The sequence below is a fragment of the Diplotaxodon limnothrissa genome, linkage group LG22 (assembly GCF_057381915.1).
Source record: "Diplotaxodon limnothrissa isolate DT_005_m linkage group LG22, D_limnothrissa_male_GT1.1, whole genome shotgun sequence".
In the NCBI taxonomy this organism is placed as follows: domain Eukaryota; kingdom Metazoa; phylum Chordata; class Actinopteri; order Cichliformes; family Cichlidae; genus Diplotaxodon; species Diplotaxodon limnothrissa.
In genome coordinates, this window is record NC_140616.1 from 9,983,349 (window position 1) to 10,044,296 (window position 60,948).

Here is a 60,948-nt window from a genome sequence, read left to right on the forward strand (position 1 = left end):
AAGATCCAGCCCTGGCGCAGCTTCAGCTTTGTCACTGATTCCTGGACATTTGTCTCCAGAATCTGCTGATATTGAGTGGAATCCATGTGTCCCTCATCTTTGACAAGATTCCCAGTCCCTGCACTGGCCACACAGCCCCACAGCATGATGGAACCACCACCATATTTCACTGTTGGTAGCAGGTGTTTTTCTTGGAATGCTGTGTTCTTTTTCCTCCATGCATAACACCCCTTGTTATGCCCAAATAACTCAATTTTACAGGGAGTGCAGAATTATTAGGCAAATGAGTATTTTGTCCACATCATCCTCTCCATGCATGTTGTCTTACTCCAAGCTGTATAGGCTCGAAAGCCTACTACCAATTAAGCATATTAGGTGATGTGCATCTCTGTAATGAGAAGGGGTGTGGTCTAATGACATCAACACCCTATATCAGGTGTGCATAATTATTAGGCAACGTCCTTTCCTTTGGCAAAATGGGTCAAAAGAAGGACTTGACAGGCTCAGAAAAGTCAAAAATAGTGAGATATCTTGCAGAGGGATGCAGCAGTCTCAAAATTGCAAAGCTTCTGAAGCGTGATAATCGAACAATCAAGCGTTTCATTCAAAACAGTCAACAGGGTCGCAAGAAGCGTGTGGAAAAACCAAGGCGCAAAATAACTGCCCATGAACTGAGAAAAGTCAAGCGTGCAGCTGCCAAGATGCCACTTGCCACCAGTTTGGCCATATTTCAGAGCTGCAACATCACTGGAGTGCCCAAAAGCACAAGGTATGCAATACTCAGAGACATGGCCAAGGTAAGAAAGGCTGAAAGACGACCACCACTGAACAAGACACACAAGCTGAAACGTCAAGACTGGGCCAAGAAATATCTCGAGACTGGTTTTTCTAAGGTTTTATGGACTGATGAAATGAGAGTGAGTCTTGATGGGCCAGATGGATGGGCCCGTGGCTGGATTGGTAAAGGGCAGAGAGCTCCAGTCCGACTCAGACACCAGCAAGGTGGAGGTGGAGTACTGGTTTGGGCTGGTATCATCAAAGATGAGCTTGTGGGGCCTTTTCGGGTTGAGGATGGAGTCAAGCTCAACTCCCAGTCCTACTGCCAGTTTCTGGAAGACACCTTCTTCAAGCAGTGGTACAGGAAGAAGTCTGCATCCTTCAAGAAAAACATGATTTTCATGCAGGACAATGCTCCATCACACGCGTCCAAGTACTCCACAGCGTGGCTGGCAAGAAAGGGTATAAAAGAAGAAAAACTAATGACATGGCCTCCTTGTTCACCTGATCTGAACCCCATTGAGAACCTGTGGTCCATCATCAAATGTGAGATTTACAAGGAGGGAAAACAGTACACCTCTCTGAACAGTGTCTGGGAGGCTGTGGTTGCTGCTGCACGCAATGTTGATGGTGAACAGATCAAAACACTGACAGAATCCATGGATGGCAGGCTTTTGAGTGTCCTTGCAAAGAAAGGTGGCTATATTGGTCGCTGATTTGCTTTTGTCTTGTTTTTGAATGTCAGAAATGTATATTTGTGAATGTGGAGATGTTATATTGGTTTCACTGGTAAAAAATAAATAATTGAAATGGGTATATATTTATTTTTTGTTAAGTTGCCTAATAATTATGCACAGTAATAGTCACCTGCACTCACAGATATCCCCCTAAAATAGCTAACACTAAAAATAAACTAAAAACTACTTCCAAAAACATTCAGCTTTGATATTAATGAGTTTTTTGGGTTCATTGAGAACATGGTTGTTGTTCAATAATAAAATTATTCCTCAAAAATACAACTTGCCTAATAATTCTGCACTGTAGTTTCATCAGTCCACAGCACCTTATTCCAGAATGAAGCTGGCTTGTCCAAATGTGCTTTAGCAAACCTCAAGTGGCTCTGTTTGTGCTGTGGGCGGAGAAAAGGCTTCCTCTGCATCACTCTCATTTGCATCAAATACTCATTTGCCTAATAATTCTGCACTCCCTGTAAAATTGAGTTATTTGGGCATAACAAGGGGTGTTATGCATGGAGGAAAAAGAACACAGCATTCCAAGAAAAACACCTGCTACCAACAGTGAAATATGGTGGTGGTTCCATCCTGCTGTGGGGCTGTGTGGCCAGTGCAGGGACTGGGAATCTTGTCAAAGATGAGGGACACATGGATTCCACTCAATATCAGCAGATTCTGGAGACAAATGTCCAGGAATCAGTGACAAAGCTGCGCCAGGGCTGGATCTTTCAACAAGACAACGACCCGAAACACTGCTCAAAACCCACTAAGGCATTCATGCAGAGGAACAAGTACAACGTTCTGGAATGGCCATCTCAGTCCCCAAACCTGAATATTATTGAAAATTTGTGGTGTGAGTTAGAGAGAGCTGTCCATGCTCGGAAGCCATCAAACCTGAATGAACTAGAGATGTTTTGTAAAGAGGAATGGTCCAAAATACCTTCAACCAAAATCCAGACTCTCATTGGAACCTACAGGAAGCGTTTAGAGGCTGTAATTTCTGCAAAAGGCAGATCTACTAAATATTGATTTCATTTCTTTTTTTGTGGTGCCCAAATTTATGCACCTGCCTGATTTTGTTTTTTATTATTGCACACTTTCTGTAAATCCAATAAACTTCATTTCACTTCTCAAATATCACTGTGTGTGTCTCCTATATGATATATTTAACTGACATTTTTTATTGTAACAACAGACGATTTATACAGGAAAATAATGACTATTAACAAGGTTGCCCAAACTTTTGCATCCCACTGTAACTGTCCTGGAACTGTTTCTCTGTGAGTATAGCTGAGTTAAGCTAACATGGCTAACTAGCCCCTTAGCCATGTTTTTGACCCATTAGCACCACAGTCTCTGTTTACACAGTCTCTGTTATGCTGTTATGGTTGTTTTACACAATTCTACCTTTGTTTTTGATGCTAGCTTACTTCATTCCTGTGTTATTGTTACACCGTGTACATCTTCAGGGGCTGCCTTTTGTTCACCATTAGTGCTAATAATACTAATATTTAATATGGTTAGATTCACTGCTACTAAAAAGAGAATAAAAAGAAGATGGATATAAAAAGGTAGAATACTGCGTAAGCATTGCTGTACCAAAAAGGTTGACACAGTATTTTGAGAATTCAGATTTTATTGTCATTATGACCATTAAATACTGGTATTTACTGATATTAATGCAGTACCATCCCTGTTTTATATAAATGAGAAGAAGAAGGAGATCATCCAGTACACGTTTCTTTCCAGCTGAGTTCACCTCTGTGATAACTCTATTTCATTTAATTCAGGAGCACTTTGCAAGTGAAGCTACTCGATGCTGACTTATCTGACTAAATCTAGCTAACAGACTACAAACCAGAAGAAAGCTGAAACTCAGGAATGAACCAAAGGTATTCCAAACTCTTAAAAATTCCAAAGACTTTTTCCTATATTATCAATTTAATATGATGGACACACAGTTTTCTGATAACCTTATTCAATTTTTATTTTAATGGAAGACTGCTCTTACGAACTCATTTCAGTATTCTTCAGCTCTCAGATAGGTTGTTTTTTGCTATCAGTATATAAATATATTCTGTATCTCTTTATAGGTTGTCTGTAATTTTTCTATTGTGAAGATAGCTAATACTTGTTTGAGTCTTGACATACTTTTCTTTTCATTTATAAATGTTTTATAAGGCAATAACAGTTCCCACTTTAGATGAGGTCACACAAAATACTTACCTAATAACTATAAACTGTCTAAATTAGCCATGGATTACAGCATGAAATAAGTATGTATAAAACCTCTATTAACACACTTACAAACAATGAGCTCATATCTTAAGGATTATATATATAAATGTGCAACACAATCATTCTAATGATACCATGAACGCGTTATATATGAGCTCATTAATCACTAATAAACATATAAATGACTACTAAAACATAATCACTGAATTAAGCACTTACTAATACCTTACTAATGGTTTATAGTGTGAATTATTCTAAAGTGTTACCATCATTTTTTGTTTTACTTACATAGAGAAAAAGCAGAGGAAGTGATTAATCTCCATAATCCGTTTATAGGCTGGTCTGTTGAGCTCAGACAGTCAGGATGTGTCCAAATTTCTTTCCAAAATGCCTTTACATTTTTTTCCCACCAGCTAATTTGTAAAAGAATTCCCAAAACTTCAAAACGCTTGTACATTTAATGCGGATATAGCTGTAACAATAGACAATGGTCTCCGGTAAAGTGAGCTGCTGTAACAGTGAACATAAAGATAAACGGTGATTTGCATGTTTCTGCTCTCTAATCTTTTATTTTTAGTAGTGTAGGAGAGAGAAAGAGAGACACTGAGAAAAATTGAGAGAGAAAGACATGTGAAGGCCATGTTGTAGCAGTTTTAGTAAAATATGACTTTAAAGATAGTTAGGGAGGTGATGAGTCAGCTCAATTTTCTATCCTTTACATATTTTACATACAAGAATAAAGACTCTTTAGCTGACATACTCTAGTTCTTTAGCCGGACCAGGATTAATCAGTTAACCTATCCCCACAAACTGCATGTCTTTGGACGGTGGGAGGAATCCAGAGTACTCAGAAGGAACCCACACAAACACGGGGAGAACATACAAACTCCACACAGAAAGACCCCGGCCTGATGGTGGAATTGAACTCAGGACCTTCTTGCTGTGCGGCAACAGTGCTAACCACCTAATATTATATTATATTATATTATATTATATTATATTATATTATATTATATTATATTATCCCAGCCCTGCGTCAGGCTGACCATCTGTCCTGAGCTGGAATAATATAATATAATGAGTTTAGCTCCATTCTTTTAAGCAAATGTTTTGAAGCTTCATCACTCCTGCTGACTGTTTAACATTTGAGACATTTTCTTATATTGATATTATTTATTTAGACTATTCTAATGCTGTTTGGCATTAAATATAGACACATAGAAAAGCTTATATTCCTCATATTAAGATCCATTAAATGGTGAATTTAATACTCACCATATTAGTTAAAATGACATAAAACAGAGTAAAGCTTCTATTCCTAATATTTAGGATTATTTAACTAGTAGATTTTGAAAATTTTAAGAGTTTTATTATCAAATGTTGATCATTAAACTAACTACTTACTAAGAAGAAAAAAATAGATGGTAATAAACGTGAAATTCTCCAATAATAATTGGTCTATTTCCCTCTCAAAAGCTTCTTGTTAAATTTCACATGGATTTGTGGTAAAGTTTCCATTTGCTGTAATTGGGCTTTAATATTCTGTAATTAAATATGGATGGTATATTTTTTCTATATTTTATGGGTTAATATTTAATAATATTTCTAACTTTTAAAAGCTATTACCTCACTTGTTAGCCTTGCTAGGAAAGGTCAAGTATGACAGCAAATTTATATTTTACCATGTTAAAGATCACTTGTGAACATCCTGAGTCCTGTTGATAACATAAGTAACTGTGAAAAAATTATGCACCTGAACTGTGAAAGCAACTTAACTACCCTTAAATCTAAAGTACAGTGGTAATTATATGACCACATGTCTGATTATTTACAAAATGTTAAAATTTTCTCTTAAATTCTGTCTACTGTACCGTAAAGTAAACAAGGATAGTTTAATTCATCACTGACACTATAATATGCGGAATTTTCATTTTCCCATTTCTAAGACATTTGTTTACAGACAATTGTATTCCTTTTCTGTAACTTATTACAAATAATTATTACTTAAGTATTACTTTTATTGTTACATTTATTACTCCACTTATCCTCTGAAGCACTTGCGCCTTCTCCAGTGTGTATCTAATTTGTGCTCTTTCTTACGCTGTGTGACAGGGGGAACAACAGGATGTGAATCAATTACTGGTTCAGGAAGCACAGAATAATGTGTTGGTCCCATTTTTTTTGATTCAGCTGAAGCTGTTGGTTCAAGTGAAGCTCTTGGTTCGGGTGAAGTTGTGGGTTCAGGTGAAGCTGTTGGTTCAGGTGAAGCTCTTGGTTCAAGTGAAGCTGTTGGTTCAAGTGAAGCTCTTGGTTCGGGTGAAGTTGTGGGTTCAGGTGAAGTTGTTGGTTCATGTGACGCTCTTGGTTCAGGTGAAGCTCTTGGTTCGGGTGAAGTTGTTGGTTCAGGTGAAGTTGTTGGTTCGGGTGAAGTTGTTGGTTCAGGTGAAGTTGTTGGTTCGGGTGAAGCTGTTGGTTCGGGTGAAGCTGTTAGTTCAGGTGAAGTTGTTGGTTCGGGTGAAGTTGTTGGTTCAGGTGAAGTTGTTGGTTCGGGTGAAGTTGTTGGTTCAAGTGAAGTTGTTGGTTCAGGTGAAGCTGTTGGTTCGGGTGAAGTTGTTGGTTCAGGTGAAGCTGTTGGTTCGGGTGAAGTTGTTGGTTCAGGTGAAGTTGTTGGTTCGGGTGAAGCTGTTAGTTCGGGTGAAGCTGTAGGTTCAGATGAAGTTGATGGTTCAGGTGAAGCTGTAGGTTCAGGTGAAGCTGTTAGTTCAGGTGAAGCTGTTGGTTCGGGTGAAGCTGTAGGTTCAGGTGAAGTTGTTAGTTCAGGTGAAACTGTTGGTTCGGGTGAAGTTGTGGGTTCAGGTGAAGTTGATGGTTCAGGTGAAGTTGATGGTTCCGGTGAAGCTGTTGGTTCAGGTGAAGTTGTTAGTTCAGGTGAAGCTGTTGGTTCAGGTGAAGTTGATGGTTCAGGTGAAGGTGTTGGCTCAGGTGAAGCTGTTGGTTCAGGTGAAGTTGATGGTTCAGGTGAAGTTGATGGTTCAGGTGAAGGTGTTGGCTCAGGTGAAGCTGTTGGTTCAGGTGAAGTTGATGGTTCAGGTGAAGCTGTTGGCTCAGGTGAAGCTGTTGGTTCAGGTGAAGTTGATGGTTCAGGTGAAGCTGTTGGTTCAGGTGAAGTTGATGGTTCAGGTGAAGCTGTTGGCTCAGGTGAAGCTGTTGGTTCAGGTGAAGTTGATGGTTCAGGTGAAGTTGATGGTTCAGGTGAAGGTGTTGGCTCAGGTGAAGCTGTTGGTTCAGGTGAAGCTGTTGGTTCAGGTGAAGTTGATGGTTCAGGTGAAGCTGTTGGCTCAGGTGAAGCTGTTGGTTCAGGTGAAGTTGATGGTTCAGGTGAAGCTGTTGGCTCAGGTGAAGCTGTTGGTACAGGTGAAGTTGATGGTTCTGGTGAAGCTGTTGGTTCAGGTGAAGCTGTTGGTTCAGGTGAAGTTGATGGTTCAGGTGAAGTTGTGGGTTCAGGTGAAGCTGTTGGTTCAGGTGAAGCTGTTGCTTCAGGTGAAGTTGATGGTTCAGGTGAAGCTGTTGCTTCAGGTGAAGTTGATGGTTCAGGTGAAGTTGATGGTTCAGGTGAAGCTGTTGGTTCAGGTGAAATTGTAGGTCCTGGTGTTGGTTCAGGTGAAGGTCTGGGTATGATTATTATTCTAGTTGTTGGTTCAGGTGAAGTTGTGGTTACAGGTGACGTTGTCAGTTTAGTTGTTGGTACAGGTGCTGGTCCCTTCTTTCCAGACTGTCCTGTTCCATCTCCGTGTCCACATTTACATGGTTTGAGCTCAGTGATTATTTTAATAATTTCAGCACTGGGGAAGTCCATACTTATGACACCTAAGCAACCATGATTTTCTGAACTGGTATTGTGTTGCTTCAGAAAGTTGTAAAGCTGTTCGTTAACTTTTTGAGCCAGTTTTATTGGTTTCTCAGTAGTTGATGCTGACGTGCCAGTCACCATAATGTGACGTTCACAGAGGTTTGACTTGATATTCTTTATTTTTTTTTCCACATTTGTGAGCCTATTATGTTCAAAGAAATGTGAGTCATGGCTTTCTGTTCCAGCTCGAAACACATCAGTCTTGAGAAAAACAATCTTACCCCTTGCATCCTTCATTTTTGGTGCTAGTGTATTTGTCCATATTTTACTTCGGAACTTGTCAATTATTGTCTTCATCAAGTCTTCAGCATCCTTGTTATTATGAAAAACTAACTTATGGAATGTCACTTTTAGAATCACAGTCTCATTCCTGTGGTTTTCTAAAAAATCAAGAATATCTCTAAGAACTTCACCTAAGGGAATTTCTTTCCCAATCAACCAGTGACTATCCCCAACATAAATGGTTTTTTTAGGAATCCAATTTCTAGAATGCAAGTCAAAATATCGTACTCCTACATTAAGTTGGTCTTTCAAATTCCAAACTTGACTTTGCAAATAACTTGCAAATAGTCCTTTGTACAATGTTAAGCTTTCATGTGTTCCAGGGATAGCGATAGCAGATAGTGGGGTCTCTTCAGGTATAGACTTCATCCACTCCCGGTTATAAGAGCTTTGACTCAGGACTGGGTTTTCATTGAAAGCTGACTGTGAACTTGAGCAGGTTATTCTGATGAGAGGAAGACATTTTTACTCTGTTAATTCTTTTTCATTCAGAACCCCCCCCCCCCCCCCCCAAACTAAGGCATATTAGCAATATTTGCTATTTATATATGTTTTTGCAATCACAACAAATTAGTCTTAAAAGTAACACTAGTTTGAACTATTAAAAACACAGCACAATTTATAATTTTATGTTTTACTTACATAGAGAAAAACCAGAGGAAATGATAGAACTCCATAATAAGGTTTTAGGCTTGTCAGTTGAGTTCCAAATTTCTTTCCAAAATGTGTTTAAATTATTGTTTCAGCAGGGAAATAATTCACAAAAACTTAAAAAGCTGTTAGCTGCAGACATGACTGTAACAATAGACAATGGTGTGCACTTAAGTGAGCTGCTGGTAAAGTGAACATGAAGATAAACTTTGATTTGCATGTTTCTGCTCTCTTATCTTTTATTTAGAGTAGTGTAGGAGAGGGAAGGAGAGAAATTCTTGTGTTACTCTTTTGGATGTATTAGTGATGAGCAGCAGGAGGAGTATAGAGCACGATGCTTTTGTGGATGAATCATCTGCCTCAGAATGTGAATAAAACTCAGAATACTGTGGAAATAGAGCCTGCTCATCTCCTTTTTGTACACAACCTATGTGTTGATCTTCCACTTCAGCTTGTGGTCAGTGCAGATACACATAAGTGCACCGTGGGTATAAAAATGAGTGAAAAAACAGCCAATGTCCAAAAGAAAAGCTTCAGAAAGTCAGGAGAACTATTTCTCAAGACTTCTTTAAAAAATTACAAGAAACTGTGGCTCACTTGAAGTAAAATATAAAGAAATAACGGGGGGAACTAGATTTTTGTACAAGGAATGTACAAGATGTCCCAGATCAAATACGCTAAGCTAGCTAAGGCTAGTTATCATGCTAAGCTGACTATGCTACACACCTAAATGATGAGGTAAAAAGATACAATTAAAGACTGGTAAAGCTTTATCATTACTGTTTACAAACATGTTTTGTTTCCATGTTTGGTGCTGGGGGAGACTTGTCTACATGAGGTTTTGAGAGCTTTGCAATGAAGAGAGGCCTCATCTCTCAACATTAGTTGCCAACCGCACTCATTCTCTTGGTTGAATGGGAGCAAATCCAAGCTGGAAGGTTAAAAGATGTGGTGGAAAGTCTCCACAGGAGAGTGTAGAATAAAATTTAACAATTACACGTACACATATGTTCTTTTAGCACTTTTGGACTTTGGTTCACTGAATAGCCCTTTAAATGTAACCTGCTTATAAAGGGTTAGTTAGTCTGTTTAATCTTGCACATGGCATACCCATTTACCTTCTGTGTTTGGTTGTAATGTGCTGTAACGTCATCCTTATCCTGTCCAATAAGCTTCTGTCTGTACACTCCTTATCCTCTTGTTGGCCACCTGTTACATCTTAGTGAGCAGAAGAATGATCAGATAAGACCTAGCATGAACATTTCACTTAACAGTGGCAATCCACAAGAGGAACAATCAGTTAACTGGGTGGAAATGAGCAGAGTTTTTTTCAGCTGCAAAGGATTTTTCTCCTTCTGACGCCTACCTCTGCGACAGCTTTGTGCTAAGGAGCTAATCCTCCTTTTCTTTTGACTTTGCAAGATGTCTATGAGAACTCTCCCCCTGGTTTTCATTAATCTGGGTGGAGAGATGCTTTACATACTGGACCAACGCCTGCGAGCTCTCAACACCTCAGAGGACAATTCAGAGAAAGGTAGAGGCAGCTGACATCTTTGTAGATGTGTCTTCCCAGTTTGTGTCAAGCTGTAGCAGTCTGATGCCAATTTATAAACTTAAAAAAAAGTGCTTTTCTTATGTCAGATGCATAACTACCCAAATTACAAATCTGCTTTCCTTCTTTTTCTTTCTTCTTTTGTTGGAAACCCAACATGGCTGCAGGAGTGTGGTCAGAAAATGACAGGAAAAGAGGTATTACTTGAGCGTAATGTTCTTTAGTCAGCTCCTCCAGCATCTCTGAGCTCTCTTAACAAGTCAGAAAATATATAATTTTCTTGAAAACACATGTGAAATTGTCACACAGAGCCAGACAAGTAGCTAGACACCTACCACAAATTTGTATATACAGTGCACCAGCCACTTTATTTGGTACACTTTTGCACTCTGGTCTTCAGAACTGTGTTAATTCTTTGTGGCACAGGTTCAGCAAAGTGCTGGAAACATTCCTCGGAGATTCTCATCCATATTGACATGATAGCATCACACAGTAGCTGCAGAGTTGTCAGCTGTGCATCCACGATATGACTCTGCCATTGCACCACATCCCAAAGGTGCCCTATCTGATTGAGATCTGGTGACTGTGGAGGCTATTTGAGTAAGTGAAGTATGGCATGATTTTAGCTTTGAGACATGGCACAAAGCTGGAAGCAGCCATAAAAAGAGATTGGTATACCTGAACCTTAGACACAAGGATCAATCTATGCGCATAAGGGGCGATCGTGACTCAAGAGTTGGCAGTTCGTCTTGTCATCGGAAGGTTGCCGGTTCGAGCCCCAGCTAAGTCAGTCTCGGTCATTGTGTCCTTGGGCAAGACACTTCACCCGTTGCCTACTGGTAGTGGTCAGAGGGCCCAGTGGCACCAGTGTCCGGCAGCCTCGCCTCCGTCAGTGCGCCCCAGGCCAGCTGTGGCTACAATGTAGCTTGCCATCACTAGTGTGTGAATGGGTGTGTGAATGGGTGGATGACTGAATGTAGTGTAAAGCGCTTTGGGGTCCTTAGGGACTAAGTAAAGTGCTATACAAAATACTGCCCATTTGCCATTCATGAATGAGAGTCTGAAAAAAGAGCACTCAGAGTTAAAACACATATGAGGCTATTTGCTCACAGAAGGTGGACAAGAAAATGATTGGACTAGAGCAATGATGTCACCAGTTTGACAGGTTGGGTAAGAGGAAGTGATGTAAAGAATAGACAATCAGCCCAAACACCAAGGAATTCAGGCAGATGAATTAATACAGATTTTCCTTAACTTATACTTAAGCTTCATTTGAATAGGTGTACTTAACAAAGTGGCCAGTGAGTTTATTTAGACTGTCTCCCATATATATTTGGAGTTGTATAAATAAATAAAAAATGCATAAAACAATGGTAAACAACCATTTAAAAAAAAAAAAAAAAATTTACCATTTTTTTCCTTTTTCATGACCTCTGTGTTTATCGACCGCACTAAGAAAGAAGTAGCTTCAATTCAAAAGCAAAATTCTCCACCTTTCTGTTTGGCTGCTTTTCCATTTCACAGTCATGAATGACATCGTTGGGACCATGTTCAGTAAAGCCTTCATGGATGAACTTCTCAAACCTCAGCAGCTGTATTCTCACAGGACAATGAAAACGGTGCTAACTCGGTTAGCGCACGCCTCCATCATGAGACTGAACCCGGCCAGCATGGACAGGGTAAATACCAAATACCAGGAACAGGAGCACTAGATTATAAACAGCAAGTGAACTGAAAAACTTTTTAAAGTAAAAATCTTCCCCTTGTTCACAGTGAAAGTTTTTCCCTTTACTGGAAAAAAATGCCAGGAAAAACAGAGTCGATTCATTGATCTCAAACCTATGACTCAGTCCTTGAAGTTCAGAAATAAGCTTCCACAGTTTACTCATTACCTCTCCCTATAATGCAGGACTGTCAAACCTGCACCCATAAAATTTACTTCACTTAATGGAGCAATGATTTTATACACATCCCGAGTCATTAGGGACTTATAGTCATGTGAAAAAGAAAGCAGTCCTGTAAAACCTTCCTGCTTCCATAGGGAATACTGTATGTAGCAGCCAGGTGCTGCTAATCAAATGCATTTCATAAACTTAATGTGAGCAAGTATGTCCACTTGTCAAGTCTAACAAAATGCATTTGGAAAACAACATTTTGCAGGTCAGGACCATTCAGGTGTGTGTTAACACAATGCCACAATCTTCTCAGGATGAGATGTCCTAGAAAATTCACTCAGAAGTCAGACTGTGCAGAAAACCCAGGAGCTACATCTCAGACTTTACAGCCAACAATTGGCATGTTAAATTTTAAAGTTCATGACAGCACAACTAGAAAAAGACTGAACAAGTGGTTTGTTTAGAAGAGTTGCCAAAACAAAGCGTCTTCTCTATAAATCATTCATGGCAGCAGAGCACAGGTTTGCAAAGCTGTATCTGAATAAACCACAAGATGGAAAGTGTCCTGTGTACGAATGAGGCCAAAGTGGAGATGTTTCGGTAAAATCCACAGCACCACATTTGGGGAAAGCCAAACGCAGCATACCAGCAAAACACCTGACATCAACTGTTAAGCACGGTGGTGGACGGGTAATCGTTTGGGCTTGACCTGGACAGCTTGCAGTCATCGAGTCAAACACAACCTTCTGTGTATACCAAAGTATTCTAGAGTAAAATGTGAAGCTATCTGTCCATTACCTAAAGCTTGGCTGAAATTTGGTCATAAAACAGAACGATGATTCCAAGAACAGCAGCAAATCTGCAAAAGAAAAGAATCAAAATGTTGCAGTGGTCCAGTCAAAGTCTAAATCTCAGGTGACTGAACTGCTCTGCACAAGCAAATTCCCACAATCCTTACTGAGCTGAAGCAACACTGTAAAGTAGAGTGGGCTGAAACTTCTCCACAACGATGTGAGAGACTGATGAAGTCAAGCAGTTACTACTTATTACTTCTAAAGGTAGTTCAACGAGCAAATGAATTGTGGGTTGTAGTTAGTTTCTCACAGGACTGTAACTCAACATATATTTTATAATTGTATTATTTGTTTCTGATAGTTCTTAATTTTTATTGAGGGTCAGATGATTTTTTTACTTGTTACTTTCTTGATTTGTCTTATAATTTCTTTGTTATTATTATTAGCTTTTAATGTTATTGTTTTAATTGCATCTTTCTCTGTCATATTAGTCATGTGAAGCAGTTTGAAGTGCATTAACCTCACGGAAAGTCCTACACAAATTGCTTTCTCTCAGATATTGATTGATAATTGATTGTCAGATTGTTCTGGTATCTTATTAATACATAACATGACAAAAAATGTAAACATTTTACAGCTCTGTTAATTTTTTAAGGTGTAGATTTGTGTTTTTGTTCTTGTAGCTTTATGAGCTAATGGTCATGGCTTTCAAATATCAAGTCTTCCTTTGTCTGCGGCCAAAAGACCTGCTGCTCATCTCATACAATCACATGGACACCATCAGGGAATTCGTGAAAGACACTCCCATGGCCGTGAACCAAGTCGATGAGACACACAGGAAAATCATTGAGGTATGACTCAGATAACTGAAGTTATATAAACCTTGTATTTATAAGGTGCAAGCATCCTCTGCAGCCATTGTCTCTCTTTGATGTAGGCATACTCGTCTTTATCAGAGGGTGAACTCCAGCTTCTCAGACAGACTCTCCTCACATTTTTCCAAGACATGCACGTTCGTGTGAGTCCCCTGCTTGAAATCCCATCCTCCTCAAACATATTAATATCAAATTAAACATTTCATTTTTCTGCTTTCAATTAATGCTCTCTCTTTTTTTAAGGTATCACTTTTCCTAAAAGATCAGATCCAAAATCCCAACGGACGGTTCGCCCTGACGACGTCAGGCCCAGTGCCTCATGGGACTGATGTTCCTGGGCTTATTAGGTATGTAGGTTACAGTGTGTGCAGATGGTTTACATATAGTTTTGAAATGAATTTCAAGGAATCCATAAATGTAAATCAAAAATATGTCCTCAGTCATATCTGTCACTGTCAATGTAATAGAGCATTTTATGCAAAGTAATAAAGGTCAGCTATGCAGCAGCGCCAGCGCATTTATCCTTCCCCTGATAGTAAGCGCTCAGATGTGCCCCCTTTAAGCAGAAATACATTTTGTATACATGCATTCTTCAGTTGTAAGATTTCTGGGGGATTTTTGCACATACTGCCTGTTTCAAATATATCCACAACATCCACAACGGTATCAGATCTGTGCTTTGGCCCATATGTGTCTTAAGTGTGCCAAAGTGACCATATCAAAAGAATTCAAAGCAGTCATTTCATCAGTCTTTCACTAATTTCTTTGGATTATTTTGTTTACAATGAAAAACAAGCACAGAAAAGACCAAAATTTAACCTTTGTTTGTCTTTGTTGAATCAGAAAAGCACCTCCTGCCTCTGTACCACGTATCCCTTTACTTCTACAATGTGATATTTTTACATAAGTGCTGATTAAAAGCATGTGCTGTAAGCATCATTCATGCAAACTAATACACATGCGAGTACTTTATTAATGTCTGTCATTAATGAGTCTGCCATTGTTTGTCAGATTCTCAGTGTCTTTATCACATATTTGCTTCTAATTCAAGTTTAGACATTATAAGCAGAATTAATTTCTACTGTCAATGTTTATACACTGAACCTGGTTTAACATCTGCCACTTCATTAACGGCTCTAGATGTGGCCACTCTGTGGCCTGGTGGTCTGATGCAACTCTGAAGTCACCGCCAAAAGGCTGACCAATCCCAACTTTCAATTTTCTTTAAAAAAAATGTGTCCACAATCCAGAGTGTCGCCATCTGTTTCCTGTTTTCAAAGGATATTTGACTGTTGCGGCAGAGAAGTGAGACGAAGGGAGTTCCCCTCTGGAGGGAGTTACACCAGCTCCATCAGAGAGGGGTCTTTCGAGCTGCATGGAAACAGAGTGATCAGACTCGGCATGAACATGTATGTAAATATGCTGCTGGACACTACATGGTGAACACACACACTGAACCTGTGGGTGACACTGCTGCGTTTCATGACTTAAAGGTACACTGTGGATCATCCAGAGGAGACACACACGTCCAGGGCTCCCTCTGTAAAGGTAATAACATGTCAGGGAGGTCACAGATTTCATTTTACAGTTATGGTTGGTGATATATATATATATATATATACACACACACACACACACACACACACACACATATATATATATATATATATATATATATATATATATATATATATATATATATATATATATATATATATTAGGGGTGCAACGATACACAAAATTCACGGTTCGGTTCGATACTTTGGTGTCACGGTTCGATATTTTTTTCGATACAAAAAAATGTTCATGCCTTTTTAATTTGTCATTTATTAAAATTATAAATATATATTTTAACTCAAAAGTACAGTTTTTAAATTTAACCCTAACCCTTGTGCGTGTTTTTTATTTTGACAGCGAATGCGCACCTGCGGACCACTTATGTGCAGCCCTGGTTATTTAGCTCGTCATATTGCAGCCACAGAAATTCTTTTGTCCATGAAACCATAAAGCTGCACTTTCTTTTTGCCTTATAGTCTGATTTGTCATAACTTCTCCGTTTTGTGGTAAGCTTTTCTTTGGCTGTCACTTCTTCACCCTGACCTGTCTTATTTGGCTCAGCAGAACTAAAATATATATATCTGTCTGTGAAGGTTCTCAGTCATCCAGGTCATCGTAGTCAAATATAAATCCTGCTGCTTTTACACACGCACTCACATAAGCTCAGCGATTCTCTGCGCGATCAACCTCTCACATGTTTAAGCTGTGGGAGATTTCACTTGTCATGTTTGCATAGTAAGCTAACGATTAATAAGACGATGTCAGAGGAATTGGTGCACAAATTATCATCACTCACAGATCAGTGCTGTCGCTCTCTATACACAGTTCGCGCGATTGCAAAGTGAAAGCAAAAAACAAGCGCAAATTCAAACGCGACTTCAATATGTCACATATTGACAGTGGCTCACCGATGCCAATGACATAATTACCCAGCTACATTTCCGAAAGAATGCAAAAGCATTGACATATATTTTTCCTTCCTACAAAAGCCCGACGGGCAGGGCAGAGATAGATTTTGGTACCCCGACTGAAAAAATCGCTAGCCCCAGGACGTCGGGCTAGCGATATTGCAAGCCCTGTATCTGATTGAGGAATCACTCATCTTTGGAAAAGAGAGTTTATTACAGAGAAATGGCTCTTTCCAAAATAAAAGCTATACTATCCGCTTCTTCTGGGCTATATTCTCAGCAGCATATTAAACAGCTGTCTAAATGACTCGGCTAAAGTTAGTAGCATGCTTGCTTGTTTTTTTTCTGCTTCCACTTGTCTTTGCACTAGGATGATGTCGGCGTAAATGTGCAGTCATATTCGTTGTGTTCCCACTAGTACTTTCAGGTTAATCTCGTTGAAATGACCTTAACGCGACAACACGGCAAATCTCCGTTAACGAGCTACCGCCAATCACCCTGTGCATGGGGCTAGACGGCCAACACGTTAACGAGCTAACTGCGCTAACACACTAGTTCCCACCCATGTAATTGAGCATTGCATGGCACATCCAACATACTGTTTTACTTTAGTCCATGACTCGCTTACCTTCAGGGTCATACGTCACATGAAAACCAAAATAATTCCAAACGCCAGATCTGAATGAGGGTGGGGGAGGTCCATGTTGTAAGGAGAGCTTAACTTCTGTCTCGCTAGCTTGCCCTGCGCTCTTCCTTCTGACGATGCTGTGTGTTGAGCGCTCAGTGAATCTGCGTTCGACTACTCCGCCTAGGCTGCACTGTCGACCCTAGGCGGAGTAGTTGAACGCAGATTCACTGAGCGCTCAACACAGACAGCATCGTCAGAAGGAAAGTTGATAAAATAAATTACAAATTTTGTATTGTTTGATACATATGCGTACCGAACCGAAAGCACTGTATCGAACGGTTCAATATCGATACGAATATCGTTGCACCCCTAATATATATATATATATACTTAATATTGTCCTGAACTACACCTGAGCTCTTGCTGTTGTGAAACCATGAAATTATGTTTAAGCAATAATAGCAAATCATATCATATGGAGCTTTTTTCCTACAAGGTGATATTTACCTTTGATAGTGATGTTTAAAGGATGCTCAGGTGGCACCAAGGGGCTCAAAGTGTGCTGAGAAAAATATCCACTACGCGGTTGCACCACTTTCACACTCACTCCACTAACTTGATGCTTCCTAGTTTGTTTGGAGCCAGAAGTGACAATTTTTGAATCAGATGGTAGGGCACCGAGTTAGCTAAGGTTATCTAGCTGCAGCAATAAACCCAAAAAAACAGACATATGCTTGATATATTAACATATTTTTAGATATTACTTACGCCAAAGGAACCCAACATACATTTGTTATAGAGTGGGAAACTGTCCATGTGCCTCCAAATCACTTTTCATACCAGGCTGTGAACATGCATTTAAATGCTGTAAATTTGGATATTTTGTAATGGAGGTCTGCGGGGATTCACTCATTTTTGCAGCTTGTCTCAAGTGGCCACTCAAGGAACTTTAGTTTGTTTTGTACTTCTGTGTTGGCTTCGTATATTAGCCCCAGAAATTCCTGCTTGCCTGGACATTGATGCATAGTAAAAGCCGTTAATGCTGTTATGGCAGTGGCCCGTTCCCTGTGGTTTGCACACGCAGCTCTTTATTGACACACTTTTTGCATATACACTTAAACTCACCTCACTTGCCCCGCTGTTCAAAACATCTCACTGGTGTAGGCTCATCATTGTGTGGCTCTCTACAGCCTCACACCTTCTATAAGAGAAGAGCTTAATTGGGTGTGTAAGACAGGTGTGCCCAAACCACACTACTGTGGTTTCCTGGCTTCTACAGCTGAGCCAGAAAACCACACCCCAGTGCTACTGCTGTACAAAGAGAAGATGGTAATCAGATTAATGAAGTGTCAAAAATAATAATAATAGTGTTTCTCAGTAACTGTGAATGTTTGTGTCTGCTTATATTATCACCATATCAACATTAAACGGCTGGTTAGACAGTGTAATGTTTAATTAGTCAATATTAACATTAATAATGTTTGAAAACTTGTAGTAACTCTTGTGCTGCCACTGCACCCCTCCCTTTCCTGAACCATTATCCACAAATAGAGAAAACTTGGAACAGTTGTGAAGCTTCCCAGGAGCGCATTAGTTGCAAAAGACTCCAGAACAACATCTAAAGAACTGCAGGGCTCACTTGTTTCAGAGTGGACCAAAGTGGCATCCATGAGAGAAAAACACCACTGACCAAAAAGAATACGCAGGCTCATCTCACATTTGCCAAAAACATCTTGATAATGAGAAAGAAGCTGGAATTTTTTTAAGCTTTGCATGCCGTTACATCTGGTGTAAAACTAACAGCATTTTATTAAAAGGAACATCATGCCAACAGTCAGACATGGTGGTGGCAGCGTGATGGTCTGACGCAGGTTTGCTGGATGATTTGCCAAAACTGGTGGAACCATGAATTCTGATTTCTACTAAAAAAAAACCTGAAGGAGAATCTCCAGCTATCATTTCTTGCCCTGAACCTTAAACAGGCTGTTCTTTCTTAAAAACCCTCCAGTTTGGCTGAATTAAAAACATCTCTGTAAGGAAGATTGGGCCAAAATTCCTCCACAGGGATGTGAAAGACTCATTTTCAATAAAACGCTTGATTGTAGTTCTTGCTGCCAGCAGCGATGCAACCAGTTATTGGGTTTAGGGGGAGTTTTCAGAGGGCCAGGTAGCACTGGAGAACGTTTTTCCATTAATAAATTATATAATTTAAAAACTGCATCTTGTATTTAGTCGGGTTCTCTTTCTCTATTATTAAAATTTGTTTGATGACCTGAAACATATAAGTATAATAAATAGAAAAAGATCAGAAAAGGGGCAAATACTATTTTCACAGCTCTGTTATAACCTGCCTCTGCACCTCCATCGTGCTGCAGGCAGACGGCTCTCCCAACCCGCTGGCGAAGGAGGAGCTGAACCTGCTGGCTCGTCTGATGGGCAGCATGAAGACAGAGAACAAGCCCAAAGACGAATCAGGTTTTCAAATCAACCTGTTCAACACAGACAAAGAGGAGGCGGAAGCGTGGGTGTTCTTCTTTTCTATTTTAATTCCCTGTTGTTACATTAACATAAATTTCCTCATCAAGGCCTTTTTATCTTGTTTCACAGAGGAGCATCAGCTAGTGCTGAGGAGTCCTTGTATGGAGTGATAAATATTCAAGCAATGCAGGTATGATCATGCAGACTCTTCTGGGGTATTTCAGTGAACTAAAACTAAACCACAGTCAAGAAAACAGTTTAGTTTGACTTAAAAAAAAAAAGGCAACTGCTGAGCACGTGAACAAACCTAACAATATAAACAGAAAATCTGGCAAAAAAGTGTGTTAGTGTGAGTGTCTGGCTACACTCTGGACTGTTGTTATGACTGCCATGTCTCTCTTAAAACATCTGTGATGAACTTAATCCAAGTTTTTGGTTCAGGATGAGCAGGCGGCATCGGAGTTGGCTCGCATCGCCGGACAGTTTGAAGAAGAAGAAGAAGAGAAACCCGAAAAACCCAGCAACAACAAGGGAGAAGAGCTCCTGGCCATGATGGACGACCTCTGACTCATTTATCCAGTCTGTGGTTGTTTGATGATCGGATGGTTAATCTCCACTGTGAACTTTAATCTGAAATATGCAGTATTCAGTGAAACAGATGCAAGAACTCAACATTATAACACAGTTACAATAGACAGAAACTATTTTCTATGTTTAAATTGCAGCTGAACTGACTTGGATGTTAAACGGTAACACCTGCTGTGTTTGAGGTTTCATTTTCTTTTTAACAATTTAATGTTAAATAAAAGTATTTATTTATATTTACATGATTAGGCTGGCTCGTGTTTACATGCTGTAAAACAAAATGAGTTGCAAATGTTGCTGTGAGGCAGGGAAGAAATTAAATGAAAAGGATTGGTCATATTTTTAAATACGACATCTAATTGGACACGTACTAATTTAAATAAGCTATAAATTAATATTTGGATAATGAAAATAAATGTTCATTGAGACGATTTCGTTTCTGCAGCAGCAACCTGTAGGGGGTGCTGTTGTCTTCGCTTTGTAAGAAAAGAACAATCTCATGAAGGTTTCTTTGATTCGGAGCCTTTGCTCTTTGTTTATCCGGCTTTTAATCAATTAATTAATTAATTTTAATACTTATATTTTAAATATGACAACTAGTACTGTATGAATCCAATAAGGTACAAAAGGGAACAGAGCAGTGAGTATAAACGTTCATGTAGGCATAAGATCATTTAGCATCATCCTTTCAACAAGGTGTACTATTAAATAAAAGAGGCATACATGCATACAATACAATGGCAATGGTGGGAAAAACAGTTTAGAATATCGTATGATTTTTCTGGTTTATTTCCTTTAAGTAGTTTAGAAGATTTTATGTATAACTTGAATTTATCCAAAAACAAAACAAACAAAAACACCAATTTAAACACATATAAGATTAACATTTTTAATGTATTTCTTTTGTGTGGTTTCATATTGGGTGTTTTATGATGTTCTAAATCTGTCAGTAGAATTTTCGCTTAATTAATAAAATTTTACACTCCAGAGAGCAAATTTGTTAATCTTAATATATACTTTGCAGCTTTGAAATCCAGCATATATGTGAAAAATAATGTTGCTGTGATGACGTCCTGTTCTCGGGTTCCTCATTTATGTCCTGGATTGTATTGTATTAAAGCTGGTTGTGAATAAAGTTTTTATTTTTTTAAACGGTTGACGCAAAGACGACGGTGAAACGTCATCACGTCGCTGCTCCTCTGTCGGGTTTCTGCGGGAAAACGAACGTGTTGAGATGTTTTGAGAGGTTTCAGCAGGTCGGTGTTTCGCTTCTACATGAAACCTGTGTTTAAATAATTCAGGTAAATGTTACAGACATCAGCGGAGGGAGAAGCTTTGATTTACTGTCATGTTTTACGCATTTTGGAGCTTTATTTAGTCGCTGCTAAAGCTAAGGAAACGCTAAAAAAAGAAAAGCTAACAGAGAAGACTAACTTTGTGCTTTCAGATACAAATTTGAGTGTCATTTTAAACGTGTTTTTATGTTTTCTGTAGGTTTAGTTAAAGCTAAGATGACACTGCAGTATATGACACTATATCTTCTGTATTACCATTTATATTCGGCTGTAATGTGCATATACGGGGGTTACTTTGAAAGCCAAATATGAAAGTGTTTTTTGGACCAATAAAGAAAATGCGGTTACGGGATATGATAGTCACGAGATGCAAAACAGACTACGTGTGTCTGAATGAGAAGCTGATGTGACAGTGAGGCAGGAGGAGGCTGGCGTGGTTTGGATATGTGCAGAAAGGATGCTGAATATGAAGACCTCAAAGGATTCATGTAGTGAAGGAGGACATGCAGATGGTTGGTGGTGACAGAGGACGTTAGGGTTAGGATGAGATGAAGGCGGATTAGCAACCTTCAGTGAGCTGCTGAAAAAAGGAGGAGAAGAAGTAGTTGTTTTGGCAATTAGGATTACCATTAATTGACTTTACGTCAAGTCAGCTGGTATTGATCCCCTGATTTTTAATAAGTGACAGTGGAATAAAATTATTTTGTTTTTTCCTCAGAACTTGTAACAGTTTCCAGAGTTACATTGGATCATCTCTCCAGCAGATAAAGAAAATAAGACTGGAAACATTTAATTCACTTCATTCTTTTTATGTGTGTTTTTTGTGAGCTCCATTAAAAAAACGCAGTAAGAAAGTATCTAAGACAGCCTTTTTGGTCCCTACATTGCAGTTTCAGTAGAGCCCCATTAACAGCCTAAGAGGATCTAACGTTGATGCAGTCACATTGTCTGGGCATGGTGCTCTTTTCCTAAGTCCTCAGAAATTCTTCTTCCTTTACCTTATTTTCAATCAGAAAAGTGATTAAGAAAAGATGGAGGGAGGGAAATCTTTTTTAACGATTTGACCACAGCCTCTTAGTCGTCTGACGTTTATTAAATGCAGGATTGGTTTGTGACAGATGAGATCAATTGCATTTAAGCTGTGCAGGACATTTTCTATTTGACATGTTCCTGTGTTTTCTCATTTTCTGATTCTAATGTTCTGTCCACAAAGTGTGCAAGGTTTTGCTAATTTTTGCTTTATTGCTTCAAGGTCAGAATCAGTAAACCACAGAAACACGTCTCAGGTACCAACACTGCATGACAGACTCTAATCCAGAGTTATCAATCTTCTGCTTTTCTGCAGGTTACTATGGAGCCCAAGGGAGCTGAGTCTCAGCCATCCGGCGTGGGGCCGGTTGAGGTGGTGAACTCTATTCGGGAGCGAACGATCACAGAGAACAGCATGATGATCCTCCTGCAGGGCCTTCAGGGAGAGGTGACCACGGTGGACCTGAGGAACGAGAGCACGGCACGTGGACGCGTGGTCAACGTAGATGCCTTCATGAACGTACGGCTAGAGGACGTGTTGTACCGGGACCGGCTGGGTCAGCTCACACAGCTGCAGGACCTATTCATCACTGGCAGGAACATTCGCTATGTCCACATCCCCGACCATATGGACATAATGAAGACCATAGAGAGCCAGCTGGCCAAGATTCACCGCGTCCGGAACTTCGGCAGTGAAGGCGGAGGCAGGAAAGAGTTTGCCAAGAAAACAAAATGACTTTTTTTTTTTTTTTTACATTTGGAAAAGACGCTGCTTGTGTAAGGTTCAGAGATTAGAGGACAAACACCAGTCTAGACCAGTAGTTTACATCCTGAGGGCCCACAAAGTGACTCCAGGGTCAAGAACAGGGAGAGAGATCTCAGGTACAGTAAGATATAGTTACAGTTCTCCTTTTCATTGTAAAATACTGGAAACTGTCTTTAGTGCTATAAAAACTGAACAGCTTGGAACCTGGGATGAAAGGCCACAATCTGGGTTTGATTTCTTGTAAGGATCACAAACTCGAAAGGCTGGAGTATTTGGAGGCTGATATCAGTAAATTGTTTAAATGTTTAAAAATAAAACTCCACAGATTGATTTGTTTCCCTATGTAAACACTGTAACAATTCTTTTTAATACATTGCGGATTATTTCTTGGATTAATTGATGCATCTTCCTTGTATCAACTCAAAGAAGCTCTTTGGTTGAGATAAAAAAAAAAAAAAAGACAAACTATTTAGGGGGATTTTTAAATGAGATATGATGAAAATGCTAAAAAAAAATCCATCTGAGAATAAAGTGAAATCTTTTTCAATATAATTATAACAACTAAATGATAGATCCTCTTTTGCACAAAGGGTTTAACTTAAACGACGCCACAGCTTCTCTCATATTTTGCTGACTTAGAAACAGTGAAGAGTCTTATCTCTTAAACATAGAGAATACCCTAAAGCAGTCACTTTTTGTGCCTTTTGAGGTGCTGCACCTCATATTTGTACTAAATAGCAAAAATACATTTATCATACATTTCTCCTAATTTTTATAGTATTTTCTACACCTCATTTGCAGAATCTGGACACCTACATTTTTTGCTATTATAACACCAGTGAGGTACACCTGTCAATGTAAGCAGCCATGCTTTTTACTCACCAAACGGATCAGCTAAAAACAAAAGTCACCTCCACACTGTTGTTATAAAGGACGAAATTTAAACTTGGGGGTCTTATGAGATTTGACTCGCTTTTGGAGCAACTACAGGCTCAATTTTTCCACCGCCAGAGGTTGCAGCTTGTTTATTTTGGCCCATGTTTCCTTTTTTTAAGTAGGTTTCCCTTTAGCGGGATTTAAGCATTAGTTAACTTCTCCCACAGTTGTGGTTTGCTCCCCACAACAAAATGACTCAACTTATTAAGCTCCTCACTGTCATTCTGGGCCTTTTGATGTGTCGCTCTCTAATAACTCCCTCCAGCCAGCAACTTAATTAACTATCCTAACTTTTGTGCTATCGCATTATTAAAGATCTCTTTTGTCTGTCTTTCAGTACGTTATCATTTTAATTTAGTTGTAAAAATACTTTGAGGGACTTGTCTTTTCTTACCAAATTATTCCCAAAGTTAATCTCTCTGCTCCAGCTCAGTTTTATGAGAATTGAATGGCTCATATTGCAGCTGACACTGAATGCGGTTGTGGTGTGAGGGCCAGTGTATTTACTGGTAAATGGTGAGCATCACAAAGCCCATCTTTCTGTGTGTTAAAAAAAAACAGCCCTAAGTTAATCACTGCCTGTATGCAGGAAAACATTAGTCACTGGTGGGGAAAAACAAGCTGACCTGTTTCCACAGCTCCACAAACATCTCTGCATCAGCGAGCAAGTCGCTCTCAGTCACAACAGTGACATCCACTCTTGTTTTTTAGCCAGTGGAGACAAGCGTGGCGGGTGAAAGGAAGGTAGTGTTTTGCTTGGTGTTCTACCCGTGCGCAGTTGCGATCGGGAATCTGGGGAATTTGCAAAGTGCTATGTTATTCCTACACAGCATCAGGAAGAGGACAGGCCTGACATAACACAGGCAGCTGGAGCAGATAAACCCCGCACTGTGGACAAAAAGGGCGGAGGTTCACCAGCCGTTACTGAGTGCATTAAATTAGGAGGAATATGCACGCAGGAATGTCCCTCAGCAGTTGGATCATTGTTTTGGGCTTTAGCCTCAGAGTGATTTTAGGGACATATTTTTCTCTTGACCAACCCTGAGTGTTTGAATGACAGAAACCACATAATAACCGCTTATTGCTGTGCTAAAAACACCAGCGAGTGCCACATCAACGCTCACTAGACTCAGAATAGTACTTTACAACCGCATAAACAGGTCTTTTGCAATACTTAAGAGTCTGGGTTAGTGTTACAGGAAAAAGCACCAGTATAAATAAGAAAGACAAGCCCTGCTTTCATCGCTGTAGTCAGTCTGTAGAATTATATGCTCGTACTTTTAGAAATTAAAGGGGGGCTGTGTTGGTTTTTGTTATTTTCTGTCGCACATACTGTTAAAATGATGAATGCGCTCATATCCAGTTCTGTGGAATTATTCATATTTTGGCTTCGGCTGAGGTTTAAATTCACTCCCAGCAGGCCACAGAGTCAGGTTCACTTCAGTTCACTTAAATGAATTTAGTTTCTTCAGTTGAATTGAATGGAAAAATATAGACTTACCTATATTAGTCCATGCATTCATCTTTAGTAGGCTTGATTACTGTAACAGCATCTTTACAGGTCTACCTAAAAAATCAGTCAGACAACTACAGCTCATTCAGAACTCTGCTGCTCGAGTCCTCACTAAGACCAAAAAAGTGGACCACATCAGTCCAGCTCTGAGGTCCTTACACTGGCTGCCTGTCCGTCAGAGGATAGACTTTAAAGTTCTGATGCTGGCCTATAAAGCTCTGAATGGTTTAGGACCAAAATACATCAATGACCTCCTGACCCAGTATGAACCATCCAGATCCCTCAGGTCATCTGGATCCGGTCTTTTATCAGTTCCCAGAGTCAGAACCAGACACGGAGAAGCTGCATTCAGCTTTTATGCTCCTTATATCTGGAACAAACTCCCAGAAAGCCTCAGATCAGCTGAAACACTCAGTTTATTTAAATCCAGGTTGAAGACTCACCTGTTCTCAGCTGCATTTGAATAAAGCACCAAATCCACACTTTAAGCTTAAATTTCAAAACTTACATTTAACTACTGATTTTATCTACTGTTCTGATTTTATCTGTTTTGATTTTATATACTGTTGTTTGTTTGTTTGTTTGTTAATTAGTTAGTTAGTTTATTTGCTTGTTTTATTCAATTTTAAATCATGCTTTTTATTTGTTCTTGTTTCTAATGTCTCTGTAAAGCACTTTGAATCACCTTGTTGTTGAATTGTGCTATACAAATAAACTTGCCTTGCCTTGCCTTGCCTTTTGACAAAGCTCTCAGTCACACAGGCCTATAGACCAGTTGGCAACCCCCTTGCAGTCTCCAGTCGCTAAGAAGAAATGTGTGTATTCCCCAGACCAGTGGTTGAGTATTAGTTGATTTGAAAATGGTTGCCAACAGGGTGCTGAACCAAAGACCTGCCTGTGATTGCGTTTTGTTGCTTGTAGATTGCTGTGGTTGCCTGTAGTTTGTATGGAAGATGCCAACTTGTCTGCAAACATTCACAGAGTTGTAATGAAACTTGGAAAAGTGCAACACAAACTTGACCTTCAGAGCAAAATAGTGCTTTACTTTTATTTTGAAGGTTAACGTTCTCCATTTCTGGTTTGCATCGCACCTTTTCAAGTTTCACTGCTGCTCTGCAAGTAGCTGGTGAGTGGTTACAGATGAGTTGGTGTCTTCCATGAAACTGCTAGCAACCTGACGCAAGGAGAATTTCCATTTGACCTAACAACTGTAGGCAATCAATTGCCAACCAGTTGTGGAATCCTTATTTGTCCCTAGCAACCAGTGGTTTCCAAGGGTCTCCAAGCCTGTATGGTTTTGCTCAAATCAAGCAGCGAAAGTGAAATGAGTTTTTAAATGTAATAAAAGACAGAGGAGATTATTTTTGACACACACATTGACGACCACAGTCCCATGGTTATTCAATTACTCAAGTGCAGCCCTACAAAAATCTTAGTGACCATATAGTTTCCTTAAAGCACAATAACCTGGCATGTAATGTTGATTGGGTGTTCTGGACTGCTGGACTGAGTTCAAAGGTGCAAACTGGACTGGTTTAAGAACTATTTTGCTCTTTTGATCAGTTATATTAACAATGTGTCGGCTGTGTGACACTGCAGTGTAGCTCAAATCAACTATGAGCACCTCCTGTTTCGGTTGTTTGATAGGTTTTAAAATTTGTATCTCCTGGTGTCGTGTGGAAAGCTCCAGCTTTGTAAAGTCCAAGTCAGATTTCCCCATGAAGTATCAATCTATTCATCGGTCTCCTCTCCTGCTCCACAAACCTCACTCTGAGCTCTTTTTACTCCCCTCCAGGCTCAGATTAAAACACAAAGAGCTCAATTAATCCAGGAGCCCCCACAGCAGCGTGGCCCCATGCCCACAGCTGCCACCTAGCTATTTCCTGTTCCACCCTCCTGGCTTAACTGTGAACAGACCTCAGTGTTGGGCATCCAGCAGGAGAGAGATCACCTCCCTCTGGTCAGGAGTGTGTGGGTCATACCTGGAGAGGATAGAATAGCTAAAATAAAAGACTTGAGCAGTGTGGAATTTTTATTTTGGAGTTCGATGGCAGTGAAGCATGCATGGCTTTCACTTCTCTCAGGAAAAGGAAAGACCTCCTCCAAAACACAAGTGTGGACCACTACTGGCTGGTCCTCCTCCCTCTGAGGGATGAGAGGGAGTGAATCACAGTGGAGAGCTGCTCGCTCTTCAGTCCAGCAGCGTCTGCTCAGCTGTCACGTATGCCGAGTGACCCACGACCTCTCGCTGCTGCTTTTCTGCCCGAGAGAAGATGGGAGTCTTATCTAAGTGACCGGCTCCAAACGTGGATCTGAATTCTTTGTTTTGCATACGGAAGTTTTAAATCTGTCAACCTGTGCATGACTGAGGTGAGTGACTTTTATTTAACTTTATCTTTGCTGGGAAAAAAGATTTTTTAAATTTTATTACACCCCTTAACAAATATAAAGCTCTACTGTCATGCAACTCAGTAGTTTATTAGCATGGCCTCCTGTTTTTTTTTACAACACCACAGACAATTAAAGGTTTTTACAAGCTGAGGAGCTGCAACATGCCCAAAATTATAGCACAGTGAGTATGTTGTCACCCAGTCTGTCACATGTATTTTCCATCAGTCTTAATCTCACTCTCTTTAAATGTTTTTGACAGCAGCTCCACCTCATTTCTCATTTTTTTGACTACTGTTAAAAAGTGATTTTTTTCAGCAGTTTCAAGTTTCCTCATTGGACTTAAACAGGATTATCTAAGCAGGAAGGGCCGAGCGGGAGTGCATTTACAGGGTTTCACATAAACAGCTGCCGGGCTATGCTTGCGTGGAGGTTGTTGGACTCGTCTGGAAATGTTAGGTGTTAAATCTGTCTGCCCGAGACTGCGGCTGCACAAAATGTGTCCCTCCCTCTGGTATTTGTGTGGTGCTTCGAGCTCACCACAAACTGCCAGTCCTGGAGCCATGAAGAAAAAAATATTTATACACGATTTCATTCTGTAATCGAGAAAACAGAAAAAGAGGCGCCTCTTTGTGTCATTTCTCCTTATAATTAAGTATTAAAAACGTCGCCTTCTTAAAACAAATGAGAAAGTTCATGGAGGGCACTTTTTTCCAAAAAACGTACAAAGTCTGAATGCTGCACTGAAAAAAAGAAAAAATTGTAATTAAAGTGAAGTTGAGATAAAAGGTCTCTGCCCTAAAAATAACCTCATACATAAATTGCAAAACCCTAGCCAAGTGAACAAATGCGATGTGTGTTGATTAGCAAACAGACAGTTGAAACTATGAAGGTTTAAAAGGTGATGCTAACACTAAAGTGCCTTAAAACTGCATTCTTTTTCATGACCACCAGGGGGGAAATGTGTGGTTGGAAAAAGACTTCTAGTTCTATCAGAGAACAGCCCTTTGTAAACACTAAGTTTATGGCCTCAATCACTCACTTCAGGTCATATTCAATATATAATTAAGTGAGTTTTGGCAGCTTTCCTTTAGTCTTCTCATGGTTACTTCCAAAAGATAGACCTAACAAAAAGCCTATAAGTTTTTGCAGTCGTTAACATAGTGACTGGTGAAACGACCACATATTGTGAATTTGACTATGAAACCTCAAGCTCGCTGGCTTATAGAATGCAAGCTGTAATCGACAGCCTGTTGTACATACCCTGGATAATCCTCCTCTCTGACTCTTAGAATGACCAGATGGACTTTTTTAAGTTTGTGAAGACATTTAGTCTCAAGAGCTGAAACGTCTGATCGTAATGACCCACGCCTTTTGTCACAAATTTGCTCACATGATCAACAACCCTCAGGACCACCCCCATGGGGACGCTCCTCCCTGTGCTCAAGACTCACACAACCTGGACAACTGAGAACCTACAAATCCCCAAATTTACAAAATTAACTATTTTATTCTGTATGACCTGAAAGTAGAAACATGAACTGAGCAGGAAGGCCTGGGGATGTTTTTTAATTAATTTTTTTTAATTTTGTGAGTCTTTGATTTTCTCTGTTTTTATTCCATTAATGGTAGTTTAAAAGAATAGGTAAACAAAATAAAAAATAATATAATAATAATAATTTAAATAGATAAAAAATAAAGGATCATTTTTAAAGATTTAAGTTCATTCTAGCTGTTGTTCTAAGCGTTGCTTGGCAGCGTCATGAAAAGTTGGAACAGCGTGGATCTGGATCATCCGGCCTCCTGCAGTGTCATCTCACTTTCCCAGCGCTGATAGTGAAAGTCAGTTTGGGATTGTTGTTTGTGCTGTGGACTGTTTCAAGATGCAATGATAAAAATCAGATTATGGAAAGAACTTTTATCCCCACCGGAAAAATAAAAATAACTAAGCAGACACTGAAGGAAATCCTCCCCCAATCCCTGGACAAATTGCTCCCTGCTGTTGCATAACACTTTATAACTGTTTCCTCGTTTTTATTTAAAATTTAAGTTAAAAAATAAATAAAATGTAACCTCAATGTTAAATCTCTGTGCAGATGGAGTTATACTAACCCCGCAAATCAGCCTTCAAGTTAACCTAAACTAAGATTTGCTTGATATTTTTGCCCACAGACACGTGAGTGTTGATCTTCTCATCCAGCTTATTTCTTATAGGATGGAAACAAAAAAAACTTAGAAAGAATGAGGTGATATGTGCACTGTGATAAATGCTGCAGTCTTGATAAACTGTGTAAAAGTACAGGGTGTAAAGTCAGTCTTTAATCGTTTGAATCGAGCTAAGCTGAAAACTAAATTGCTCACTTATGTTGTTAAGGTCTGGGGGCAGCAAATTGAGGGTGCAGAAGTAGTCACGCTTCTTCTTTGATTAAATCCCAAACAGAAGGCAGTGTTGGTTGGGAACCACCAGTTCCCATGAGTAAATGGACCCCGAGCCAGCCACAAAGCAACTACAACTTTAATTTGCCCAAAAGCAAATTAAAGAAAGCCTTTGAGAGCACACTGGGGCTGCCAAAAGTCGCTGGGATAAAGATCAGGGTGGGAGAGCGACCCAAACCCCCAGCAGCAGCAACTGGAACGGGGCACGGTTTGGTCCTCCCCAGAGAGAGAGCAGGAGAAAGAAAAACATTTGGCTCCCATGGAAATTGTTTTTGTAGTGACAGGGAATGTGAGGGGGTGGGAAGTATCAGTCATCATGTTTACATCAATCCTTACTGTAACCGTGGGACCGTCTGCGAGACGGGTCCGGAGCAAATCCATCTACCGCGGTCTAATGCAGCCCCTCGCTCTCTTAAAGGGTCGATTCACCCAAATAACAGAAGGATGCAGTCGCTCTGAGAAGCTTTTTTTTGTATGGGAAATGTCAGGTCGTTTTGTGCTGACATCCGTGGCTGTTCTCAGGATAATATATATATATATATATATATATATATATATATATATATATATATATATATATATATATATATATATATATATTTTTTTTTTTTTTTTTTTTTTAACTGTGATTACTCTCTTGAATGATAATTAAATTTGCTAACAGTGAAATACTTGTTAAACATCTCTAACAAAAAACAGAATGTCTCTACCGGAGATTTAGGTGCCATTTTTCTTAATGTTTTTGTAGGCATCCCTGAGGCTGTTTAACCCCCATTAAAACAATTAGTTTTAAGTTTTTGCAGCTGTGAGCATCTTCTTTACTTCCTCAATGCATTGCAAAGAGGGACAACGGCGTGTTTGCCACGTTTGTACTCTGTGTTCTCACGGTACACTTTAATTAATTCTTTGTGGCACAGATTCAATAAGGTGCTGGAAACATTCTCAGAGATTTTGGTCCATACTGACATGACAGCATCACGCAGCTGCTGTAGATTTGTTGGTTGCACATCCACGATGAGAATCTCCTGTTCCACCACATCTCAGAGGTGCTGTGTTGGATCACAGTCTGCTGACTGTGGAGGTCATTCAAGTACAGGGAACATGAGTTTTGTGACATGGTGCATTGTCTTGCTGGAAGCAGCGATGAGAAGATGAGTGCATTGTGGTCACTAAGGGAAGGCGTCAAGGAAACATCCACCCCACCATTGCACCATGATACAAGCCAAGGTGGATCTGTGTCTTCTGCTGTTGTAGCCCAACTGCTTTAACATTCAGAGATGCTCTTCTGCATACGTTGGTGTAACAAATGGTTATTTGAGTTACTGTGGCCTTCCTATCAGCTCAAAACAATCTGGCCTCCTTTGACCTCAGACATCAACAAGACATCTTGGCCCACAGAGCTGCTGCTCACTGCATACTTTCTCTTTTTCACTTTCTGAGAAACTCAGACCAGTCTGGCACCAACAATGATGACACATTCCAAGTCACTCACATCACCATTATTCCACATTTTGATGCTCAGTTTGAACTTAAGCAGGTCATCTTGACCATTTAGATATATAATAGATATTTATGTTATAGAGCATTGAACAAGTGTACTTAAAGAAGTGGCCAGTGAGTGCATATGACAGATAATAAACAAAAGAATATTACATCCAGTTTAATGACTTACTAAAATCTAACACCTGCCAAAAGATTATCACAAGCTAACAATAGAGAAATGCTCCTACTTTATATAAATACCAATTAAATAATGAAATAACTTGCTGTGAAACCTTGTGTGCAAAACAAACACAACTCCTCTCAGCTCCATTGTTTTGGGGAAGAGGCAGAAATTAGAAATTCACTGCTACATTTCTGTGAACCCGACCTTTTCACTTCCTGCCGGTCTCCCATCACGAGTGTGAGTTTCTTGGAGTGAACATGTGAAACCTGACATGCCACTTCTTCTGTGGGAAAAAAATAAAAACTGCGTAGCCGGAAAGGCGCCCCTCTCATAAATATAAACATCCCCATCGGTCTCAGCAGACCTCTCGCTGCCGTCCTCTCTGCCTGGCTTGAGTGTCGTCAGAGGAAGACAATGTCTCCTGACCTCTGACACCCATTTAGATCAGAAGAATGACGGGTGGTGCTTTGGAGCAATGCATTTTTTAGGCTTAAAACACTTTTTTTTCTTTTGAGATGACTTTGAAAGCATTTGTTTTTCTTGTTTTTCTGACAGGATCTGCCTCGGGTTATCCAGGAGGTAAACGTGTAAAAGGAGATGGTGCGTGTCTGAACCCACAGTGAACCAAGATGGAGCCAATTAAGAGAGATATGGAGCTGCTGAGTAACAGCATGGCGACCTACGCTCACATCAAAGGTAAAATCGTAGCAGGGCTTTAAGTGTGGCTTCCACCATGGAGTTGGGGACAACCTCAAGGGGTTATTAGATGAATCTATAAAACCGCAGGCAGCTTGCTACACCACACTGTATGACTTTACGTAGGCTGTACATGAATATTTCTTTCTAAGCTCCTACACGAGTAACTCTGCATGTTACAGTTCAAAGAAATCTTTATTTAACTTTATACTTTAAACTTCATTCTGATTGGCTGCCTCGTGCAAACAGAAGGGTTTAACAACAGTGGGTGGGGCCTTTGTGCTCACACCTAGAGCCATAATAGTTTGCTTTAATAACGCTCTGCCTGAGGCGGCCATATTAGGGATATCCCTTCTTAGTGACATCACAAAGAGCCAAGAGTAGAAAATCTGGTGAAAATCAAGCGTTTAGAGTCTGAAACCTGAGTTTTTGGCTCACAGGGTTTACTTTAACATACACTGATCTGAGTATTTGAAACTTTCGCTGTCTTTGATATGAGCATCCACCACTCTAACAGTATAGAGATGACAGAAAATAAAGAAAAGCTTAATAAATCCACTTTTTAATGCTTTTATTTCAGTAAATTCGTTTTTCTTCCCTCTTCTTGTGCAGCCAATCCAGAGAGCTTTGCCCTCTACTTCATGATGGGCGTCTGCTTCGGGCTTTTCATGGCGCTGTGCCTCCTGGTGGCCGGCATCACTTGCAGGGCTCGCCGCCACAGAAAACCACCTCCGTCTCCATCGAGGAGACAGCTCAAGGAGTCCAGTGAAGAGGAGGAGGATGAGGAAGAAGAGGAGGAGAGTGTAGGAGAGGAGAGGGCGGTGGATACGGAGATCCCTAAAGTGACAGTGGGTCCTCTGAGTGACCGCAGCAGCCAGTCTAACGGCACTCTGAGGAGCCTGAACGTTTTCACCTCGGCCGAGGAGCTGGAGAAGGCTCGACGGCTGGAGGAGAGGGAGCGAATCGTCAGGGAGATCTGGAGGAACGGGCAGCCGGACATCCTGGTTACGGGGACCGGGACGATTGGACGAGTTCATTACCACTAAGAGAGACTTGGACTGAGCTTTTAAAAAACCTGTAAGGGACAACCAATGGAGAGAAACGTGCCTTGTATGGAGGCACAAAAATGGACGCAAACTAATCGCAACATTAAAAATATATATATATTATTTACCGATTAAAGAGTTTGCAATAACTTAACTTTTATCATGTAAAATGAAATTTAGAAGAAAATCCACTCTACTCAAAACAAAATACTAGTATTTTTAAAGTCCCTAAATAAATTGCAGTATTACAAAAATAAATATGAATAATAAGAGAGAAAATATGTATGCAAGCTAACCATTTAAAAATTCATAAAAGTTATTTTTAATCAGCTTTTTTTTCATGCTTGAAGTGTTTCTCAGTCAAGATGTAGTGGCATTATGAAAAATTACAAAAACAAACAAACGCACACCAAATTATTTTAGAGGTTTGGGGTTGCATGTTGCGTATCTCCTCATAAAAATTTTTTTATTTCATTATTTTAATTTATTATTATGGAAAATCGGACACTTTGGGCCTCCATAAATGTGGACTATCACAGATTTTATGCACAAGTGTTTGTTTTGGGGGGAAGGTTGGCTTCATGTGTATTCATCTTTGGAATGTGAATAATTAAAGCTAAACCACTTTTTAATAAACAAATGGTCTTATAGTCACTGTTTTCCAAAATGAAGAATAAACAATTTTTAAAAAGAAAGAAAGAATAAATGAAGAAAAATTGTTAAGAATATCGTTAGCTTCATAGCATAAGTGCCTAAGTCATTGACTTAGTCAAATGACTTAGGCAATTATGCTATGAAGCTAACGATATGCTGATCTTGCTCTATCTGCACATTTCAAGTTAATAAGTCAAAGCTGATATAAAAACCCAAAATGATGATGGCAAAAAACATTTCTTTATGTGGTAGAAACAAGCTTCCATATCACAATGATGTGAAATAAGGGAGATTAAAAAAACATAGTCAGTATAAAAGAAGGCCTCTGATTTTCCCACACATTATGAAGCTTCAATCAGTTTTGGGATCGTCAGTACCCCACAGCATCCACACTATTAGTCACATACAGTAAGCTGTTAAAATGCTCCAAAACACTCCAACAGCACACACACATCGAAGAGTTTATTGATTTAAACTCAGTTATCTAGACAGATGATTGTAAGAAAAATACAATTAAATCCAGTCTATTCATGATTATTATAAAGGAGAAAATCCACAGAGGCTACCAGGCTTTTCAGCTCTGGGGTTGCTTCATGCTAGGCTGTGGCCCCTGTAGTGGGCAATGATGGTACTGCAGGTTGGTCTTGAGAACCCATTAACTACATATATATAGATATAGATATATTTAGTGGTACCTTCTGAATTCTTACATGACTATAGGATGAGTCTATGCAGGCTCTTAGTAATCCCAGGTCATGTTAGACTACATCCTTAAGCTAAAGGTATCTGGACTTCTTGGTTTGTGAAGATGTTTTATGTTTAGTCTAAGACGCTTCTTCACTTGTAAAGCAACTGATTGAGACTATTGGAGACTTAGAGACGGTCCCAAGGGTTTTTGACCCACTAGTAATCATATGGGTCGTTACGGGTCACCATCATGCGAGTTGTTGAGATCAGATGGGTCAAGGTTGAAATGGGGGCTGATCTGCCTGGGACTGCATTAAAGGGAACTGATAGCTGGTGTTTTAGGATAAGATGCACATATATATAAGATGAATCAGAAGATAATCCTTTTGGGTTAATTCTAATGAGAATGAACTATAAGTAAAATCAGCCAAAAGTCACTTCTAAAAACGTAGCTTCTCACACACCTCTAAAGAACTCGTCTTTAGACATTCGGAACCTTTCGAGCCCATTTTCCCTGCCTCCCAGTTTGAGCAACAGCACCTTCTCTCTGGTAAAGACGTGTCTGTTTGGAGGTATGAATAAAACCATTTAGCTCAAAAATACTGTAGGTTTTACCAATGCAGATGGTCTCAGAGTGGATCCCAGTAAACTCCCAGGAGATCCGTTCGTTTTTTGCTGGCTGAATTTCTCTCGTGCGCCATGAAAAGGTCGATTATGCTACAGCAGGGGAGTTTGTGTCCCGTGTCTGTCAGCTGTCATGTTTTAAGTGGCACTGCCTGAACTGGAGATTGTTTTAGGATGGGGGGGAAAACTGCTTTCCACAAGCTGGCAACTGGCACTCATTTAGGTCTTTTCTTCATCCTTTTACGTTGATGACATTCAAATCTATTGTCAACTGACTGATGATTTGGCAGCACCACTGAACTCCCTGTACGATTGCCTGAGAGAGGTTAAAGATTGGCTGGCAGAAAATTCTCTCGTTTTAAATGAGAAAAAAACTAAAGTTATGGTGTTCGACAGCCATATTCCTCGAGACCAGCTTGTTGCTCTGCTGGGGCCCCTTGCTAACTCTCTCTCCGATTCTATGCGTAACCTGGGTGTCTATTTGGATAGCTCCTTTAAGCTCGATAAGCAAGTATCATCTGTAGTTAAATCTGGTTTTTTTCAACTGCGCCAGATTTCTAAAGCTAAGCATTATATAGCACACAGGGACCTGGAAAAACTTATCCATGCTTTTGTGACCTCCAGGTTAGATTATTGTAATTCTCTCTACTGTGGTCTCCAAGCCTTCTCTCTTCGAAGGCTGCAACTCGTTCAGAATGCTGCGGCTCGCCTTCTTACTGGCACTAGAAAATTTGACCCTATTACTCCGGCTCTTGTTGATCTGCACTGGTTACCAATCAAATATCGCATTGAGTTTAAAATCTTGCTACTCACTTTTAAAATCCTGAATAACATTGCGCCCAGCTACCTCACTGACCTCCTCAATTGTACATTTCTTGTCGTGCATTAAGATCATCAGGTCAATTACTCCTGGCCCAACCTAAGTTTAGACTGAAGACCAGAGGCGATCGTGCCTTTGCTTCAGCTGCACCCAACCTTATTCGAGCCTTGGATTCTATCCACTCCTTTAAATCAAGATTAAAAGCATATCTATTTGACTTTGCTTTCCCGACCAGTTAATACCCTTTTAAATCTTTTAAATTTTAAACTTTTAAATCTTTTATTAGATTTTATTAAATGTATTATTTTTTGTTAATTTTACTGCTGTTTTTGTCTTCTTAGCATATTTTGTATTTATCTAACTCTCCTGGTCTGTTAGTGCCTCTATCCTGTCTGTGCTTGTGCCCGATTTGTACCCTGTTATTGACCTATGTTGACTCTCCATATTACTGTGAAGCACTTTGGTGTGCCTTCGGGTTTTTAAATGTGCTATATAAATAAAATTGTATTCTATTGTAATTGTATTGTATTTTACTGATTTTATGAGCATTTCCCATCCATTTCAGGTTTTTATCCTAATACACAGTAAGCAATTTTTTGTGGATGTTTGTGTTAATGGCAGTTTAAAGACATTTTCTTGCTCTGAGGCTGATGCGCAGAGAGAAGGTGGAACTGTTTAATTAGATATTATAAAAACAGCCTACTAAAGTACCTGTTAAAGCTGCAACACAACACTATTGTTTTTTGTCAAAACTTGTATCAAATCATAGCCACAAACGTCACTTTCTTTTTAGTACACATAACTCTTATAAATCGATGTATTTTGTGCCCTCGTCTCCATTTACTGAAAAACATTTTTAAGACAAGATTTCTACTGTCAGGTCTTTTCCTTCTGGTCCTGTCCTAGATCTGTCACTGAGAGCTCCCTTGTCACAAGGGTCACCACAAAAAAATACATTTGCTCTTTGGTGCGTTCCGTATTTTCACCCTCACTCTTCAGGAGCTGACCCACTGTCACCACTAGATGGCTCCATCTCCTCATTCTTCTCGTTTAGTTGCTGAAAACAATTTACTCTGCAAATTATACTGTGGTGCTAATTTCCAGGCAAAAATAAACAGCACTCAATGAGCTCAGAAATCTTGCATCCTAATTTTAAAATTATAATAAACATATTTACGCAAAAAATATATATATCAGATGAGATTTAAAGTCTTAAGCGCTGTTAGTTACCATCGATAACGACGGGGGTGGGACGGGTTAAAAGTGTTCATGAAAAATGAGAAGCTTTATAATGTCATTTGAGACTTTTTGCAGTTTTTAATTATTGATGTCTCTTTTAGATTGATTACTGTACTGCTTTTAGAGTTAGCTGCGTGTGAATAATACTTATAGTTTTTAAATTAAATGCACAGCAATTACAAGAATTTATTAGCACAGAGGCATGAAAATATGCAAAAATCTTAACATGTTTTTAGATGTCGATAAATAACTCTAGGATAATACACTTTATGTGAAGATTTTGTGTTTTTGTATATTCAATGTGATCTGTAACCCACATGTAATAACATATACCCCTGAAACTGCATTTATTTCTTTTTCTAAAGAAAAAAACACTCACAAAAATGCCCCGAATCAAAGAAAAATTTATTGAAAATTAAAAGACGGGTAGTTCAAAGCTCTTGAACAGTAAAAAAGATTTCAGCATCAGACCGAACAAAATCAGTCCTGTTTGATTCATGCAGTATGTACAGTCGAACGTGGACGAGAAGGGCGCGGCGAGATGTGGCCAAACTAGTTCTGCTAGTTCAGGTCGATTCCATTTAAAATCATCACATCATGTTTGTTTTTTTTCACCACAAATCTTCACATTTCTCTTCAGTTAGTTTTTTTTTTTTTACACAAGTAAAACTGCAGGATTACAAAGCTTCAGATCTAATTCTATACATGGATTATGTCATGTAACACTACTGATTTTATTTTAATTAAAAATCTAGACAAACATGGCCTCTTATCTAAACAGATATGACGGCGCCGGAAAAATGTTCACGCGTTTTCTGTCTAAAACACATCCGTCTTACTATGGAAACATCCACAAACCAACGAGAATATGCAGCAGCTGCTGATGAGCTGCGTGTAAAAGCTCAGAAAGCAGAAGTGACGAACGCCCGGGGAGACCGCCACGTCTGCGAATCAGCGAGCCGGGCAGCTGCCTCCGATTGGTCCCGTTGAGCAACGTATGAATCAAATGTCTCATGCATTTAAAAAAAACAAAAAACCCCAAAACAGATGAATCAGATTTCTCCTACACGCTTTCACCTTCAAACATATCAGACGGACACGTGACCGTATTATTTCCTAAGGCACAATCTCTTTTCTTTTTTGCCGTGTCCGCGGAAACATTTTTTACCTTTTCGAATCTTTGCCGATGCGATAAACACAAATCAAAACTCACCATTTAACACCTAAACAAAACAAAAAAAACAATCACAGTAACAGTTGCGCTCCTCTTTTCGCTTCTACACAGAGAACTCACTGAACATGTTAACCGTTAAAACATGAGATGAAGCAAGATGGAAAAAACACAAATTTAACCCCTTCATCACCACTCTAACCGCTCTGATAGGACTTCTACATGTAGGTGATGGAGCGAGAGCTTTACTGCTTCAGGCTCGGCGCATCCCCGGCGCCCTTGGCTTCTTTATGGTCGACTTCCAGGCTGTCGTCTGCCAGCTCCCCCTCCTCTCCTCCCTGATACATGTCGTGGGTCCACTTCGGGCTGCTGCCTCCCTTCCGGTACACGAAGCGGCCTCGGCGAGTGGGGAAGGAGCCGCGGCCTCTGCCCCGGTTATCAACCCAGGTTTTCTCTCCATCGCGATCATCGTGCTGAAAGTGTAAAGATGTGATTTATTTATCCCACAACATTCACACACGCTTAAACATCAAAGAAGTCCAAAGCACCTGAAATCTTTTCTGAAGGAGCTAAAACATTTTCAGACAAACTCCAGTGAATTTCTGGCAAATTACTCCTACATCATATTTATAAACCAACTGAACCGCTGAAAACAATAAAAGCTGAACAGGATTGAGCAAACTCACTCAAACTGAACTGAAAACAGAAACTTAAAAAGAAATACAAATAAAAAACATTAGACATCCAGATCAACAGAATCAACTTTGTAGGAATAGCACTCACTCTGTTAGGCAAACCTCAACTTCTTTTTAAGACTTATCTAGTCAGCCAATCACATTGCAGCAACTCGATGCACTTAGGCATTTAGACATAGTCAAAACAACCTGTTGAAGTTCAAACTGAGCATCAGAATAAGGAATAAAAGTGATTTAGGTGACTTTAATTTAAATGGTTATTGGTGGTTCAAGTATTTCAGAAGCTACACACAACTGTCTCTACAGACTATTTTCTTTACAGAGAACGGTCTGAAAAACAGAAAACATCCAGCGAGCTGCAGTTCTCTGGATGAAAATGTCATGTTGATGCCAGAGTAGAATGGTCTTGGTGAGTTAAGTTGACAGGAAGAAAACAATAACTCAAGCAATCACAAGACGTGCAAACGAGCATCGCTGAATGCACGTGACATAGATGGGCTGCAGCGGCAGAAGTACTCAAATGATCCCAGTCACCAAATCACAATCCAGCAGAGCAGCTCTCAAGGCCAAAGAATGTGCAGCTCAATACTGGAAAGGTGTACCTAATAAAGCAGTGAGTATATATTTTGGATTATGCCTTGCACTGACTGAACAGCTGTTGTTCACTGGACTACTTTTTCGGCTTTGCATGTCCTCCATTTCAAATACACCAGTAAATCAATTAGCAGCTGCAGAGACTCACCAGGTAGTACTTCCTGCTCTTGGGGGTGTATTCAGGGTCCCACTCCTCGTCAGGCGGCCGCACTGGAGGATTTATGTTGGCAGGGTTTCCATTGCTGTTGTTGCCGGGGTAATTTCCCCTGCTCCAACCTCTTCCTCTGACTCTGGGGAACTGAAAGCAAAAACAACAGGCAGGACTGAAACTCGCAGTCTTGAGACAAACTCTTTGATATCTAACGAGATGGAGGAGAAGATTATAACTAGGTCCTGTGACAATGAGACAAGAACACACACACACACACACACACACACACACACACACGGACTACAGGCATTAGAGTTTAGTGATGAGCTGACTTTCCACTGACTGGCGCTACGTTACCTTTATAAAAACCATGTAGTGCATGGAATATGTATGATAGACTGTCATCATCATCATTTATTGTCATCATCCACATTATGATCCGTAGCATTAGGAGGAAGGAACAGAGCAGACAAGCGCAGTCTACTGTCTACTGCCATTAGGATAGGAAATCGCAAGAAGATGACATGTCAATAACAAAAACAGCCAAGGAGACATTCAAAGATGAAGAGAACTTACAAATCCACGGCCTCGGCCTCTCTCCATGCCATGGCCCTCATAATCTCGAGGGCCTCGGTCACCAGGGCCAGCGTAGTCCCGCGGTGGATAGCGTGTGTGGCTGAAGCCCTCCTCAGGGTGCTCCATCCCTTCCCCCATGTATTCTTTGCCTCGGAATGGCGGAGGATAAGGGGACTGGGAGGATGAGGAGGAAGAAGAGGAAGGAGAGCGATCCCGCTTCTTCTTACCCTTCCTGTAAGGCAGGTGACAAAAAATAAAGGACGTGCATCATTAAAACTAAGTTATGAATCAGTGGATATACTGATACTGCTGTTATGAATCTGTGTCAAATAAATAACAACAAACTTGGATTTCTTGTGGTGCTTCCCAGATTTCTCAGAGGACCTCTCTCTACTCAGTCCCTGGGAGCCTCCCGGGCTCCTGGCCCCTTCACGCTTGAAGTCGCGCTCCTTCCCAGCAAACCTCTTACGTCTTTCAATATCCAGGCGAAGGTCCATCACGTCGCCTTTGAACTTTTTACTTGGGTCCTGCAGAGATTCGATTTTAGCAAACAGTTAAAGCAGCCGTTCACAGGGCTGATGGGAAATTTTTGAATGAATGCACAGAGCACCACACTGTATACAACTTATACAAACACTGCGTTCCCTCAGGTGGTCAAGAAACATGTTACCGTAATCTGCAACTGTTACAAATGTAGAAAAACTATGATAACAAAATGTTTATATCTTACAGCTATTTGTGGAAGTATCTGTGGAAACCAGCAGCATGCATGTAGCTTATTTAAATAAACTGAATTTTACAGTTTTGTGGCTTGATTTTTTTTCTTTTTAGGAAAAATACTTACAAGGTAAAGGCACTGATAATCGTCCCTTGAGAGGCTTGGACTCAGGATCTTAATTCACTTCCTTTAAGCCTTTGCTTGGGTTCGTACATACCCAATCAATAACCATATCTCATAGGCTGGGGGGCTTGCTTGGCACTTATAAAACACAATTGGGCTCTTTTGATTTAGAAATACGCATCCTTTGAAAGAAAAGCACAAAGCTGAACCACTGCTGCTCTGGATTGTCTCAGATTTGCTTGTTCCACATACGTCAAATTTCAAAAGGGCTCGTCACCTTGTAGCTTGCCTCCTCCAAATCCTCAAACAGGTGAGAGTGCCTCTTAAAAGCACTGGGGGAAACATCGATTCTCCTAAAAGACGAGGGAAAAGCCTCATTAGTGATTGTAGGAAGTTTTCAGAACAGAGATTCTTGGATGAATTAATCAAAAATGATCAGATAGTCGTTTCTGGAGGCTACCTGTGGATTTCTGGGCTCTTCCTTGGCTTCATCATTTCTGCCTCTGCAGCTTTTCTTTGGTACATGGCAAAGCGCTCACTTAGAGTCATGTCAGAGGAGTGGAAGTGTTGAGCTGCAGACAAACCACAGAAAGGTATTATTCCAAATACACACAAGACTAACGCTGATAACTCGCTAATATGCAAGTAATGAATCGTCGGAGCTCATCAGTTTGCCCAAACCTTTGCGCGGACGTGACACTGCAAACACACTGTACCTTTGATGTAGTGCACAATAGAGACTATGTGCTGAGCGAACAGCTCAGACGGGCTGCGACGGAGCTGTGTGGACTGAATGTGCTGGAAAATGGAGCGAAATTCTGGATCCTTCTTAGTGGTATTCAGCAGCTCCCGGGGCAGGTGGCGATCTTTAGAGAGGGAGGAGCTAAGAGCAAACAGGAAGGAAGGAGCAAAGATTAATGCAAACATGCTGAACAAATATATGATGAAATGTTTGCTATTTGGTATCTGCATTTATAATGGCTGACAAATGAAAACTCAAGAGTAAAAAAAAGAGAGAAACACCCTTCAACCATGTAATTACGATGCACAGCGTGTCCACCAGATGGTAGTCTACTACTTCCCTGAACAGTAAATAAATAACTACATCTAACAAATGTTAGGGAAGTCTGTTCATGTTTCAAGTGTCTGAAAGAAAGAAAAATGGCATTGGAATATTGTGTTTTTAAAATCACCAAATTTCGAGATCAGTGTTAAATACAGACGCTATTTTTTGTTTTTAAAGAAGCTGTGAAGTTTAAAATGCAAACGTCACACCGATAAAAATCATCTCTTTCTTTCCTTATTGAGAGATTTGCTAGTTTGGTAGTTTGAAATCTTAAAAATAGAAAAGTGTCCAGCTAAGCTTTAAGATTACTGGTGCCACCTTTACTGCCCGTGAGCATTAGGCTACGTTCACACTGCAGGCGAAAGCGCATCAAATCTGATTTTTTTTTTGACCCTATGCAACCCATATCCGATCATGGTGTGACAGTGTGAACGGCACAAATCCAATATTTTCAAATCCGATCTGGGTCACTTTCATAAGTGGTACTGAATCCGATACATATCTGATGTTTTAGAAAGCGACTGCTGTTTGAACAGTCAGGTCGCATTAATCCGTCTTTTACATCACTGACACAAGACAGACGCCAATTATCAGCTCCGGAGAAGCGCCCGAGAAGACATCGAACGCTTCCTGGCCATCCAGAGTAGATGTCAGTGAAACTGTTGGGAAGACAACGTGAACATTTTATTTGTACTGTATAATCTGCAGATTCTGACAGAAATCTGCAGCTAACCTTTGAAGCGCCGCTCCTCTAAAACAGCAATAAGGATAATTATTAGGTTATTTACATTATTATGTAAATAACAAAATAACTTAAAGCAAAAATTGGGAAACGTAAAGTCCGAAGTCTTTATATTAAGGGCCATCAGTCAAACAATATTGTTTGCTCTGCGTCTAAACAGAGCGCGTTGTGTGTGACGTCTTCTTTTGCGCATGAGGGTTCACACTAGAGCGCGTTTGCTGTCGCATTTTATTTGTAGTTTATTTGCACATACCTGGGAAGTTCATCTAAAGAAGCGATTCTGAGCTCAAAGTCTTCTTTTGATGCAAACAGACGCGGTGCGGGCGATTGTTCACGAGGAGGAAAAGCTCCAGGGAACAGTGGCCGGTCTTTCTCTCTTGAAGTGGTTGGTGGGGACAAACTCCTTCTGGCCTTCTCCTTTTCTTTCTTCTCCTTCTTCTTGGACTTCTCCTCTTTCTTATGTTTGCGGCTTCGGTACAACTCCTCCTCCACATCATCAATGGGGTCTATGTCTTCGGGGTCTACACGGACTTTCTCCTTAATGGACGGGTAAGATGTTGAATAGCTTGACTCGTCCCCCCATTTCCCGAACATGTCCCGAGCTACGAGGGCAGGTTTTACCTCAGCATCCTCCTCAAGGTCCCTCTCTTTCATCCCGTGTGATTTGAGGAACTCTTCTTCTCCAGCCTCAAAGAAAGGCATAGTCTTGTCTTCCTTGATGTCACCAAAGGACGAGAGGTTGAAGAGCTCTCCAGTTTTGCCACTTTTCTCTTGTTCTCTATCTACAGTGATCTGCTCCTTTTCACGACTGTTCTCCTTTTCAGCTGCCTGCTTTTTGTTTTTGTTCTCAGCCATAAACCTGAAACAGAGAAATTCAAAGTGAACTTTAGCACCCGCACCTCCAAGTGAACCAATAATACGATTTAAATTAATAATTTCAGACTGGGATGAATAATGCAAGAGGGAAAACAAGACCACACAAGTGCAACATGTTCTAACAAGCTGAAAGTGAAAGGTACAATACACACTGGGGATGGGCATGCTTAAAACCAGGTTGTAAAAAGATTATTTACTGAAACATTAGACATTTTCCTGTTACCCAACCTTCTGTCCTTCCTTAATGTTTTCATTTTCATTTCTGTCAAACTTGTGTATCACAAATAATCTTGAAACTACCTTTTATTCTGAAAGAAAAATCGCTTAATGACACTTAATAAAACAGAATCATGAATCTGAATGTGTATTTATAGGCAGAAATAGACTAGAAGTAATAAATGTATGAGCTAGTTTGTCAGTATCACTTTGAGACAGGATATTGCTCATTTTAGATACACTGCCCAAATTATATAATAGTCCTACACATTTGTTTAGTTGTCTAATAAACGACTCCAACATCCCTCACAGTGTTACTGGGGACCAAGCTAATGCCACCCAGAGTAACTATCTGGTTAGGGATTTTTAGAGTCGCATACAAAAACCTCAGTTATCAGAGGTTATTGTACTGCTTCTAAGCAGGAAATTGGAGGTCATAGAGAAACTTAATGTTTTTAATACATTCCTGTAGTTCAGCTAACTTGTGTGAATTCATGAAAAGACAAAGCTGGGTGTCATCTGCATAGCAATGAAAATGTATGCCTTCTTTCTGTATCTATCTATCTATCTATCTATCTATCTATCTATCGAATATATAATGTAAATATAAATGGTCAAAGTCCATAATTAACCTTAATGTGTGAAAAAAAAAAAAGACTCTCCATTTACATGACCAAAGTGGAGTCTGTTATTGTAGGGTCTTTAGCTTACAATATAAAAGCATATTGGTACGGTACGGCCTTATTTTTGTCTCCATTTGTTTTTACAATGGTCAGTGCTCAAATATACATCGCCAAAGTTTAAAGTCATTGAGGTCAGAATATGAAAAGGTAATTCCTCGATTAAAGGGACAGGAGCTAAAGCACCTAATTTCAGATCAACTTTAGCAGTTAGGCTGTTTACTAAGCCCCTTCAGAGCTCTATAATTACTGAATTTCATGACTTCATTTTCAAATATCCATCAGCAGACCTTGCTTTTTCTGAAGAAAAATGGCTTAAAGGGTTTTAGACAGCAGCATCTCCCACTGGTTTGTGAAGGGGTGGATCTGACAGCATGCTCATTTGCTAATTACCTGGGGCTAATTACTCGTGAGCCAACATGCAAATCCTGAACAATTGTCCTTTCTAACTCAAAAATTATTATAATTTACAAATTGGCTTCATATTCTAAACAGCATGGCCTGAGGGTTGATCATAAAGTCACCACAAAATAACGGAGGCTGAGGCTGTTTTCTCACATATTTCTATAGAACCAGAAGTCTATTGCAACCTTAAACATCACCCTTTGCTGGCCATTTAGAAAAATAGTGCCTTAAAACAGGTTTAAGGCACTTCTACATTTGCTTTTAAGAACCAGGACCACTAATTTAATTCCCCAGTTAGTGTGTTTTTTTTTTTTTAAATAAAAGCTTGAACTACCCTTCACTTTCCTCAAGAGACTGAAGGCAGACAAACACAAGCACTACAACCAAATTTGGAGATCACCTGCCAATTCAAATTTCAGGATGCTTGTCATCATTTGACTTAAACAACCTTATGGAAAAAAAAAAAAGCCCATCCCCAATGCAAACAGTACAGACCATGACTCACATTTTCATGGTTATATACTCACGTCAACACCATCGTCTTAAGTAAGTGGGATTTCATACAACTTCCTCTCAGAAAACAGCCGGCTACATTTTCAATTCACTTAAAATCAGGAGTCTTATGTTTCATTCCTTTTTAAACTGTATTCTTCCAAGGATCTTTGAAAAAAGCTAAACATGTTTGAAAGACAAATAACGTTCATGATTTGTTAGGAAAAATAAAAAGAGAAAATAATATAATTACATTTCAATATCTAAAATAAAGTACTGGACATACTTTTTGAAGGCAGCAGAGATCACAGTCTTATCTGTAGTTTTGACATCATCCTTTGAGAAGAATCCAAATCCGCTGAACGAGGCCGTTTGTCCAGACTTTGTGGGGCTCTTTGCTGGAGGTGATGCACTGCTGATGGTTTTCCACATAGTGCCACCACTGGTGGGCCCTTTGACCTCAGGACCAGAAGGCGCGTCCTCTTTCTTAGTCTCTGGGCTGGTTGGTTTGGGGCTTGCGTCGTAGTCAATCCATTTGCCTCCAGAAGTCTTCTCGATGACGCTGCCATCTGGTTCCGGAGTAGACTTCTCAACCTGACTTTCAACTGGCTTGTCTTTAGCATCCTTGTTGCTGGGCTTTCCCTTGCTGCTGCGGTGGCGTGGGGATGAGGAGCGGGACCGAGAGGAGTAGCTGGAGCGCCTAGAATGGCGGGATCGTCCAGAAGACGAACGATCAGAGTAGCGGGAGCGGCTCCGGCTGCCCGAGCGCTTCCTGGGTGTACGGGAGCGTGAGCGGCCCCTCCTGGGGCTGTGAGAATGGTGGTCCTGGTCATGATGCCGATCATGCCAGCCGCCCCCGCCACCACCGCCACCTCCTCCTCCACCACCACCACCACCACCACCACCCTGCCAATTACCCTTATAGCCATAACCTCCTCCACCTCTGTTTTGGTAATGGCCGCGTTGGTAATAGCCTCGGCCTCTACCTCGGTAGTGGTACGGCCTACGGTAGCCTCTGTTGTAACCTCTGAAGCCACCTCTGTTGTTCTGATAGTCCCGAGAAGGATAGTTTCTATAGGACGGAGAGTGCGAGCGAGAACGGGAACGAGACCTAGAACTGAATAAAAGGAGGGGGGAGAGAGAAGAGGAGATACATGTGAAAAGCTGTTCATAACATTAAGAACAAGTCAGTACAGGTAATTCACACAACACCAAACACAAAAAGATCACTGTCAAACTGTTGTCTTCTTAGGAAAGTATCACACATTTCAACCGGGTCTACTTGACATGTGGATACAAGATTTGAATGAAAACTTCTGAAAACCTAAAGGTTTATAATCTTAGTGCATTAGTAGTCTGTGGGTGCTACAAAAAGCTTTGAAAACAAACATCTATTCCTGCACGTAAAAAAAAAAAAAAAAAAAAAAAAATGGCATCCACCAAAGAGGTTTAGGTCTTTCACCAGTTAATAAAAACTAAAGGTCTGAGAAATAGGGAATAAAAAAGGAGGACTGAATCATCCCAACACACACAGTAAATAGACATTCCCAAAGTCCCATTCTAAGACAGGAAAAACTGTCACCGTTGCACAAATTATTATTTAATGTGATTATTTCCTGGTCTGCTTTAAAACTTTATATTTTGTTTGGGCTGCTGCTGAACAAATTAAGCAACAATCATCATCTTACAAGCCAAAAACAACCAACTCAGAAAATAGACATTGAAAGCAATAAGTTGAAGCCCTCCAAGTTAAATGCTTAAATTTATACTGATTCATAATACAGGAGTAACATCTCAGCAGCCTGACCAGCAGATGGAGCCCAAATCAAGAACAGGTCTTTTTGCTCTGGTAACCTTTGAAACTCGGATGTCACACAAAACCTTTATTCACTCGTGGATCTCCGAGGCTACAAAACGGACCATAGTGGTCCACAGACCCTAATGTAGGTGCACACTCCAACAGGAGCTCAGTTACTGAGCACTGTGGCCTGATTGGAAGGAGCAGCAGGTTGCTCACATGTAAACTAAAACAGACATTAAAGATCTCCGTGATTAAAAGAGTTCCATTTCAGCAAACGGTTACATTAACAACAAAATTACTTAAGGAACTTCACCTACACATTCCAGATAAAATCAAAGTCAAACTTTTACTCATGCAACACAGATTATCTCTCCTGGAAAAAGAAAACAAATCTTCTCTGCTTACCCCTTGGACCTTTTCATTGAAACAGAGCTGTTGTGGACTCGGCTGCATCAAATACAAGACGGGAAAAAAAACAACACTTGTTCGCACACGAGGGCCTTAATGAATGTGTCGGAAAAACGAGTAGACCCAGAGGGAGGAGGCATCAGAAAGGGAGGGAGATAACAACAAGGCCAAGAGTGGTGACTTATCTTCTATTTCCTGCTTTGAAAAATCATTGATATTCAATACGGCAAGAAGAAAAAAGAAAACAATCTAACAACTGTCTCTGAATGTGTTTATTGGCTCCAAAAACAGGCAGACTGGAAATAGAAAGGCACGCCGGTAGATTTTTAGAGTGAAGGTGCGCTGATGCAAACTGCTTAAAAACAAATCATGCAAATCAAACCTAGAATGAGCTGCGTTGAGTCAAGGATGAAGGACCCACAGAGTGAACCTGAGCAAATGCTGCATACTACACAAATACATGCAGCTGCAAAACATCTGTATTTGTGAGAGATAATTTAGGAAGAAACGATCTTCACTGAAACCGCTCAGCCCTTTGCATGAGTGCTTCACTGAAAGATGAGCCGAATCAGATAGTGAGTGAAACACGAGCCGAGCATTTCCTTGTTACTTCGTACTCTGTAAACACCAAAGCCACAAAGACCTTTGTACACAAATACACTCCACTTGCACTCATTTTTGACTGAATTTTCTTTAGATAGTAAATGCCAAAATCTATGACAGCAACTATTACTTGCATCATATGCCAAACATCATATGTTCCAAAACAAACAAGGTCCAGTTTGTCAAACTAGGCAAGATTACTGGAAATGAATGCTTTGACCTCCTTTAGAAATGGGCAGACACTCCCCTCTAAGCCTTCTATCATCTAACCCTCTACACCACAATGGATTTCTAATGGGATAGTCCAGATACCCGAGAATTATGAAGGATAAATGAGATCTGATGAACTTTACACGAAATATAGTTTTAAAAAAATGCTGTAAAGTGTTAATTATGAGTTCATTTTTAATTTAAAGATCACCCCTTTTAAATTATATTCGACCATTTAACGTTTGTATATTTTATCATGTATTTCTTCCTCATTGCGCTCTCTTCTTACTCAACTCCACTTCTTCCTCTTCCTCCTCTTTTAAGTCAGAGCTCTAACACAATACATTTATTTATTCCCGATATTGTCGACAATAATTACTGTACACGCAATCTTACTGGTTGACTTACTCGACAGCAGAGAAGAGCCAGCTAAACAAAACCAGCTCTTAACTTACAACCAGTAAGTTAAGAGAATACCAGCTATCTTAAGACTCAAGTGATCACTCGAGTGATCGTATTCACACATCGTTTGAGAGTTTATTCACCAAGTGTCTGAGTATGACAATGTATCTTGTGAATGCGTCGTGCTACCATGATGTCCCCTAAAGCTCATCTTCTCTTCTTTCTGAAACCACTTGAATTTTGAACAAATCATGGCCATTTAAGGAGTTCTTGTAAAATGTTCACACCACCAGGCCAATTTTTTTTAAAATGAAAGAAAGCTCCTCTTATACGCTTATCAGTTATGTTTAACATCAAAACGAAACCACACCTCTTTGACAAATATTGGTGTGACTTTAGAAGCTACTTAGTAACAATCAGACACCTTTAACTAACACAAATATGAATTTCCTGTGGACAGGTATTGTTAAATTCTCATGGGTTAAAATTACTCCATTTTGTTTTTGTTCATCTTAATAATTCTATTATCTTCTTCATTGTTGGATCTCTCTTCTTTTATTTTCTTTAGCCTCTGATAACTTAAAACTGATCTTATCTGGCAGCCGGAATGGAAAGAGTGGTCTTATTTTTAATATTTTTATCTTATAAGTTTTAATTTCATCTCACTTCAACTTTTTTTTTTTTAATATACCGTAATTTATGTGTGTGACCTCTTGGCAAGCCTACATTTACAGTATGCTCTTTATATATTATACTCTTACTAGTTGACTCAGCTGGCAGCAAGCATATGCACCTCCTAATGTGTCAATTTGGAGTCATATAAGTGTCAATATCCAGCACAAGCAGCACATATCAGAAAAACGCCACCCTGCTGAGCCATACTGAAATATTTATTTATATTCAACCTAATATATGCTTTCCTTGTTTTTGATATCCATCCATCCATCAATTATTTATTTAATTATGAGGTCAAAGTATGTAAAAACTGATATTTGTGACCCAAAGGTTCAGTCAAATGTTTACCTGTAACGACGTTTTCTGGATCTTGAGCGGCTTCTAGAGTGGGATCTGGAGTAGGACCTGGATCTGGACCTAGACCTGGATCTGGAGCGGGACCGAGCAGGAGAATTTGGAGGCTTTGACATCTTTGATCTCAGGCCAGTAAAAGTATTGCTTTCCTGGGGAAAAAAAAACAAAAAACAAAACAAAACACAGAACACAGCTGCTTGAACACAGAATGTACTTTCCAGGCGTCACTAAGCAAATGAAACAAGTACCAAAGGTTGTTATGTTGGGCAAACATCAAATGAAACAAACATATCAGGACTACGCAGCTAAACACTTCAAAACCTGCTGACAGATAGACACTGAATAATGTGCGCAACACCTTCTTACCCATCACCAAGACCCTGCGGCCCCCCATGACCTTGAACTGTCATGAAAATAAATCACAACCAACTCAGTGGCAACAAACCAAGGCCAATGGGCCAGCTTAAAGACCGCAGCAGACAGCTGGATCAAGGTGTAAACATATACACAAGAGCCGGCAGCAATATAAGACAGGAGGAGAAGAGCTTCTGTGCACAAAAGATATTCAGGCTGTTGCTGAAGAGGAGCGAAAGCTGGCTAAACATCAGACACGCTTCAACATCCACAGTCGAGCCACCGAGATGGCAACAAGATACAAACAACATGGTCCAAATGTGAGAGGCTTGTTGTTTCTTTAAAAACGAATTTATCAAGTAAATCCAGTGAGAAATACAGAATCAGCTCTGTGGTGAACTTTGCTTCTGTGACAACTTTGCTTCATGTGTCTTAAGATACACAAAAGAAAAAGGAGTTCTTGCTGGGTTTCACCTGTTAGATGCTTTTAAAATCGAGTGAAGGTAATTTATTCTCTTTTCACCTTCAATATGATGGGAAACCAACAAGGGCAAAACAAAGTACTCCTCTTATATCATGTCACCTGGATCCACATAAGCAGCAGAAAAGGGACATATGGATGGGTTAAAAAATTACTCAAAATTATTTTTTATAACGATATAATAATAATTATACAAAGAAAGTAAATCAACATCAACTGATCACTATTTAAGTTTCTCGTCCTTTTTAAAATCTAACATGCTAATCATTACTAGCTACAAATATAAATATTGCTGCTATTTAAGACTGCAAATTACAAATTTTGAAAAATAACAGGTGACATTTAAAATGTTTTAAGACCTTCCAAACTTTAAGCTCTCTTTTTTTTTCCTTCATCGCCTTTTTCTAATAAAGGATCAAATTTCTAGATGTATAACAACCCTTTAAAGGTTTGTCTTAACTGACAGTTAAACACACAGTGATTTTAATCTCAAACACGACTGATCTATCAAAAGGGTTACGAAAGCCAGAGGGAAATTCATGATTACCACCTGCTCTTAAAATTTTCGTGCAGCAGCTGCAGGCCAGGAGAGCACCGGTTGCTCTTGAGGGAGTGGCGTTGCGAACCTGTGACTTCAGTACTTCTTTATTCGAGTTAGAGCTGAAGTTCAAGAAAATCCGCTTTGAAAATTAATCTTTTGTTGAGTTAATGAAAAATCATGTTCAGTAATCGAGACTGCCCCAAAATAACTGATTGGTAGTTTAATCATGCACCCCTAAAGGTTGTTGCCATAGTTACTGCAATAATAACAAGGGTTTTTAATGCTTCTGAATTCAACAAGTAGATTTTTTCTTTAAGACAGCTTGTCCAACACTATTCATCGCTGAATTACTTCTTTCTTTCTTTTTTAATCTTACCACTTCTACTAAACATTGTTTTGTGCGACAGTTAAAGAGCAGCAGTGAAGTAAACAGACGCCGTCTCCTGTTAAGTAACCTCAACTCCAAAAATAACTAATTAATCAACGCTGACAGAAACCTCCGAGGAGGTGAGGGATTAAAGAAGCCTTTGGGGGATGCAGATGGTGTTTTATCCCAACACTGCAGGATAAGACGATGAGACTTTCTTTATCTACAGCAACAATTCCTAAACTTAAGTACGCCGTGTCCCAATTTACTTTAATCACAAGCCACAGTTTTATTGTGATGTTATGATGAATTTCTTTCAGTTTTTTTCCCCGTTTATGGCTCTTTTTGCTTGCTGATAGCCACCTCTCCATTTTCCTATCAATAAGCAGGATTATTATTGGTAAATTTAAAAAAAAAAAAAATCAACAGCTTTGCTTTTGTTTTATGACTTTTCATTAGTATTTTTTTAGACGTAAATATTTAATCAACAACATAAAAGATTTTTGTAATCCACCTCTCTCAGCCCACACTTTGTGAATTGTGAATTAACTCATCTACAAGCCAGTTTCTGATAAAGTAACAAGTATTTTTACCCTCCACTAACTTTAAATTGGGTGCAGGGGTGTTTCAAGTGTTTTTCAAACTCTCAGAAAGCAGCAGGCATGTAGCGGGCGGAGCTGCTTTTGTGCAGTAAAGCGCAGAGAACTCGTTTACAGCAACAGGAACTAAGGAGGATGTTTAAGAGGCAGCATCCTGGGTGATAATGACGTCAAACTGTCATCTCTAAAGTCTGAAGCCTTTAAGATCTCACTTTGAGACAGCAATGAAATGACAACTGTGGGGGGGGGGGTTTAACCGAATGTTGTGGTTTGAAGAGACGCCACTTTCTACCTGCTAAACAAAGGTTTTTCATGCAGGTTTTTAGACCACCACTGCAGACCACTTGAGTTTTCTTCATTTGTGCAAATCTAGGGCACAAAAGGTCCTCACTTGTTTTTTTCCCCCAAACTTGAGAATGCTCAATGGCTGATTTTACTTCAAAAGAACCCATGCCTTTTCCCTTTTCAGGGTTCCTTCAAATTGCAATTTGTTTTGTTTCCATTTTTCCATTTGTCTGTGAAACAAAGATTATTTAGATTGGCTGTTTATCTACACAGGCCATCGTAAAAAGTAGTGACCAGGTTGAAGGCTGCCTGTCTCAGTCTTTTTTTTCTGTCTGTGGGACAGACAGCAGATGAAACAAAGCCTGCTTCTCAGTTAAAAGCAGCAATTTCCTGCAGGGTTGTAAGGAGGAGAAGTTTATTGGCGCATTATTTCTCTGATTCACTACTTTGTTTTTCTCATGTTAAATTTCTCAGGGCTTAAACCATGGCAATAAGCCCATAAAGCCTTTACTGAGTCAATGAGTCATTTCTGACTTTCATTTTTCATCTCTTCCATTTGCCCTGTTTTTCACCCCTGGCTACCACGAGGTTGCTGGGTTTTTGCTTGTGGCAGTTTAGTCAATCAACAGCTTGCAGCGATGTATGATGATCCAAATAATCAAAGTGACTGGAGATCGCTCATCAATCAAGGTGGTCACTTCCTCTCTTTAACGTGTTAAATTTAACATAATTCCTATTTGAATCTACCCAATACATATAATCAATACAGGTTCATGCCTGGACCTCTGCTTGCTTTGAAAATTATTTGTGTGTGTGGGAGTGGTTAGATTGACCCATCATCATCATCGTCAAGTGAGAGAAAACTGACTGCTGGTTTTGACTTTTAATTCAGAGCTTTTAATTTTACTGTACTTGAACAAATGCTTGTTCATCTCGCTCGCCTCAACGTTCCCCATGGAGTGTTTTTGTTGGTGGAAAACAGTGTGGAGGAGAGAAAGATGAGCATATTTAGGAAAAATGTGAAAAGCTGTCCGTGTAGCAGGCAGAAAGTACCTCCAAACTGCTGCTGTGAGCTCTCCTACAAGTAACCAATGTCCTGCTGCTGGTGGCCAGTAAACACAGAACGGAAATTAAAAGATCAGCATATTGACAGTGATGTCTGATCTACTTTTCCAAGTCAGGATCTGAGTTAGGGCTGGGCGATATATCGAGTTCTTTTAAAAATATCGATATTTTTATACGAGATATAAGATGTGACAATATCCTTTATATCGATATAGTCTATGTTACTATATGGTTATGGTTACGAAGCGGATTTCAAACTCCAGGCTGTCAGTCACGCAGTAGAAGTTGGGAACAGAGCAGCTGTGAAATCTGCCTATGTTATTATGCTCAGCGTCTTTTAGTTTACATTTTAACTGCACAATTGTGAGCTCTTTGTTATACACAAAAACAACAGTTTTCTTTTATTTATGGAGGATTATTATTTAATAAATGCTCACAATTTATTTTTGAGTAGTTTTTTCTATGCTGTATGTTAATAAAAGTGCCTGTGTGACATCTGGGACACAGCTTTGACTATGAACCCTCTTTTTGTTCCTACTTTATGGCTTTAAAAAAAATATCGAGATATATACCGTATATCACCATCTAGTTAAAAAATATTGAGATATGAATTTTGGGTCATATCGCCCAGCCCTAATCTGAGTAATATCCGATCCAAATCAGATATTGGTGCATGCTTTGTTTTCAAGGCTGCTCAGAAGAATCTACCTATTATCAGATACTTCTTTGTCCCCTGAATAAACCTATGAAGGAAATCCTACAGGGGAGGTCCCCACAGTTCGAACAAAGATAAATATTCAGGTCAGCCAAAAAATTCCTTCAGTGAAAAAAAAATAAAAAAATCAGACTAATACCAAGGAAAGAAAACAATCTCCTTGCATGAAAGGGTTCCTGTGTAAGCAGTGAGTCTCTCATTAAGAAACTGTTTATGCAAATCTAAGCTTATAAAAGCTGCGAGTTTATAAAGAGTTTATATTCACAGAAGCAGCACCCCTGAGTCTGCCCCCTTTGCAGACTTTATGTATGTTTTGAATGATAATTAAAGCAAGGTGACTCTCACAACATTACCTACTGTATGCTACTAAAGCGTCACCCATACTGGCCCAGACCAAAAAAAGGAAGTGAAAACAAGCACAAATAACTTCAGCTCTTTCACCGCACACCATCTCTGAATGTCAAAGTGTTTCTCGTGCCCCGACTCAACTATCAGATAATGTGCAATAAATAATGTAGAAGTGGTTTGGGGTTACTCTGAAAAGCAAAAAGTGCTGCTTGACGGTTATAAGCACGATGAGCGAAGAATGAAACTAACTGAAGCTGCGAGGGGAAAATATCCATGGGTGAAAACTGGAAGAACCAGAATAACAAATCATGTTAAATTAGGTGATTTCAAAATGGCGTCTTCACTCTTAAGTATTTCAGTACTGAGCTTCAGTGTTGAGCAATACATCACTAAAACCACTGAATGACGTCTTGCTGTGTGACAAGGTGTTAAATTGGTGAAGGAGCAAATGAATAAATGCCTTTATACTTGATTCTAACTTGCTGCTACGTCTTTTTTCTTTTTCTTTTAAACACTGCTGCAGCTACTGCTCCTAAAAAACATAGAAAACACAACTTTTTAAGTTTCAGGGATCTAAGTTGCAGCCACCACTTAGAAATCAACAGCAGCAGCAGAGAGAGCAGTCAGTGACAAAAATACTTAAATCAAAAGCTTTATTTTACCACTCTATATGATAAATTTCAAGATTAACAATTTTCAGCAGCATTAATTTTTTCTTATTTGCAACAGAGTTGAATTTCATTGGTAATAACCGTTTGATAACATATCTGACTGGTGGCGGTGACACTCACATTGATCATTTTGCTCAGAACAAGGGTCACATGACCCGCAAAGCACCCTTTTTTATGTGAGCATGTACAGAGCCTGAAGCAGAAAGAAAACTGATAACAACCATTGTGATACCTCTTCTCTCCAACTGGGGTCAAGCAAGCTAAAGCAAAGGAAGCCTGGCGCTGTTGAACGCCACTGGACGTACATGGGGTTGCTCTGACTGTATAACTGAAGACACGACATTACTATTGGCTAACAACTTGTAATTGACAGGATATTTACCAACGAGAAAATCTTATACCATCCTATTTTCTGACTCTAATAAAAAGTAACTAAATAAACTTCATGTTTTATTCACCATTACTTTAAACTAGGGATGTGTGCGTTACTAGTCAACACAAGAAACACTAGTCTTGTTAAATAACTGATTCTAATTTTATTAATTCGCAAACAGCAGTTACCTTTTGGTTCACACATATTACAATCCAAACGCAACACCAGACAGGTTAAGCCCCTCCCTCTCTCATTGGCAATGATAGCAGCCATGCCAACTGTTATGCTGTACTATGATAAAGAAAAAGATCAGAAGGTTTGGCTCTGTCAGACTGATCCAACGGTACCGCACAACCAAAGGGATGCATAATCACCATCTGCACAGAAACTTGGATAATAAACCATTTAACCGCACTCGGTAAACTTTTCTGACTTTGTGCAATTTTAAATACAAAGTAAATGGTAAATAGACTGGTTCTTATACAGCGCTTTTCTACTCTACCTGAGCACTCAAAGCGTGTTACACAACTTGCCTCATTCACTTCTTCATAGAAGCACTTTGTTCTATGCCTTTTCCTACCAACTGCTTTCTAGCTAACATTCACACACATTCATACCCCAGCAGACGCATCGAAAAGCAACGTGGGGTTAGTATTAGAGATGGACCGATCCGATATTACGTATCAGTATCGGTCCGATACTGACCTAAATTACTGGATCGGATATCGGAGAAAAATAAAAAATTTAATCCGATCCATTAAATATCACGAAAGCACCTCACAAAACTTGCAACACGCCGTAACTCACCTCAGAACGTTAGCACGTCGGAGCAGTATGCATCACGTGATAGAGCGGCTGTGGCATGCGGGACCTGTCGGTGGTCTGGATAGCATGTGGAGCTTCGCTAGCAACCCGGCATTTCATCTCCGACAAAGTTATCCCGAGAGAAGTAAAGCAAGTGTGTAAGTCCATCTCTGAATGTTTGTAAAGCATTCCTGCGTTAAGCTTAACAAGCGACTGCCTCTCGCTCTCCGGCTGCTACTTCAATCGTGAAACTGCTTAACGATCAGCTGATCGGCTTTTCTGTCGCGAGTCCGTGTCTCTTGTTTGTTTTTGGCCCACTTTGCACCAGAAAGAGGAAACCAGCGGCTGAACAACAGCAGCACGTTTAAGCTTGATAAGCTGTTGTTAGAATTTATTTAATATTACTTTCTACACCAGGATCTTTTTCTACATAGCTGACGTAGCTGACGCTGGTAACTGTGCAGGGGCGGATCTAGCAAAGTTTAGCCAGGGGGGCCGATAGGGCATTAACAGGGAAAAGGGGGCACAAAGACATACTTTTCTTTCTTATTCTCATTTAAAATGTCGAGCTTTTAATAAATAATTATCTGACACCCAAAGTTTTAATTTGATGTAAAATGAATAGAAGTCAATTACTGTATATAGTGACTATTAAGTCTAATATATATACCCTAGTAAGCTATAGTACTTTTTACTTTGGGAAGGTACCATCTGTGCAGTCTGCAATTTTGTTGAAGAAAGATGTTGAATCTATTTAATATTTCTTGAAAAATAATTGATTTCTGTGCATTTTTTTCACACTTCATCAAATTAAGGTTGATTATGTCGATTAAGCATCATGAGGTGGAGCGTGAGGGGTGGTTCCTTATTTTTTATTTATTTATTTTTGTTGTTGCTGGGAGTTGGAACCCTATTAGTTAGGTTGCTTAATATTTACGCTAAGTACTCTTTAAAATACCAGAATAGGGAGGATGGTGTAGGTCTAAGTTTATTAGATTGATCAGTATTGCTGAACTATGAAATATTTTTTTTGTATACAGGTATAACAGAATAGCTTTAGTGTAGTTGTTGTTTTAAACTTGAGTATGAACTTGCAGACTTGCAAAATGCAGCAAGATATTTTAAAAAACAGTTTTGTTGATTAAAAAACACTATATCGGATTCATATCGGTATCGGCAGATATCCAAATTTATGATATCGGTATCGGTATCGGACATAAAAAAGTGGTATCGTGCCATCTCTAGTTAGTATGTTGTGCAAGGATATTTGGCATGCACAGTGACATGCAAAATGTGATTAATGGTTTCACATACATCCTAAAGACATGTACAATATTTGCATTCCCTATTTTAAACTTTGTCGAACTGACTGTTCTCGGTTTTCTGTGGGTTTTTTTTTTTGTCTTTTAACCTATAATAGTTAACACTTACACATGAAACACCTGGTTCGACAAGCCCTGACGAATGAGGACATCTGGCGTAAAAACTTGTGTCAAATCAACAATGTAGATCCAATGTAGGCAGCAACTGAAAGACTAGCAGACAATGCAGTTGCATGCAATGCATGTATGTGCAGTAATGTAAACTGAGGCAAATTTGGTAGTCATTTGTATTGGTGTCACATGACGGCTGACTCCAATAGAGGTGAATACGCATTTAGTGTGGGTTAAAATATTAGAACTTCAGTAAAAAAACATCTATTTCATTATGTATAGTGTAAACCTACAAGCTGGGGTAAGAAATGGAGGACAAGCTTATTAATACCATTGAGGTTGCAGGAGCTACAGTGTGTGGCTCAACTTTGCTTTTAGATAGAGAAAGGAAAAAAGGGAGGCATCTTTCATGAAAATGAGCCAAATTACAGGACTTCATGGTAAGTCCTGAATATATGTTACTGTGGGTCAACTCCTCACCTTGTTAGCTGTTCAGGGGCGAGAATTAATGGGGTTTCACAACATGGCTGGATTTGTGGGAGTAATGCAAGTTGGTAAGATTGCACTAAAATACCCTTAGGCGTAGCCTATAGCCATTTATTTTATATGTCTATGCTCAGTTACCTTTAAATAGTGTTGGATTTGTGTCACTCTTTGCATTATACAATATGCACCAATAAGCCCTATAACTACTCCATAAAAAGCCAAATTTCATTTTGCGCTTGAACAAGCGTGGTCAGCGTGGATACTAGCACTCATCTTTAACCTCGAGTTCGATCGGTTCACTAATTTTGTTAACATTACCATTTAAGAATGCGTTTTTAAGCAAGAAGACTGCCTGAGGTTAGGAGAGCAGGTGTCACAGAGATGGAAAAAAGAAAGAAAAATCTTTACAAAATGACATTAAACATCGATGTGTTAACGATTGGTTTGTTTTAATGTACAACCCCAACCGTGGAGTCCAGTAAAAACCGATTGCAGCTATCGATACTTCCCCTGCAGGCAACAACGTTAATGAACACGTTACTCATTTTTCGCCACCTATTAGCGCAACCACAAAATCAAACTCGCTTACCTTGTTCGCGTTTCCACACGAATGGATGAGAAGCGTTTTTTAAGAATAAATGTCTGCAGAAGTAGACCAACCTCTGAGGCCAGGCTGCCTGGTCGTCGGGTCCCTCCTTCCTGGTTTAGTGCGCTGACCGAGTGTTAGCCACCTAGCCTGTTAGCAGCGGCACCGAAACCAACTTAGCGAACAAAACAGGCCCACCGTACCTTTACGAGAGGCAAGGCGCTCGGACTACACGCTCACACTGCATAACATATTTACTCGGAGACATCTCTCTCTCTCTGTTAATTGTGCTAAATAGTGCGCTTTGTCGACATTCACGGGTAGTTAACGCTCGACCTCACGCTATCTAACGCTAACGCTGAGTCCAGATCACGCGAGACTTTTTGTGACGATGCATAAACGCAGAGAAACCTGTAGAACATAAAATATAAATATATATAAAAAATAAATTCAAATGTACTATATCTAAAAATTATATATACAGTGAATACATGAAATATATAAAAATTAAATAAGTGCACAAAATGCACAAATATATGAAGAAAGATTAAAGACACAATTTAATAAAATATTTATAAAAGTATTACGCTACTATTTGGCATGGAAAGCAGTAGATGTCTGTTTATATATTAAGACATCGTCAAAAGAATAAAAAATAAAATAAATTGAATAAGATTATTTAATTAAGAAAAATAAATACATACATACATATATATATATATATATATATATATATATATATATATATATATATATATATATATAATAAAATTCATAACAGCTTAAATAAGGTGAATAGCATGTAGCTCAATAAAATAAACTACAATATGAGAAAACAAAACAAATGTGTTGCAAACGTAAAGCATCATTTGGACACTCAGTTAATTATACCTCCTGTATAAGTTCACGTTTCACACGTTTTTCTTTTTCTTGTCACAAAGCATTCCTTGCATGTTCTGCACGTATTCCTTGTTTTACTGGAAATTTAACGAACACACTTTTATTATAACCATGTTCCAAATAATGCTTTAAAACAGGTTAAATGGAGTGTCTCCAGTCCCCAGTTTAAAAAGAAATACAAAATGATGGGGGAAAGCAACAAGAAACTATAAATATAGGCTGCACTTTCAAAAGTAATAATGTAGCTTCCAAAAAATAAGAAAAAACAACAGAAAAAGAGATAAATCCATAATAACTTTAAAGCAAAACCAGCCTTGGTGAGT

The 60,948-nt window shown here is 39.6% G+C and overlaps 4 protein-coding genes across 9 annotated transcripts; 3 read left to right on the plus strand and 1 right to left on the minus strand.

Moving 5' to 3' along the window:
• The first annotated feature begins 10,014 nt into the window (after positions 1–10,014).
• Positions 10,015–19,846, plus strand: oscp1a (organic solute carrier partner 1a). 2 transcript variants are annotated; one of them, XM_085346228.1, is made up of 12 exons: positions 10,015–10,126; positions 11,669–11,823; positions 13,517–13,684; positions 13,771–13,851; positions 13,952–14,055; positions 14,989–15,117; positions 15,202–15,250; positions 16,888–16,899; positions 18,452–18,460; positions 19,177–19,322; positions 19,424–19,469; positions 19,721–19,846. In XM_085346228.1, the coding sequence occupies exons 1-12, from the start codon at positions 10,015–10,017 to the stop codon at positions 19,844–19,846; spliced, it is 1,137 nt and encodes a 378-aa protein (XP_085202354.1). The 2 variants fall into 2 exon arrangements, with proteins under 2 accessions (XP_085202354.1, XP_085202353.1); XM_085346227.1 differs by lacking the exons at positions 16,888–16,899; positions 18,452–18,460 and adding an exon at positions 10,312–10,341 and having other exon boundaries at positions 15,202–15,256; positions 19,409–19,469.
• Positions 19,847–21,091: 1,245 nt separating this feature from the next.
• Positions 21,092–22,924, plus strand: lsm10 (LSM10, U7 small nuclear RNA associated). Of its 2 annotated transcripts, none has more exons than XM_085346702.1 (2): positions 21,092–21,120; positions 22,505–22,924. In XM_085346702.1, the coding sequence occupies exon 2, from the start codon at positions 22,511–22,513 to the stop codon at positions 22,922–22,924; it is 414 nt and encodes a 137-aa protein (XP_085202828.1). In that variant the 5' UTR covers positions 21,092–21,120; positions 22,505–22,510. The 2 variants fall into 2 exon arrangements, with proteins under 2 accessions (XP_085202828.1, XP_085202827.1); XM_085346701.1 differs by having other exon boundaries at positions 21,116–21,165.
• A 4,692-nt stretch (positions 22,925–27,616) lies between these two features.
• eva1bb (eva-1 homolog Bb (C. elegans)) lies at positions 27,617–33,761 on the plus strand. 2 transcript variants are annotated; one of them, XM_085346510.1, is made up of 4 exons: positions 27,617–27,773; positions 27,920–27,975; positions 32,449–32,589; positions 33,202–33,761. In XM_085346510.1, exons 3-4 carry the CDS (start codon positions 32,523–32,525, stop codon positions 33,633–33,635), a joined length of 501 nt encoding a protein of 166 aa, XP_085202636.1. In that variant the 5' UTR covers positions 27,617–27,773; positions 27,920–27,975; positions 32,449–32,522; the 3' UTR covers positions 33,636–33,761. The 2 variants fall into 2 exon arrangements, with proteins under 2 accessions (XP_085202636.1, XP_085202635.1); XM_085346509.1 differs by lacking the exon at positions 27,920–27,975.
• A 4,290-nt stretch (positions 33,762–38,051) lies between these two features.
• Positions 38,052–60,082, minus strand: thrap3b (thyroid hormone receptor associated protein 3b). 3 transcript variants are annotated; one of them, XM_085345967.1, is made up of 11 exons: positions 59,800–60,082; positions 50,612–50,766; positions 46,451–47,281; positions 43,749–44,354; positions 42,404–42,570; positions 42,148–42,259; positions 41,965–42,040; positions 41,192–41,373; positions 40,847–41,078; positions 40,268–40,417; positions 38,052–39,303 (listed from the first exon to the last, which is right to left on the minus strand). In XM_085345967.1, exons 2-11 carry the CDS (start codon positions 50,731–50,733, stop codon positions 39,076–39,078), a joined length of 2,706 nt encoding a protein of 901 aa, XP_085202093.1. In that variant the 5' UTR covers positions 50,734–50,766; positions 59,800–60,082; the 3' UTR covers positions 38,052–39,075. The 3 variants fall into 3 exon arrangements, with proteins under 3 accessions (XP_085202093.1, XP_085202092.1, XP_085202094.1); XM_085345966.1 differs by having other exon boundaries at positions 59,729–60,082; XM_085345968.1 differs by lacking the exons at positions 50,612–50,766; positions 59,800–60,082 and adding an exon at positions 48,371–49,111.
• Between the last annotated feature and the right edge of the window lie 866 nt (positions 60,083–60,948).

Coding starts and splice junctions, on each gene's coding strand:
- oscp1a (XM_085346227.1), top strand. CDS start 10,015: ATGTCTATGAGAACTCTCCCCCTGGTTTTCATTAATCTGGGTGGAGAG. Junction 15,118..15,201: donor ATCAGACTCGGCATGAACAT/GTATGTAAATAT, acceptor CATGACTTAAAG/GTACACTGTGGATCATCCAG. Junction 19,470..19,720: donor TAAATATTCAAGCAATGCAG/GTATGATCATGC, acceptor TTTTTGGTTCAG/GATGAGCAGGCGGCATCGGA.
- lsm10 (XM_085346702.1), top strand. CDS start 22,511: ATGGAGCCCAAGGGAGCTGAGTCTCAGCCATCCGGCGTGGGGCCGGTT.
- eva1bb (XM_085346510.1), top strand. CDS start 32,523: ATGGAGCCAATTAAGAGAGATATGGAGCTGCTGAGTAACAGCATGGCG. Junction 32,590..33,201: donor GACCTACGCTCACATCAAAG/GTAAAATCGTAG, acceptor CTTCTTGTGCAG/CCAATCCAGAGAGCTTTGCC.
- thrap3b (XM_085345967.1), bottom strand. CDS start 50,733: ATGTCAAAGCCTCCAAATTCTCCTGCTCGGTCCCGCTCCAGATCCAGG. Junction 47,282..50,611: donor TCCAGAAAACGTCGTTACAG/GTAAACATTTGA, acceptor CCTTTTATTCAG/TTCTAGGTCTCGTTCCCGTT. Junction 44,355..46,450: donor ATCTCTGCTGCCTTCAAAAA/GTATGTCCAGTA, acceptor TCTCTGTTTCAG/GTTTATGGCTGAGAACAAAA.